This window comes from Lonchura striata, chromosome 16 (genome assembly GCF_046129695.1).
Source record: "Lonchura striata isolate bLonStr1 chromosome 16, bLonStr1.mat, whole genome shotgun sequence".
NCBI lineage: Eukaryota > Metazoa > Chordata > Aves > Passeriformes > Estrildidae > Lonchura > Lonchura striata.
Genome location: NC_134618.1, coordinates 16534526 through 16599625, shown reverse-complemented (window position 1 = coordinate 16599625; position 65100 = coordinate 16534526). Strand labels below are relative to the sequence as shown.

At 51.7% G+C, this 65100-nt stretch overlaps 5 protein-coding genes across 8 annotated transcripts; 3 read left to right on the top strand and 2 right to left on the bottom strand.

Moving 5' to 3' along the window:
- The first annotated feature begins 18883 nt into the window (after positions 1-18883).
- On the top strand, positions 18884-29928 carry MEIOB (meiosis specific with OB-fold). The gene is made up of 13 exons (XM_021547640.3): positions 18884-18952; positions 22181-22238; positions 23437-23568; positions 24112-24184; positions 24554-24749; positions 25206-25306; positions 26791-26843; positions 26928-27023; positions 27427-27528; positions 27796-27949; positions 28751-28934; positions 29364-29450; positions 29728-29928. The coding sequence occupies exons 1-13, from the start codon at positions 18884-18886 to the stop codon at positions 29839-29841; spliced, it is 1419 nt and encodes a 472-aa protein (XP_021403315.1). The 3' UTR covers positions 29842-29928.
- A 1551-nt stretch (positions 29929-31479) lies between these two features.
- FAHD1 (fumarylacetoacetate hydrolase domain containing 1) lies at positions 31480-32801 on the bottom strand. The gene has a single exon (XM_021547648.2). It carries the CDS (start codon positions 32755-32757, stop codon positions 32068-32070), a length of 690 nt encoding a protein of 229 aa, XP_021403323.2. The 5' UTR covers positions 32758-32801; the 3' UTR covers positions 31480-32067.
- Positions 32144-42630, top strand: LOC110479985 (hydroxyacylglutathione hydrolase, mitochondrial). 4 transcript variants are annotated; one of them, XM_021547645.3, is made up of 9 exons: positions 32144-32250; positions 35785-35966; positions 36418-36482; positions 37199-37316; positions 38680-38788; positions 39621-39724; positions 40322-40423; positions 41272-41351; positions 41618-42630. In XM_021547645.3, the coding sequence occupies exons 2-9, from the start codon at positions 35862-35864 to the stop codon at positions 41715-41717; spliced, it is 783 nt and encodes a 260-aa protein (XP_021403320.1). In that variant the 5' UTR covers positions 32144-32250; positions 35785-35861; the 3' UTR covers positions 41718-42630. The 4 variants fall into 4 exon arrangements, with proteins under 4 accessions (XP_021403320.1, XP_021403317.1, XP_021403318.1 ...); XM_021547642.2 differs by lacking the exon at positions 32144-32250 and adding an exon at positions 32827-32905; XM_021547643.2 differs by lacking the exon at positions 32144-32250 and adding an exon at positions 32864-32988.
- Positions 42631-43952: 1322 nt separating this feature from the next.
- LOC144245854 (hydroxyacylglutathione hydrolase-like protein) lies at positions 43953-49759 on the top strand. The gene is made up of 8 exons (XM_077786909.1): positions 43953-44128; positions 45629-45693; positions 45792-45909; positions 46599-46707; positions 46841-46944; positions 47037-47138; positions 47567-47646; positions 47953-49759. The coding sequence occupies exons 1-8, from the start codon at positions 44024-44026 to the stop codon at positions 48116-48118; spliced, it is 849 nt and encodes a 282-aa protein (XP_077643035.1). The 5' UTR covers positions 43953-44023; the 3' UTR covers positions 48119-49759.
- CIAO3 (cytosolic iron-sulfur assembly component 3) lies at positions 49720-60446 on the bottom strand. Its single transcript, XM_021547660.3, has 11 exons — positions 60338-60446; positions 58731-58826; positions 57416-57559; positions 56668-56800; positions 55974-56108; positions 55588-55706; positions 54225-54354; positions 53936-54008; positions 52573-52707; positions 51409-51566; positions 49720-50683 (listed from the first exon to the last, which is right to left on the bottom strand). The coding sequence occupies exons 1-11, from the start codon at positions 60401-60403 to the stop codon at positions 50445-50447; spliced, it is 1428 nt and encodes a 475-aa protein (XP_021403335.1). The 5' UTR covers positions 60404-60446; the 3' UTR covers positions 49720-50444.
- Positions 60447-65100: the final 4654 nt, after the last annotated feature.

Below are 65100 nucleotides of genomic sequence, written 5' to 3'. Positions count from 1 at the left end.
GCCCTTGGTCACATTGTCCAGAGATGGTCATGGTCATCATGGCCCAGGGATGCCCTTGGTCACGTTGTCCAGGGATGCCCATGGCCACCCCACCAGCACCCTCCTCCCTTTGTTCTAATTTATATCGGACCTTTTCTGGCAAGAAACGGACTTTTCTGGAGTAGAGAGAAATATTTAATAATAAAAGCACAGATGAGCCCTCTCCCCTCCCTGAGCAGATTAAATATTCTTCCATATAAACCTCGCTGATCTCCATTAACTGGGAGCGTTTTTGGGGGGAGGGTGGCTTTGTGTGCACGGATCCAGCCCCAGAATGAAACCTTTGGAAACCTCTGGGCCACGCAGCCAGAGGGGTTTTGCTGGACCAGGTTCTGGGGGTGACACAGTCCCTGCTGGGCAGCAAACCCCAGTCCTGGGAGATCTTTTGGAGGTGGAAAAGAGTTTGTAGGAATTTCTCAGCTGAGCAAAACAATGAACAGGAGCAGTTCTGAATAAATGTCTGGTCCTGGTTTAGGGAGAGGGAGCTGTGGGTCACCTTCCCATGTTCCTTGGGTGGCCCATGATAGGGCAGGGCCTTTCTAACCCTTAGCAGGAAAATTCCAGCTTCTCCACAATTTTCCCATCTCTGCCCATTCAGTTCAATAATCTCAATAGTTTTTCAGCCATCAAGGGTCATCACGGGAGGCTGCAGAAATTACTTTAATCTCTACTAACTAGTTTTCCCTTAATTAAAAGATGGGGAAAACATTTAATTAACCTCTAAGATCTTATTAGTGACTTGTATTTGTCTCTTTAATGAGCTAATTATGAGTTTTGGAGGGCCCTCAGGCCCTGCAGTATTTGCAGATCTGCTTTGGCTGTGGTTTCTTCCACCGTGCAGCATCCCAGAGCTGCCCGTGCTGCTCAGGTGACCATGGAGGTGACAGTCCCCAGGGGCTTTGGAGAGCACCATTGGAGGTGACAGTCCCCAGGGCTTTGGAGAGGAACAATGGAGGTGACAGTCCCCAGGGCTTTGGAGAGGGGCCATGGAGGTGACAGTCCCCAGGGCTTTGGAGACGAACAATGGAGGTGACAGTCCCCAGGGGCTTTGGAGAGGAACAATGGAGGTGACAGTCCCCAGGGCTTTGGAGAGGAACCATGGAGGTGACACCTGTCTGCAACCTCCCTTCAGTAGCTGTGGAGAGCAATGAGGGCACCTCTGAACCTTTTCTTCTCCAGGCTGAACAACCCCAGCTCCTTCAAATGCTCCTCACAGAGGTGAACAGGCTGAACAAGCCCAGCTCCTCACAGGGTTTGTGCTCCCAGCCCTTCTCCAACCTCGGTGCCTCCTCAAGCATCTCAAGGTCCTTCCCAAACGGAGGGGCCAGAGCTGGGCACAGCCCTCGAGGTGTGCCCAGGGGCAGAATGAGCTCCCTGCTCCTGCTGGCCACACCATTCCTGAGCCAGGCCAGGGGCCATCGGCCTCTTGGCCACCGAGGCACACTGCTGGCTCGTGTTCAGCCTCCTGTCCAGCACCCCCAGTACGCTGAGTATTTGTGACAGCCACCCCTCTAAACCCCTTTCACCATAACCCAACTACATGCTTAACAACTCTCACCTATGTTATAAATGAGAATTTGGCCAGCCAAATCTAAAATGAAAAAATAAAATATTTCTTTTGCAATCAAATTCTATCTAGCCAGCCACAAGGCAAGAACAGAGCCGAGCCCGGGGTCGGCACCAGAATTCAGCCTCAGCAGAGGTTTCCCTCCATGCCCACACACCTCCAGCCTGGCACGAGTGGTTTTTATAGGGAAAATTCGGTTTTTATAGGGAAAATTCCACCTGAGGCCAAGATTTCAGCAGTCAGTCTTTTCTTCGATTGATAGTCCATTGGTCAATAAGATTTTCTTTTTTGGTGATGAAGAAGAACAATTCAGTGTGTGGAGTTGTTGAATCCCTTGATGAAATTTATGGGAACGCTGCATTCACATGGATCTGCCGAAGGATTTCCATGACATCCATCATCTCAGGCCCATGGTATCCATCTCAGGTCCATGAGAACCATCTCAGGTCCATGACATCCATCTCAGGTCCATGACATCCATCTCAGGTCCATGGTATCCATCATCTCAGGTCCATGGTATCCATCTCAGGTCCATGGTATCCATCCCAGGTCCATGATATCCATCATCTCAGGTCCATGGTATCCATCTCAGGTCCATGATATCCATCTCAGGTCCATGGTATCCATCATCTCAGGCCCATGGTATCCATCTCAGGTCCATGAGATCCATCTGGGGTTGCTCACACCATGATCAGCTCCTGGTGTCCCCGCATCTCTCCAGCCATGGCCCATCCCCATCTCCTGGCCAGCCACATCCTTTCACGTGTCAATCGGGTTCCAACACACACCAGGTTTCCCTGCGAGGGTGGGGGGGAGTCCCAATACCAACGTGTACACTCCAACAAATATTCAATATCACACAAATCACCCTAGAAATGGCGTGAATTATCTCTACTCCACACAACACCCACGTTACAGCACTTCCTAAGCAGTTTTAGCAGTGGGATGCGCTCGGCATCCCCCGGCCCGGCCGTGTCCCCCCAGGCTGTGACCCCCGGCCCCCGCCGGGGCTGGGATGTCGCAGCGGCTGGAGCCCCTTGTCAGCCTGGCCGGCAGCTCCGCATGATGGACTGCGCTCTGCTTGTTGGGGTTTTGTTTCCAGCGACGACATTCGACCGAATTATTCTCCACCGAGGGCTTTAAAGTTTCCCAAGTGCCTGTGAAAGCCTGGAAACGCTGATAGTGATCCTATTTCTCAGCTGAGTGACTGCATTCAGCCCCAGCCGTATTGATATGCAAAACGTTAAGGGTCCCGGCTCTAAAGATGGTTTCTGTCTGCCCTGTGAAAGGGAACCATACTTTTTTAAAGCCCGGCCCTTTCTAAAGCCGCACAATACCATATAGACTATGCCATTTAAAGCATCTGAAGCGACCCAAAATGTATTGAAAACTCGCTTTGCAGACTCATTAAGACTACTCAATGCGCCCTGGCAAATACCGTGCCAGGGCTGACCGCACGGATTAAGACTTTTGAAGTGTTACACAAACCCCCTGCTTAAACTAATTGCTGCCCCGCAGCTCACGAGGTCAAGTATTTGTATTCATTGCCTCCGAGAGGAGCCACTTATGGCTCTGTCCAGGTGAAGTCTGCACTTCATTAGATCAAGACAATAAAAGCAGCTTTGGTAGGAAGGGGATGAAATCTCCCGGCTCCTGCTCTGAGCCGAGCACGGCCTGAAGTCCACCTCGGCAGTGCTTTCAAGGGCTCCAGCGGAGCGATGTGCTTCCCAAAAAAAGTGTTTCACTGCGGCTGGTGACACTTGTGCTGTCGCGGAGGGTTCGGCTTGAGCAGAGATTCCTTGGAATTCCGAGGGCTCGCTGAGCACTTCTCCACTGGGACATTTCATCCTCCACGGTGATGGAATCCTGGGATGGTTTGGGTTGGTGGGAACCTAAAGCCCACCCTGTGGCACCCCTGCCATGGCAGGGACACCTCCCACCGTGCCAGGCTGCTCCCAGCCCTGCCCAGCCTGGCCTGGGACACTGCCAGGGACCAGCCCCAGCTGCTCTGGGAGGAATTGCTCTGGAACTCCCCCGGAGGATCAGGGACAGGTGTCACTGCTGGATCTCCCTGCTCCAAACCTCTGGGAATAAAGTTAGAAGGAGAGGATGCTGAGCTGTGCTGCTGTTTTCTGGGACAGAGGGAGTTGGGGCAGCTGCTTGCTCAGGGGATGATGGCAAAACCCACCCCGTGCTCATGGAGCTGGAAAAATGTCTCTGGAGCACCAGGTTAATTGGGGAATGCCAGAACGAGAGGATGATGAAGATCCAGCTTTGTAGCCAAGTATGAAATAAAGTTTTCATCTCCATCTCAGTTCACCAAAGTTTCCATTTCTAGACCCGATTTTGTTTTGAAAATCCAGCTCGCCAAAGTTTTGTGGTTCCTGTGCTCTGGGCCTCCCTCTCCATTCCACTCCATAAGCCAGGAAGAGCAGGGCTGGAAGAGCTTTCCAAAATGTTTTATTTACTCCTTTTTCTGTTATACCAGATTTAGGAGGACAGAAGGGAAAGTACAAAAATAGGGAAGAAAGAAAGAAAGAAAGAAAAAAAAAAAACCTCAAAAAGCAAGAAGTTTAAACTTCCCTGCTTTGGCATGGATCTGGAGATGAGGAGAGCAGCAGGGCTGCTTTTCAGTGCCACGTTTCATCTTGAATGTTTATAACCTGTAACAGGGAACCTCACGCTTTTCCCTGGAAATGCCCATCGATTCCCACTCCCACACCTGGCCCACACCACGTTGCCCAGGTGAGGCTGTGGGCTGGAAAAGCTGGGAGAGCCTCCCCACAGCATTTCCCCAGGGTGCAGAGGCTGTCCTGGCTCGGGAGCAGGAGCTGGCACGGGCTGGTGAGGGAGGGGTGCTGCCAGGGCATCCCTCCTGCTGCTTTTGGGGGCTGCAGCAGTGTGCTTGTGTGCAGCCATCACGTGCAAATGCCAAATTTAGGCTCTGATTTGGAAGAGTGAGGCATTGCCTCCCTTAATGAATTTATATCACACGAGAGAATAAATTGATGCCTTTGTGGCAGGAGGTGAGCCCCAGGCCCTAACTGAACCCTCGTGGGTATGGGGTGGATGGGGCACTGCCAGCACTGCTCCTCTCCAGGGAGTGGGCAGGACAAGGGGCACGGCTGGAGCCTCTGGGGCTGGCTCCTGGTGATGCCACAGCTGGTGTTGGAGAAGAAAATGGAGCTGAAAGGGCTGATCCAGCCCCAATTTTCCCAGCTGATGTGGCCGGGAGTGCTGGTGCAGATCGCTAAGCCAGTGATGGGAAGGATCAGGCTGGCACTGCCAGCTCTGTGCCAGCACTGCCATCCAGGCTGGCAGCCACGGCTGGGAATCAACACTGAGGGAATTTCTCCCTTTTTTTTCCCCCTTTTGCTCTGAGTTTAAACTTCCATCTGATGGCTGATTGCTGAAGACCCCCCCTGGCAGCTGCAGCACGCTGCTGGCAGATGCCAGAGGGAAGGAAAGTGTGAGGGATGGAGGGCAGCGGGAGAGAGGCCGGGAAACTGGGAAACATTCCTGCCGGGATGGGAGAGGGGGCTGTGCAACAGCCAGCCCTTAATTAAGGGTCTTTAAAGAGCTTTCCCAGCTGGTTAGCATTGCCTTGCCATACTGCAGTGGTTTGGAAGCAATGCTGGGTTCCCTTCCTGGCAGATTTGTGTGTGTGTGATGAGTCCTGGGCCCTCACCCCTTTGGGAAAATGGCACAGGGAAAAATGGGTCTTGCCCGGCTGGAGAGGACGAGGAGAGCCCTGCAACGTCCCGGGGGAGAAGCTCTGGCTGCTCTGCTGGCTGCTACACCCAAAGGTTTTTAAAAGGAGGGGGACAGCGTGTGTCCATGGCACCACCCAGGGCTGGAGGGGACAGCGTGTGCCACCCGGCACAGGGGACAGCGTGTGCCACCCGGGACAGGGGACAGCGTGTGCCACCCAGCACCCAAATGCTGCACTGGGAATGCCTGAGCCAGCCTGGGGTGGACACTGGTGACAGGAGCCAGCCCCGGGTGGTGCCACAGGCACACGCTGTCACCCTCCTTTTAAAAACCTTTGGGTGTAGCAGCCAGCAGAGCAGCCCGAGCTTCTGCCCCGGCACGTTGCAGGGCTCTCCTCGTCCTCTCCAGCTGGGCAGGACCCATTTTTCTCTGTCTTTCCCAAAGGAAAGGCTCAGGGAGGATTGGGATGAGCAGATACAGCCCAGAGAGGTGGGATAAGTCCCCAGGAAGCCCCAGGAAGCAAACCTGGCCCCAGCTGAAGTGCAGGAGCCCTGTGGGGTGCTGGGGGTGCCACGGGGCACCCCGACCCCCCTGGAGCTGCTGCCTCTGCCCTGCTTTGCTGCCGTGAACCTGCAGAAAGGAGCTCTGAGTGGCAGCACTGCTCTCCTCCCAGCTGGGGCCAGGTTTGCTGAGCACTTAAACCTCCTGAGACATCCTGGGGACTTATCCCACCTCTCTGGGCTTTATCTGCTCATCCCGACCCTCCCCGAGCCTTTCCTTCGGAACTGCCCTGTACAAAATCCTCTTGGAGGCAAGGGCAGAGCTGTCCCTGGGCTGGGGGAGTGGGATGGGGACTCTGGGGTCCTGTCCCTGTTTCAGCAGGAGGTTTCTGGGTGCCTGAAACTCCTGCTGAGGTTTCAGCCTCCAGCTGCCTTTGCAGAGGAGGTGGCGATGCCAAGCCAGCTCCAAGCGTGCCGGGAGTTTTTTGCTCCCCCTTTTCCAGAAAAGCATTCCATGAGCACTGGAGCATCCCTGCAGTTTGTTCTCCTGCTCCTTTCATCCAAGCTGGGGCTGAGGGATGCACAGCTGAGCTTCCTCCTCCTCCTCCTCCTCCTCCTCCTCCTCCTCCTCCTCCTCTGTGTCCCAGCCTCACCACAGCATTCCTAGCTTGAGGTTCCCCACTCTGTCAGCTCCAAGGACATGGATATTGCTGGGGCTCCCTCTGCTCCCACAGCCTGCTTTTATCTCTGGGAAAAAAAAAAAATCCTAATAAAAGCCAAAAGGCAACTTTAATAGTGTAATATTAGAGAGGGCTGGGAGGGAAAGGCTCCTGCCTGGGGCCATGGCACAGCTGGGGTCCCAAGCACAATCCACGCTTCCAGTTAGGGATGCATGGTGAAAATAGGGGGAAAACCAAATTAAATCAATGTTTGCTAGGCTTGGCTGTGCTCAGGCAGGGGAGGACAGGGAAGGGGAGCCAAGGCTCAGCTGCTGTTACCTTTAGGACAGGTACTGGGGTTATTCTGTCTGCCCAGCTGTGAACCTGCCTGTGGGAGGTGAGATCCTGGAGCAGCCTGGCCAGGGATGGGCACCCCTCAGCAAGGGGCACGAGCAGGCAGCAAAGGCCAGGCACAGGCTGAAATAACCAGTGGAAAACATTCCAAGTCCAGAGAGGCTTCGCAATAATTTCCACATTCCGTAATTTTTCTCCAGAGGGGAAGAGAGGCAAGCCTGGAATAATTACCCACACAAGCAGCCATTGAAACGCTCTGTGCTGTGAGCACTGATCACTTACTGTACTTAACAAGACAATTTTGGCTCTCGGTGCATAAAAGCAAGCAGTGATTAAAGCTCTTGTTTGCAGGATCCATGAGCCAAAGCACAAAAGTCTGTTCCTAGATCCAAATGTGGACTTGGCAAGCGGCTCCTGCGTGGGGAGAGAGCCAAGGTGGAGGGGCTGTGCTGGATCCGTGGGGCTGGGGAGAGCTGCTCCCCGTCCTGCCAGCTCCAGGGATGTGGGCAGAGCTGCTCCCAGCCCCAGCTGAGCTGGGGTGTGTGCAGGGAGTGGAGCTCCTTGGGGCTGGGTGCTGGGAAGGAGCTGGAAATGGGTCAGTGGGTGTCTGCTGCCGTCTCCCTGTGGAGCAAGAGAAGGTAAGGGGCTTGGCTGGAGGCAAAGCCTCTGGCACCTCATGCTGCCTGAATTTGGGAATCCCAGCTGGGCATTCCGGGTTTCCAGGCTGTCTCAGACTCTCAGCTGCCCAGATTTGGGAATCCTAGCCTGGGGATTCTGGGTTTCCAGGTGTCTCAGACTCTCAGGTGCCCGGATTTGGGAATCCCAGCCTGGGCATTCCAGGTTTCTAAGGTGTCTCAGACTCTCAGGTGCCCGGATTTGGGAATCCCAGCCTGGGCATTCCAGGTTTCCAGGGTGTCTCAGACTCTCAGCTAAACTGAAGGAGCTGTTCCCTGCTGAGAAGCCTTTGGGATATCAGGATTGCCCACGGGTAAAAGTGCTGAAAGTGCCCTTTGTGCTGTGCTGGGCAGCACCCTGCTGGGAAATGCTGCTCTGAGCTGAACTGGGACCAGCAGGGCCAGAGCTCTCACAGCACTGGGGGTGTTACTGCAGCATCTGTCAGGAACCCTGACCAGGAGCCTCCTCCCAGCCTGGCTTTGTGGCTGACACACGACTTTGATGCAAGGTTATCCCCTGTGGGCAGTGATATTTGGGCAGCAAAGCCCAGAGGAGCTGGCTGTGAGTTCCAGTCAGCCCCACAGGTACCCTGTGGTGCTCAGCTCTCCCTGAACCCAGGCACTGGTGCCCTGCAGGGATGGGCAGCCCTGGGACAGCCAGGGCAGGGTTTGCTGCAGCACAGCCCTGTCTGGGGGGCTTTATTTTACCCCGAGGGTCTTCGTGCTGCCCATGTCAGTGGTGCAATGCCTGGTGTGAGTGTCCCAGCATGAAATCTGAGTGTTGATGCACTGGGCTGCTGGGCTGAGCTCTGCCTGGGGGATGCAGCGCTGCTGGGGGCACAGGGAGCTGGGAATGAGCTGGAGCTCACACACAGTGCTCACCCATTGGCATAAATCAGCCCTGTTTGGTTCAGAGCAGCTGCGTGATTGAGATCAGGTCAAGAGCTGGTTCAGATCTTCCTCTCTGCTTGTTAAGCTCCTGTCCTTGAGGACAGTGTGGGTTCACCTCGGAGGGAAGATAAACGAGTCCCAGTGTAGCAGCACTAAATCTGTTTGGCCTTGTGCTGGGTTTTCCAGGACAGGGAAAGCATCCAGGGAAATCCTTGGGACAGCTGAGAGACCCAGCTCTGCATGGAAGCAGAGCTTCCATGGCCTTTCCCCTGGAAAAAAAGCAAGAATTCGGATGCTGAGTAAATTCCACAGACATTACCTATGCTGAATGAGCAAGGGCTCACACAGAGATGTTACTGCTGCCTTCTCCCCACCCATCAACCCAAACCAGGTCCTTGCAGAGAGCTTGGATTTCGAGCAGTGACCTCCTGGCTGTCTTGGAGCACTGAGGGTGCTGTGGAGGGCCAGCTCCTGGTGTGGCTGTGTCCCTTGGGTGCCTCTGCTCCAGCCTGGATGCAGTTGAGCAGTTGCTTTCTGTTAAAGTCCTCCTGGCATGAACTGGGAGTGTGCCGTGGTGGGCAAAGGTGTCCTGAGGGATGTCCCTGCCAGCCCAGGGCACAGCTGCCACCAGGACCCACTTGGGAGCTGCACTTGGCTCTCTTGGCTTCATTTGAGATGGAAAAAGAGCATTTCTGGAGCAGATCTGGCAGCGCTGGAAGGGCCCTGGCAGATGGGCAGCCTTCATCCATGGCCCTGCTCTCTTGGATGAGTTGTGCTCGTTGGAATTATTTACTGCATCGGTCGATAAACACTCTGGGCACTGGGCTGTATTTCATGAACACCACACTCTCCATGTGCCTGCTGTTATATTTTAAGAGCATAAATAACAGCGGGGCAGCAGCAGAAATTAAAACCAAGCACACAGAAGGATTTACACCCAGAATTTTTCAGCACAGAAAGGAAGGGAAAAAAAGCCATCCCTGGGCTGTGCCCCTCACTTAAACCTTGCTCCTGCCTTTCCTGGGATGCCTGTGCCTCTGGCTTTGCTCCTGCCTCCAGCTGAGGGGATTTTGGCTGTTTCTGGGAAGCCACCTGCTTTGCCCACATCCCCTCGTGTGTGGGGGCACGGTCCCAGGCTGGCTGGTGCCACGTGCCATCCGAGAGCCCCCCTGGCACATCCCGGTGCCACCCAGGTGCTTGTTTTCCTAGCCAGGGGGACATCCAGCAGCATGTGCTGCAGTCTCCAGGTTGTTTGTTTTCCTTTAAAATGCAAGAGGGATCTAATTAAAGGCAAGCAAACCCTCCTGACGAGCTGGGGGGGACTCGGAGCAGGCAGCCAGGGCTCCTTGCCTCCCCTCTGGTAGCGTTTAAGCCTTTGCCCCGCGTGGGTGACGCAGCCATTGCTCATAAATCAGCGGAGGTAGGAGCACATTTGCTCCCCTGGCTTTGAAGAGGCGTCAGATCTCCGAACAGAGGCTTCTTGCTGGGTGATCCTCCAGGGCTGGTTCTCATTTCCTTGTAGGAGGTGGGTCTGGAGCCCATTTTGTGCATTTGGGAAGGCTGGCAGTGGGGGAAGGGGGAGGCAAACGAATGACTTTGCTTCATCGACAAAAAAAATTAAATTCAAAAAAGCCTCGACACCACGAGCACTGTGCCCCATTAACGTCCCACTGACACAATTATTCAGCAGGAAAACTCAGATATTGATTTGGCAGGAACTGCACGTGCCGTGGCGGGGCTGAGGCTGAGTGGATCCATGAGCTGAGAGTGGGCTCCCTGCTAACCTTGGGTTGAGTGCGAGCCTGCCTGGGCTCAGGCCACACCATTTGAGGTGGCATTTTGTGGCTTTCACCCCTCTGGTGTCACTGCTGGCTTTGCCGTGTGCCCAGAGCCAGCGGCTGGTGGCACTGAGGGCTGTGCTGCTGCTGCTGCTCTGGCAGTCAGCTTCTGGGGGAGCCACCTCCCAGGGCATGGGGATGGATGGGGGTACTGGGAAGGGCAGCTCCTGTGCCTAGGGAATTGCATCCTTGTGCATTTTAATAGATGAAAAACTGCCAAGGTGAGGCATCGAGTGCCCCAAAAATGGAGGTTTCCTGTTCACTTCTGCCCAGTTTTTATGCCTTGAAGAGAAGGTGTTAACACACACCAGTGGCACAAGGCATCCATTGCTGTCCCAGCCATCCTCATACCCCTCCCAAATCTCTCCTGTGCCTCTGTTATCTGGGAAAGGCTCAGAGAAGTGTCCCTGAAGGAACTTCAGCTCTGTGATAGGCCCACCTTGCTTTAAAATGAGGCATTTCCATCACCTCTGAGGCAGGCTCTGGGTGTGCCTGGGCTCTGAGGAGCTGGGCACTGAGGCTGGACACGCTCTGGACATGGCCTGGGCACTTCCACCTGCGAATGACTCGGCTGCTGCCCCGGGGGAGCGTGGCTGGCAGCAGCCAGAACCGCCGCGCTCATCCCGGCAGCCAGCAACTCCCGGGAAGAATTGTAAGGAATTCATCTGGCAGGTTTGGGAAGGTAATGGCAGCGGGAAGGTGGAGCTGGAAGGTTTCTGCTGCGCTGGGCCGTTCGCAGCGAGAGGAGCTGGCAGCAGGCGAGCTGCTGAGTGAGGAGCCCGCGCTGCCATATGGAACTGCTCGCTCACTGAAAGCTCAGCCGGGGCCAGGGCTTGGCAGCCCCGCTGCACAGAGCCCTGGGTGGGAGTAAATGTTACTCCTCGGTGTTCCTCGGGGTTGTAGGAGCCGGCTGCAGGCGGAAAGAGCCGCGATTTGGCCCCGCTTCAGCAGGGCTGAGCTCGGGGAGCAGCGCTCGGGTGACTCCCCAGCAGAAATCTGCTTAAACTCGCTCTCTGAGCTTTCATCCGGCTTGATTTTGTGTCTTGGATCACCCTTGGTTTTCCCAGTGGAGGCGGCCTCCACTGTGCTCCATCGAGTCTGGCTGTTCGTGGAGGGGATTTGGGATTTGCTGAGGAAGGTGGCAATGGGGAGGCTGGAACAGGCTGGCAGGGCTGTGTCTTATTTCTGGTGATAAAAGCAGGGAAAGGGGAGGAAGAAACTTACTGGAATTGGAATACTGGGCATTTCAGAATGGTGAAGTAAAAAAAGCCCAACCAAAACTGATTTTAAGCAGAAAAAGACTGTGGGAGTTTATAGTCTCAAGGTCCTCCAGAATCTGAGCATGGGAGATGAGAAGAGGAAAGCACGAGGTGCAGGAAGTCGCTCTGCTGCTGTTAGATGGGAGATGCATTGGAAGGCAATCAAACTTGAAGTCTGCAAGTCCCAAACCCACCCCCTGTTCCCTGCTGCCTCTTTCAAACCACGGGTTTGTGGCTGCTCGTCCCTGGAAGTGTCCAAGGCCAGGCTGGACAGGGCTTGGAGCAGCCTGGGCTGGTGGAAGGTGACCCTGCCATGGCAGGAGGGCTGGGATTTTGTGAGCTTTAAGCTCCTTTCCAACCCAGCACATTCCAAGGTTTACCCATGAGATGGGATCCTGACCTGCCTGTTCAGGGCTTCCACCTGCGTGGCACCGGCTGCTCCTCTGCTCCTGCCCGGACCCTTAATCGAGCTCGAGCTGCAGCGGAGCTCATCAGGGACACATTTGGCCCCCAGCCTCCTCCCACAAGGCCAATTGCCCCTTTCCTCCCACAAACGGGGAGTTCAGTGCATCAGGGAGCCCCGTGACTCAGGACAGCGAGCATGCAGGAGAGCTCCAGGAAGGAAACACTAATGGAGAGCGAGACAAGAGCAAATGCAAAAGAACAGAGGAAACCCTTGTTAGATCAGGCCAAGCCAGTGGGTCTGGAGGTAGTTAGAGCTGCACAGAGCACAGCAGTCTGTAATATTTTATTCCAGGGATATATATTTCCGGGACAAGTTGTTAGATTGACCTCTAGTGTTCATTTTCTTAAGGGAGAACTCTGTGATCCAGTCCTGTTTTGATCAAGTCTCCTACCTTTGCACTTTGAACAGGCTTTGAGGGGAGCTTTTGTTTTTCTAATGGATAAACCCTCCAAATGTCAGTGTGGGTCGGCAGGAGTTTTCTAACGAGCTGCCTGACAGGCAGCCAGGAGGGCTGTGGAAATGTTGACACACGAGTCCCTCGGAAGGGCTGGATGCAGTCCTGGCTCTGGCGGGCGCTGGGAGCCCTGCCACCACCAGGCCGGGGCCAAACGCTCAGCCAGGAGATCAAAGGTGGATTTGTGCTGGAAAGTTTAGCTTGGATGGGCCCTTTGGATTTCTCTGGTGCTCCCTTCACTGGATTCCGTGGTGAGGGAAAAATGTGATTTATTCTAAGATCCCAGTTTTCTTTTACAGCCACCCCCATATGTCTTTGGGAATTATATCCTAAGGTTTCCTCCTTGTGAACTGCAGGGATCAAGGTTTAGGCTTGGTTGGAAACTGGGGCAACTGGAGGTTGGAAGGGTTTTTCCCAGTATTGTCACTGGGAGATGCTTATCCCGTGTGTCCTAATTGGTATTGCTCAGTCTGAAATCCAGATATAATTTGGGTTTGATTTCATGGATTTGAACGGCTGGAAGTGTCTGAATAGCGGCCAACAATGCTAAATATCTTCTTTTCTTCCCCCCTCAACGCATTCTTCCTCTGTGTCAGGGAGCTGTCACTAAAACTATTTTTAATTGTTGTGAGTTTTAATTCATGATGTTTTGTTGGAAAATATTCATCACTTGTTTGCTCAGAGAGGGAGGAGGAAATTCTGGTCTTGGGGAAAGTGATGAAAATCCAAGTCATTTCACTGAGCTCACATTATTTTGGAATTATGTGCAGGAAAAGTTATTCTCTAATAGCCTGAAGGTTCTTAAAAGAATTTTGAATTTCTATAGCCTCAGTCAAGTTGAACAGCAGACTGAGGGCTTTCAATCTTGGGCAATTGAAGCCCGAGCTTCAAAAAAAGGAGAAAATTGAAGAAAAAAAGCCTTGTGTCAGTGCTTTCAAGCAGTGAGTTCCTATATGGGCATCCTGTTCTGCCTTTTTGGTAGGAAAACTACACAGGTTAGTTCTGGGATAAGTTTATTTGCTAATTACACACTGAAAATAAGCTGCCTGCTTAGTGATGCTCCAGAAGGTCTCAGATGTCAGCTGTGCTGCTTCTGTCGGGCTGTCACTCTGCCCTGGCACCTGAGGGGAGCTGGTTTTGGTGCAGGGCCTGGTGCTGATGGCTGCTGCTCCTCCCCGGGATGTGCCACATCCTTTCCGTGATATTCCTGCTCCACCACTGCTGCAGAAGGGATTAATTAGTGATGGAATCCTGAGGAGCTGGGCTGGCTGATGAGCAGACAGCATGAGCCTGGGAGGAACAGGAGCAATGCCAGGCTCCAGCCCTGACAATGCCATTCCCTCCCTGCCCATGGGCAGAGCAGCTGTATGGCCCACAGAGATTTACACCTGAGAAAAAAATTTTTTTTTTTTTGGTCTTTGCCAGAAATGGAGCTTTTCTTGTGCAGAGAGAGCTGTTGGCATTCCCAGCAGAGCTCCTGGCACGTGGTTCTGTTTGCTCATGCCCATATTGGGGTCTGAGGTCCCTGCAGGCTCTTCCTGCTGCCACGTGCATGGACCAGCCTCAGGTCTTGGCACCTTCCCTGGCCCCAAGAAGGCAGAATTAGCCCAGGTGAGGTGGGAACCAGCCATGGGTCGTGTGAATTTTACAGCAAGTCTCTGGGTTGTTATATTTGCCCATGCTGCAGGTGGTGGTGCTGCTGCTCCCACTGAAACAGCACTGGGATGGTTCCAGCGCTGGGGACCAGGCTGGAGTGAGAGCTGAACAAAGACTGGGAGAAATTCAGATTAAATATCCCTAAACACACACTGAGCACCTGTTGGCTGCATCAGCACCTGCATTGCTGCTGAAGATGTCCATCATTACTCCATCAGCACTCCCGAGGCTCTGCCAGTTCAGGTATCAGCCAAAACCACTGAACACTGAGCACCTTTAATAGTTTGCTGCTTTTAATGCATTCAGTCAGGCCAATTACATAAAATTACATGTCTGCCCTCTCCATTTTACCAGTTCTTTTGGTCTAAGGATGCATAAATATTCAATGAGCCCTCTCAGTAAACACTGTGGGCAGCAGAAAATGCACAGAGCAAATATTTTTATATTGCTCTGGTTTTGGAAATTATTTCTGAAATGTTCCTGCTAGTGCTGGACTTTCTTCCCCTGAACACAAAGTGTACCGATGGTCACGTAACAGATTGCTAAAGTGAATTATGAAATGGCATTTGCACTCCTTGGCCATGCAAGTGAGTGTAATTTAAATAAATCTATTCATGAAGGCCTAATTAGCAGGGACTGGGCAATTTGCAGCCGGGTAGGGAAGGCTCTGCCAATCACAGGAATCGGCAGAGTGCCGCTGAAGTGCTGGAGAGTTAAAATCACTTGGAGCTTTCAGGGATCAAGCACTAGATCAGAAAAACACTGAATTAACACTGCTGTTCTCCCGCGGGGGCTGGAGAGTGGAGCTGGTTCTGTGTGGCACATAGATTTTAAAAAACCTCTTCTGGCCTTTCTCTCACCTCTGTTTTCCCAGTTGTCAAAGGGAGATAACGATGCTGATTTCTTTTTGAGACCACTTTGAGGTCACCTGAGGAGGAAAGGTTGACTAAAGCGGGATACAAGTTGAATAACATTTGTTTTTGCAGATGCCCTCCAGTGTTTGTGTTGAAAATTCCTGACTGGGAAAATCAGCTGGCTTTGTAAATCAGTGGGATAAAGGCAGGTTAGACATTTGCTGGTTATAAGCACCAAAAAAAGGTGTTATTTGTTTGCAGTAACCACAGAAGTGTCCCAGGCTGTCCCTGAGGTGCCATGTGCTGTGTGAACGGCAGAATTCTCCGTGTCACCTGAGACAGGTACGCCCATCAAACGAGTCCTTGGCTCAGTATCTGCAAGCAGAAACTCAGCATCTAATCAGACATCTCAGAGGGAAAGAACCCGGCCTCACTTTGTCCCCTGTCTTTGTGCATCCTGTCACGATGGCCCTGATAACGTCTTCCCAGCAGCAGCTATCCTGGGAAAGTAAAAAGCAGCTTTTTTTTTTCCTCCCCTAAATGTACATTGAAAATAGGAATGGAAATAGCTCACAAAGCAAAGTCTCCTGGTGATTATGGGGAGCCAGGAGAGGCACAACAGCACCCTTGTTCTGGTGGCTTTGAAACGGAACAAAGGGCTGGAGGGGACATGGCAGGGTCGGGTTTCACCTGCCCTTTATGCAGGTGGGAGAAAAGCAGCTCCACCTGGACAAAACCCGCTGGAAGTGGGGACCTGCCCATGCTCAAGGTGCCAGTGGGTTCTGCAAGGCTCCACTGCAGCAGGTGTCCCACCAAAACCTCGCTGAGATACTGGACCAGCTCAGCTCCTGTGAGCCCCCGGGCTCTGGTGCTGATTTCTCACCTTCTGCACCAGTGGACACCCCCCAGGTCTCATTTCTGGGATTTTTTTCCTGTTTTGCATTGTTGTCATGGCTGTAAGAATGAGGCTTGTACCTTTGCCACTGTCCAGGTTCTTGGTCCCATTAGGATCCCATCACCAGGCTCATTACCTTCTGCTTGTTCATTAGCTTGAGATAATGAAAACAACAGAACCGACATGAAAAAATGCCATGTTCCCTTCGGTGGAGACAGCAAACCTATGAAACAAAATTACATCCATGGATCATACTGTATAAGAGAAAAAAAAGGAAAAAAACCATCCAGCCTGTCAGTTCCCTGGCATCCTGTTTGTCAGCAGCACAGGATAATTATTGTGGATTTTTGTGATACAATAAATATGAGAGCACAGGTGGGATCCATTTTCAGTTGTTTAATTGAAGAAATAAAAGGTCTTGTAATACAGTGTGAACACACAGAATTTGTCTGGCTACGCTGAAAACTTCCAATAGCTGAGACCTTGGGGTCATAAAATTACTCATCGGGAGTAAAGTTTTTTATGATGCAGAAGTGAAGGGTATTGATTTTATAAAATATAATTTTATATTCAATATAAATGGAGAAAATAGCTCAAGCCAGCCTTCTGGAGAGCCTGAAAATATAGGACTATTGGGTGAGAATCAATACAAATACTATCTTTAAACCAGAAATTTTGATTAATTTATAAAATACGGGCTACAACTTTTTTTCCAACATTAAAAAAAAGAAAGGAGGTAGGGAATAAAATATATATAGCCAACGTAAAAAATAAAAAGGAAGTAGGGAATGTAGGGAAGTAGGTTTCTCCAGAGATTTCTGCAACTTGCTTTGTCTTGCTGGTGCGTTGTGTTGTTTATATTTGTAGAATGAACCTGACTTTAAATTGCTGAGCTGGTAAATCAGGATTATTTGGGTTGGGAGGGACCTTAAAACCCATCCGGTACCATGGGCAGGGACCCTTCCATTAGGGCAGGGTGCTCCAGCCTGGCCTTGGGGGCTCTGGGCGCCTGTGCCCTGCCTGCCCGCCCTGCCAGGGAGCAATTCCAGCCCAAATCCCATCTGACCCTGCCGCCATCCCCTCAGAGCCAGGGGCTCCAGGCTGCAGCGATCCCGCTGAAGGAGCTGCCATGGGGAACGTCTCCCCTCAGCCCTGAGGGAGGAGGGGGCACCGAGCCCTTTCCCGCCACTGCGCCGGCGCCATCTTGTCCCCCTCAGGAACTGAGGGACCGGGGCGGCGCCTGAGGGGCTGAAGGGTCCGTGAGGGGCTAAAGAATCCATGAGGGGCTGAAGGGTCCGTGAGGGGCTAAAGAATCCATGAGGGGCACCTGAGGGGCTGAAGGGTCCGTGAGGGGTTAAAGAATCCATGAGGATCTGAAGGGTCCGTGAGGGGCTAAAGAATCCATGAAGGGCACCTGAGGGGCTGAAGGGTCAGTGAGGGGCACCTGAAGAGTCCAGGGAGAGGTTAAAGGGTCAATGAGGGGCTAAAGAGTCCATGAGTGGCACCTGAGGGTTAAAGGGTCAGTGAGGGGCACCTGAGGGGCTGAAGAGTCAAGGGAGAGGTTGAAGAGTCAGTGAGGGGCTAAAGAGTCCATGAGGGGCACCTGAGGGGCTGAAGAGTCCAGGGCGAGGCTGAAGGGTCAATGAGGGGCACCTGAAGAGCTGAAGGGTCTAGGGAGAGGTTAAAGGGTCAGTGAGGGGCTGAAGAGTCCATAAGGGGCACCTGAGGGGAATGGTGGGTGTGTGAGGAGGGCTGAGGGGTCCGTGATGGGTTGAGGGGTCCCTGAGTGGGGCAGCGCTGCTCCAGCTCTCGTAACTCAGAGCATTTAAAATCCTAAATGGCTGTTTTCATCTTCCTCTGATACAGGTGTTCCGGCGCTGGTTCCTTTGGGACAACCCAGCTGGTGTGAGGTACAGCAGGTAACAATATTTAACTTCTTCTGAGGTGAGAACATTACCCTGCCTTGGAGGGATGCTGAGGTAATTTTCCTACAGAAGGAAACATCAATTCTTCCATCTAATGGGATGGAAACAGGTTTGAGGGCCCCATAGTTCAGTGGTTTCTAAGGCAAATTTGGGCTGTCTCTGTGAGAGTGTAGTTTGAAATGCTCTTTGAGAGAAATCATTTGGTTCTCAGATAACTGCTTATTTTTCTTTAAAATGTAGGCTTATTTGTTCTCTAGTTCAACAGATCTTTACCCTCATGCCTGATGAAATGGTTAACAGTACTCACATGAGGTTCCAGGTATAAAGACTGTGAAAGCCATTCAGCATTTTATCCTAAAGATTGAACAGGCATCCTCTGAAAAATGTCTCCCATTAAAGGTTATTAAGATTTGGACAATGCCATGGTTCCTTTTACAACAGAAAATAGAATCTGACAACTATTTGTTAAGTATCTAAATGTCTCTGAGGGACCCATGAGATAATAAAAGGCATTCAGAAGGTTGAGAAAAGCACCCATGGCCCTACTTCATCATCTCTAGAGAGAACCTGGGTGCTCCCAGGGCTGGGCAGTAAATGCCACGTTGGCAGCCTGAAAAGAACTGGTTTTCACAAATTTTATTTTAATAAATTCCCAGCTTTTCTATTTTGAGGAAGGAATAAACTTACATTTTAAAGTAGTTTAATCTTTAGTCCAAAACCTCAATTAAAGGTGCTTTGCAACCCAACACTTCTCTTTCCTCACATATAAATTGCCTTTTAAATATGAGCTGCCTCATTAAATTCAGTTGGCCTTCCCAGAGAGAAGGAGGGTAAATATTTTTCAGAGCCTGGTGCTAATGGAGTCATTTAATGATGAATAATAAATAAAAATTACAGGCCTTTATTTGAGAAGCTTAGGTAGAGCTGTCACAGTAAAATTCATAACTTCCATCGCCAAATACAAACAATAAAGAATTGTCTACTTCAGATGGCTTGAAATGCCTCTTATTGAAAACAGATGCTATTAGGTCAAAACATTTATGTTAAAAAATAACTTGTTATTCTCACTGTGAATGGTCTTAAGTGATTTGTTTGGATTTTTACAAAATCTAAGTCAGTTTCCTCCAGTTTCAGATAAAGAATGGCTCATTCTCGTTCAGCACGGGACTTTGTTGCACTTTCAGATCTGCATCCAAACCTTGCTCGTCCTGTAAGTCTCACAGCCGTGGCCCTTTTGTTGGAAATTGAAATTGTATCTGACTGTCTTATGTTACTGCAAAATTATGTAATTGATGTGTATTTAGGCACTGATAGCATTAGTGCAATTGTTGGGTGGAAAGGGCCTTCCCTTCTTTGTGTGCAAAGCAGCAAAATGAAAATGGATGCTGTTGTTGTCCCCAGCCTGTGGGTACCACAGGCACAGATATTGACTGGACAATTCCGTGTATCAGAGGCCCCTTTGTAGCACTTTAAATGGATGCTGAATTAGTGAAGACATTATTCAAGACATTACAGAGTCAGCATTATGCACCACAATCATCTGTGACCTCAGCAGCCTCCCGTGGCACCCTAGGGAGGCAGGGTGAAAATCTCACAGCTCCACGGCAGGGTTGGTTCTGGGGTTTTTTTGGGATGAAAAATGGGTTTGCATAGGATCACAGATTGCTTTGGGTTGGAAGGGAGCTTAAAGCCCACCCAGTGCCACCCCTGCCATGGGTAGGGACAACTTCCACCATCACAGGGTGCTCCAAGCCCTGTCCAAGCTGGGCCATGGACACTTCCAGGGATCCAGGGGCATCTCTGGGAATCTGTGCCAGGGCCTGCCCACCCTCCCAGGGAAAGATTTCTCGCATTCACTCTCATTGTCCCTTGTCCTGTCACTCCATCCCTTGTAAAAACCTCTCTCCGTGTTCCTTGTCAGCTCCTTCAGCCTCTGGAAGGCCACAATTAGGTGACCCCAAAGCTTCTCTTTTCCAGGATAAGCAATCCCAATCCTTTCAGCCTTTCCAGTCATCCTGGAGCCTCTTCTGCACTCACCCCAACAGCTCCACGTCCTCCCTGTGCTGGGACCCCAGGGCTGGAGGCAGCTCTGCAGGTGGGGGTCTCACCTGAGCAGAGGCAGAATCCCCCCTCCCCTGCCCCAGGGAAGTTCCTGAAAAGAGTGGGAACATGGAGTTTTCCCATTGCTACTGCTTTTTTTTGGGGGATGGCACAACTGATTTTCTCATTTACTTTAAACAAATGAAAGAGGAATCACAGAAAAGAGATGATGTAAGAGAAGTTTTCTATCCCCTTTGAGCCATATTGATCCAAACTGATCTTCAGCAATTGACAGTTCCTCCCAAATAATGATCCACTAACCCAGTTAAAAGCTTTTGTTTTACAAATAAAAGCTTTTATTTTACAAACAAATCTTGAGTACTGCTGTTAGCAACACACGGCAATGAAAGTATTTTTATAAAATAATAATTTATGATGGAATGATCAGTGTGTGTTGTGTTAGGACGTTGAAACAGCTGAACACACAGTTTGAAGTACCAAAATGGCATGGTTTATGAGTTTGCTGTTTATTTTAAAAAGTGAAAGAGATTCAAGTGTAAACACTTGCAGCGTGTTCATGAGTTGGTTGAGCAGCCTCAAGCAGTGCTCGGCCAAAACAGGCGCCATGGGGGGCGTTCCCCTCCTCTTCTGGGGAAATGAGTGCTTGGGCACTCGCACAGTGAGCTGATCGAGGAAATGATCCTGGAAGTTTTTCTCCCTTCCTCAGTCCAAAACAGTTCCCAGCCAGATCAATTCCTTCTGCCAGCTCCCCATGCAAGCTCGGTGTTGGAGACACAGAGGTGAACACATTTACAGCAAGACCAGGGCAGATTTCTTTGTGAAATTGGATGTTTGCACCAGAAATTAGGCACAATCAGCCTAATTTCTGCAGGCACTCATCCTAAATGTCAGTTCTTTTGACATTTGGTGGTGAGATACAAGGAATGTTGTTTCTGATTCAATATATATTTTTTTTAAAATTAAGAAACAATACCCTAAATAGAAAATCAGAATCACTGAATGCAGTGGACATAAAGCATTCAGTCTGGAAGGGGGATATTACAGTGCTGTACACAAGTGGCCTCTTCCCGAGTGTTTCCATCCCTGCAGGATAGGGCAGGTCCTGTGCTCCCTCTAGTGATCCCAAGGAAATCGGAGAGCTGATTTCCGAGTGTCAATGTCGCTGCAGTGAAGTCAGGCAGGTCACTGCTTTGTGGATATGTACAAAACGAATCCTGGCTGGGGTATTGAACTGTAGTGCTGCCCTTCCCAGCTGCCTCTGGAATTCTGCTGGAATGGGACACTCAGGGCTGCCAGAAGGGCTCGTGTGAAGGAGCTGTGGCTGCCACATCCCTGGGAATGTCCCAGGCCAGGCTGGACAGGGCTTGGAGCCCCCTGGGACAGTGGAAGGTGTCCCTGCCATGGCAGGGGTGCCACTGGATGAGCTTTAATTCCTCCAACCCAAACCATGCCAGGATTCTGTGAAGTGGAATTGATGCAGGATGCTTTGTGTTTTGAAGGATCCTGGCAGTATTGCACACTCAGTCTGTTCTTCCAGCCCTTGTCTCACTCTGACTTTCCTTGCTGACCTTTTAAATCCCAAACAAGCACTTCAAAACTCTTCTCTGACACCAAGGACCACCTAAAAACCAAGAACAACTCACCACACAGCTGTTATGTTCTATTATAGATAGACACATTATATATCTATATCTACATGTGTGTGTTTGCTCCCAGTAGTTGTGTTTGACAATTGAGAACAGGATGTTTTTACATAATAGCCACAGGTTTAGCAAAGCAGAATAAAACTGATTTTGGTCTGAATCAACAGAAAAGCTCCTTGCCTCAGCTCCCTTGGAGTCAGTTGAAAGGCAGCAAGAGAGAGGCACCTGTAGAAATTTAGGTTGTTTGGCTGAGGCCAGGACAAGTTCCTGTGGCTGCACACGTGTGACTCGTGGTGCTGACAACCAGGAAAGCCTTGGACACTTCACTGTAAAACAAATCCTGTCCAGAATTTCCATGGAGCCTTTGAGGAGATCTGAGACCTATGCAGAGAGCATGAAACAACAACACTGCTGCCTACCTGAGGAGAGATTGCTGTAGAACAGCCAAAATTGTGAAGGTTTGGGGTGAACTTTTGTCCTCCCATTTTGTTCACGAACAGAAACAGATGGATTTATTTTAATATTTTTATTAATCACAATTTTTTCCCCTAAAGTAAACTTGTGTGTTTATGTTTTACTCTTTAGCTCATACGGTACTGTGGAATAAATAGATTAAAATGATTGCCAGCCAGAAATATGTTTATTATCATCAGCAGAGTATAATTCCATGAAATCTAATTCATCATCTACATCTGGGTTTAATACTTGTACTCTATAATCTTTTTATTTTTCAGAATGTAATCGGGGTGGTTATTGGGAAAACAGATGTCAGAAGCTTTCCAGACCGAAAAAGTACAGTTCCTTTAAACTCTTTTTCTTCATTTTCTTCAACGGTGTAATTTGGCAGAGATGACTGAAATCAAGATTTAAATGATAAACAGATTTCTCAGTGTAAAATGGATAGAATAAAAATGCACCCCTAAAAGTTGTGTCTGAGAACCAAGATGAAAGAGCAGCATTGGTTTGGCTAAGCCATATCAATTAGAAATTGGAAAAACTCTGTCATGGAAGCATTTAATGCTCTGAAGATGGAACCAATATGAACCCACTCTTCCATAAATACTGCTGGAAGGAGCTGGTGCCTTCATATTTGTTCTCTCTTAAAACAGAGCTGTTGAGGACACATCTTGTGGAGTGACACAAGTAATTTCTGGCGTGAGTAGCAACAGCTTCATCTGGGACAAAATGGGGATTGTATGTTGTTAATAATGTTAATTGGAAATTGAAATAGCAAATTTTCAGTCGGGGTTGGTGCAGACACTGTCAGAAGCACCTCCAGCCCTGGAGAGCCACGCCAGCTCCAGGAGAAGGGCTCAGCTGTTCTGCTGCTGCTGGAGGGGTGAGATTTTAGGGGAAAGTCATCATTGTCACCTGAAACTGGTGGCACCCCAGAGCAGAGTCTGCAGACAGAGTGTTTGGTGTGTGTGCTCCATGGACCTGCACTCAGAGGACTCTGGGGGATCACTCGAGTTTTCCTTGCTAATTTATCAACCCGTTGCATCGTGCTGTGATCCCTGGAAAAGCTTTGCCAGTTAGCTGTATGAGACAGGGCAGGGATGCAGACACCAATATCCTGAATTTTCCACAGCCCTGCAAACACTTGGCCTTATTCAATTCAACCCTGCAGCCTGGGCCATCAGTCAGCCCAGCTCCTGACACAACAGGGGCTGTGTGTACAAATGAGCCCCGCTTGTGTGTTTGCCAGCCCTGGCTGTCACCTCCCGCAGCTCCTGTGCCTCTCCCTGCTTCATCTGCAAGTTTACACCTGCAAGGTGCACAGGTACAACTCCAGCAGGAATTGCAGCTCATTCCCAAACACCACCGTGTTCCTGCACCACCTGCTGGCCTCTAGTGGGAGGAAATTCCCGTCAAAATCCAGGAAAACCAAAAACTAGTAAATAGTAAATCCAAAATAGTAGTTTTTATACGCATATTCTAGTAGCAATTAAGTTGTGCTGAGGAATTGCTGCAGGCCTGTTTATTTTTGCAGACATTGGCACTGAGAGATACACCTTCGGTTTTACCATTCGTGACTCCCCAACTTACTTCATTAATGTCCAGTCCTGGGGCAGAGAAGAGTACATCAGATCCCTCTCAGAAAGCTTCAGAGTTGGTGACTGTGGTGAGTTTGTTTATTTTATTTATTCCCACCACGTTTCTGTTTGCATGGAAATCAGGGTTCTGCTGGGGGCTTTGCTGTGTTTTGCTCTGAAGACTCACAAACAGCCTAATTGGAAACAAATTGTTCAGTTCTGTTCAATAGAAAAAGGAAAGGAACAAGATTCCAAGGATTTCAATTCAAGCCCAGTAAATATGTCAACAAAAGAAACCCACTGAGTGCAGCAGCTCAGAGCTGGCCTGCAGTTAATCAATGTCAAATCTCACATTATATTGAGGTCTTAAACATGATGGAAAATAAGCTGTAAAGCAGTTTGCTGTTTGTCTTCCCTCAGTTATAGATATGGCTATGATTGCTGATAAAACCACAGCAAAAATCCTGTATTTATTTACAGGATGTGCTTTTATCTTTTTAAGTTCATAGAAAGCTTTTGCTACCTGTGGTTGTTTGGGTAAAACTTGTGAGCTTACAGAGTGTACACACAAAAATATCTATATTTGTACCTATAATCAATTTCTAACATTACTTATCAATGCTTTATTTTAGTTACAATCGAAAATCCTTTAATTCAGTCAAAGGAAGCAGAAAGAGAAGAAAAATTCAACCCTGTAACTCCTAGGTAAATTTAAAGCATGGAGTGGTAGTTCTTTCTACAAAGATCAAAGTTAAGACTTGCTTCAATTTCCAGCCACATGAAATTGGTAGAAATATTTTGTGTTTTATTCTTGCATAGCTATACCTTCCTCCTGTGCTCAACAATGTCTGGTCAAATCTCAAAGGAGAGTGTATTTAATAAATAGAAAAGTCATAAAACAATAATGCTCTTTGTTACTAAACAGAGTAAATTTCATTCTTTGAGTAAAGAATTTTTTGTACCTTTAGGAAAAACTATAAGGGAATAAAGTTACTTTTTCATATGAATGAACATTTGACACTGTTGATACCTCAGCGAGTGCAGTGCTGATCCATGGGATTTGTTCTGTTCTAGTGCCTACAAATTATTGCTCAGTGAAAATCACTCTGTGGTTAAAACCTCTTCCTGCTACGACACAGACACCAGGCTCCTGGCTCTGCTGCACCTGCCTGTCAAGGACCCTCAGGATTATTATTCCCTGGGGGACATCGTGGCAAATGGACAAAGCCTCCATGGGAGAGTCCTCAATGTGCTGGCAGCTGTGAAGGCAGTGAGTGAGGAGCATTGCTGTTCTCTGCCACGAGTAACTTCATTGGAAATCTGTAAATGTGGATTTTGGGCTGTGATGGCAGTGAGTGAGGAGCATTTCCATGTTCTGCCATGAGTAACTTAATTGGAAATCTGTAAATGTGGAATTTGGGCTGTGATGGCAGTGAGTGAGGAGCATTTCCATGCTCTGTCACGAGTAACTTCATTGGAAATCTGTGTAAATGTGGATTTTGAGCCTCACAGTGGCCAGGACTCCATTTGTTCAGCTTGGCAGCTGAGTGATAATAACCACACACACCCTTTGATGAGATTTTTATCAACAAAATGAAGAGAAAATTAAGTGATCCCATTTTTAGCAGTCTACAGTCTTTCTTCCCTTTTCTAACCTTTTTGTTTTCAATTTATTCTTCTAAACACTGAATAGAGGACAAATTAATTTTTCTTTTCCTTCTTAAAGGTTGGGGAGCCAAAGTATTTTATGACTTCAGACAAAAGGAAAGGCCAGAGGTGTGAAGTAAAGCTGTATGATGAAACAGAGAGGTCTTTCCCAATAGTATGGTAAAATGTTCTTTAATTCACTAAATGTTCTTTAATTCTTAAGAAATAATGCAAACATGGGTAAATAAATTAACACACACTAATTAACCATAAACCCATCTTTTAATTTAAATATATTGTTATTTAGGAGGCAACTGAGATGAGGCAGCAATGTACACTGAAAAGACTAACAAAAGAGATTCATTAGAGTGGCCTTATATATCTTGTATAGTTTTATGGCTTGCTGACAGCCTGCTGGCTCATGGATGGCAAAATGAAGCTCAGTTCCAAATAATTCCTTTTTTTAAATGTGGACATTTGAGCTAATTCAGGAAATGACTTTTAAATCCAGCTGCAAAAGCTGTTGTGTCTCTTTCACAAGCAGGGGGGCAGGAAAATGAAGAGCATCATCCATTTTTAAAGCCAAACAGAACTGCAAGTGGAGTGGAAATAGGTTGAAATAATTTAAAAATATTTAAAATAATGCAGAAACATTTTGATACAACCTTGGCTGTATTTTCAAACTCTGTCCTGTGTACAAACACAACTCCACCCAGCCCATCCCTGCTGTAAGCAGTGCCCTGTTCACAGAGGAACCTTTGCATTTTGCCCAGAGCTTGTTCAATAAACCTGTGGCTTTTCCAGGTGCAGGGGCATGTGGGGGTGTGGGTATTCCCTTGCCCTGGGGGTTAAAAAGTGACTTCAGTGCCCTTTGTTCCCTCGGGGGAAGCAGCCAGCCAGCCCTGCACTGTGGGCTGGCAGCTGTGTTAGCACCAGGGATGTTTATCATGGGATGTTTGACACAATTCATCCCCACAAAGCCAAAAGAAGCATCTTTGTGCCCAATCCTTCCAGGCCAGGGTTGATTTGGAGCAGCTCCTCCATCAGCTCTCTCAGTGCTGGGACTTGGGCACTGTCAGGGGATTTCAGAGCCCAGCAGTGAAGAGGTGGCTGGGCAATATCAGATGAAAAGGAAATCTCTTAAATCTTTTTCCAAGGATTAAGGAGGAAACCCACCAGAACAAATCTGTGCTTTGGCTGTGCTCTTGCCGGCCAAATTTAGGAGGAGCTGAATGAGATTTTATCAAGAGACCATGAAATTACCATTTTTGAGGGATGTTTCTGACCTCACTCCAGTCTCATCATCCCCAGCCACAAAGCTCCCAGTGTTGGAAGTGGCTGAACATCTGGCCTGGGGATCTGAGCAATCAGCCTGGCCCAGCACAAACAGCTGCTTCAACTGGGCTTTGCTGCAGCTAGAAATGACTTGGGTAAAAGCTGAAATACAGCATTTCCCCAGGTATATTCTGCATTTAAACCCAGCTTCATTTTATCCTGTTTGGAATAAAGCAGGCACATGGAATTTCAGTGCCACATGTGTCGCAAAGGAGTCGTGTCCCCTTTGGCCAATTTTATTACAACTACATTATTTAGTACTTTAGTACTAAACACTTTGAGTGCTGCTTCAGAAATGTTTTGATACATCCACTTTTTTTTTTATTTAGCTGGGATAATGAATCCATCCAGCTGGCACAGAGTTGGATTCCCCAAGAAACAGGTAAAACAGTCTGGTTCATAGTTTTATGGAAGTTCTTCATGTGGCATTTACTCTCCAGTAACATGGGGGTGTTTTTCTGCACAGTTATATTTGCATCAGATGTGAGAATCAATTTTGACAAATTTAGGAACTGCATGACTGCAACTGTGATATCCAAAACCATCATTACAACTAACCCAGGTAAGAGCTGCTCAAGTATTTATTTTCTTTTAGTAATTATTGTAGGCTAGAATGCATTAATTAATCTATTGGAACTGTGATTTCTTCTGCCCGCTTCTCACAAAGCTCCCTGCTTTTTGTCTGCTATGTGATGACCAGTGCCTTTGGCCAGTGGCTTATTTTATATTTTATATTATATATTTATTATTTTATTTTTTTTTATTTTTTAATATTTAATTTTCTTTTTAGCAGCTTTCATATGTTCACTCCATGCAGGACTAAAAGTTAAAATAAAAAATAGAGAAGCAAATCATGACTAATTCCAACGCGCTTGTGCTACCAGAATAAAAACTTCTGAAATATAAAAAATGCTGTGAATTTTACGTGCAATATATACTGATAACTTTTAAAAATGCACCTTCAGAAACAGCAGAAGCAAATGTTCTGTTCAGTTTCATCAAAGAGAGTGCCCAGGCAGGAGCTCTGCCCAGCCCGGTGAAGGAGCTGCCAAATGAAACCATTAACTGTAAGCAATGGATTTTATTTACCTGTTAAATACCTTTATTATTTTATAAATATTTTATTTATTTTAAATACCTTTATTACTTTATTTACCTATTAAATATTAGATATATTCCTGATCTGAGTCCCCCATTGTTTTACCTTTTGTTTTTGTAGGTGGGCTTTGCTGCTGCTTTAAATCTCCTTTTTATTGCTTTAAGATCCACTTTTACCGTGGCTCTTTGAATAATTTCTGGCTCAGACACACTTAACTTATCTTTTAAACTTCTAGTGGAGGCTGTAGTGGATGTCTACACAGTGGAACAGCTGAAAGAAAAAGCTCTCCAGAGTGATGGGAAGCTGCAGCCTCTCCATGGAATTATTTATGGCTACATTTCCACCCTGGACATCGACGAGAACGTGTCCAGAGTCCTGCGCAACAGATGGTGAGCAACTCCCAGCTCAGAATGTGTGCCCAAAACTGCTTGTCCCTCTTCCCCCGGCCCAAATTGAGAGCAAAAGGGTTTTAAAATCATGGGCATTTAGGGTTAGAAGGAAAATTAAGCTTAGTAGGCCCTGAAAAAATACCCTGGGTACATGTAGGCCTTGTACCTTGCTAGAACTGCACCTGTGTAGGTAGTACATGATAAATTATATAATTGTTAGATGTGATGATTGTTTAGTAATTAAATATAATTACTGTTTAATCATAAGAATAATCATGAGAAACTGTGGTCAGGGGCCTAGGAAAGATCACAAGAAACTCATGCTTGAATAAAGTCAATGTATACAATAGAACAATATAAGTTTAATAATGAATATGTAAGTTATATAACGATAGAATATAAAATAAGTTCAGCTCGAAAGTTGTGTCGGAGTCAGATTTGGGTCTGTACCCGATTCTCAGAGCTCTCAATAAAAGCACCTGCAGATCATCATATCCCATGATTATGTGTGTTCCTGAATGCTAACAAAATGAGATGGAGCAATATTTTAGTCCTGTCCCAGAGAAGAAAATAAAACTCCTCTGGAGGATGCCATGTGGGTTTCTGGTGTGGGGTTTTGTTGTGGGCTCTTTGTGGTCCTAGAGTGAAAAAGAAAAAGGTTCCTTTGTCTCAGACAGACTCAAGAGTTTAGGAGATTAACATTTTTTTTAAAGATGAAGTCTCCTGGGACAGCTCAGTCTAGAAAAAAGTTTCAGAAAGAATAAATTGCATATCTGCATGAATTCTCTCCTTGTGTTGTAGCTCAGTCTGCAAGTTCATTGTGAATGAAGCGTCCAACACCTGCACCTTCTGCAGTGACATCTCTCCAGAGGCCAAGTCCACCTTTTCCAGCTTTGACATCCTGGTGGATGTGACAGACCACACAGGCACCCTGCACTCCTGCTACCTGTCTGACACTGTCGCTGAGGAAACCCTGGGCTGCACAGTAAGGGGGGCTTGGGCTGCTCCTGCTGAGCTCAGCTCTGGAGCCTGGTGGGAATTACAAACATCTGTAATGCTCCCTGTGTGTGAGAGTTACAAAAATGGCATGGAGGGATGCACACACAGAGCTGTTTGACAAGGAAGTCAGCAGATGCCAACAGGAATTGTGTTCAGGGGGAGAGTTAACCAAGTTCAGAACACTGCTTTTCTGAGAACGTGGCTGGAGATCCCTAACTCTGATTTTCAAACACCCTGCAGTTTATCTGGTTAATGGGACTGCCTTGGCACACATCTCATACCAAGCACAACGTTAAAATAGAAAAATACAGCTTAGAAATGTATAAAAAATATCTAAGATATTCTTTTCATCATCATTCTCTTGTGGAGATGTTTTAACTACCTGCTGAAGTGTTCTGTGGTGTCCTGTTAACAGGTCCATGAATTCCTCATGCTGGAAGAAAACCAGAAGACTGCACTGAAATGGCAACTCCTCTTGGAACGAAGCAAGATTTACTTCAAAGTTAGTATTTAATGTTTTGAATTAAACAGCAGCTACTTTTTACTTTTAAACTTGTCAGTTTGGGCAAAACTCTTCTTACTCTCCCATCTCCCCTTTCTCTGTCCTTATTTCCAGGACAAAATGAAAGTATTTGGCTTCAGCAGTAACAGGCATATGGCAAAAATGTGTACTCACACAGGAAATAATGCAAATAAATCTGTCAAACATGCAGTGTAACAGCTGAAAATAATCTCTGTCAAGGTGCTGTGATAACAAAGATCCTTAATTATTTTTCCAGGTTACTTCATCACCCAATTGGAGAACTGGATTAAAAGTGAATCTTCTTTCCTGCAAACTGGCAGATCCCATAGAGGCGAGTCAGAGCTTGTTGGGAAGAGACTGGAATTATTAATACATGCTAGGAAAGGCTTCCTTCACTCTGTTGTTAGAGATGCAATTCTGCTGCTGTTGGGTTTTGACAAGTCTGTTCTGATGGTAAAGGAGGAGTGCATGTTGCAATACCTCTAAGTGGGCTTCTGAGTTCATATTTTTGGGTGATTGTACTTTAAAAAGTGTACTTGGGCCTCAGCTTAAATGTTAATTCTACCAAATTCAACCCCTTTCAAGATTTCCTCACTCAGCTGAGATATTTGGAAAAATCAGAAATAACAAATAGGTTAAAAGAGATCTGTTGAACTACTGTGGTTTTTACTGCTTTGCTGCTTTTGTGTTAAAGAATAAAGACCCCCCCTTGAAACACTGCCTGGGTTTGTGGTGCACCTTGCTGAGGCCAAACGTGGAGCTGTGGCTGATTTTTTTGGGCAGACTAAATCTAATTAGAGTAGAGTAATCAATTAGCAGTGACCTCTGACAAGCAAAAATCAAGCTGAGGCTGTAAGCAGGACTCTGTTCACCAAAGCTGGATTTAAAGGTACGTATATTGTGGCTTCCTCCACGTATTTTTTCCCCTATTTTTAATATATTCCTGTCCACAGCTTCCCCTCCTGCTGGTGTATTTGTCACATCCTCACCTCCTGAGCACGTTTCCAACAGAGGGAGATGCCCCAGCCCTGCTCTGGCAAAGGGTTTTAGGCCAGGACACCCCAGGGAACTCTGATCCCCCTGGTGCCCTCCCTACCCCTTAAAGTTCCACCGTGGGCACAGAGAAAACCCCCACAGAAAGAGGAAATCCTGACAAGCAATCCCAGATTGCATCCCTGACTCGTGGGTGGCAATAAAGACCCCAAAAACGCAGCCAGCGTTGGGTCACAGCATCCCTCCCGTAGCAATAAATGATTCAACATTTCCCAGCCACAACAATTCCCATTCTGCAGGGAATATTTCCAATAATTTCATCCCAACTCTGGCAATACCCAGGGCTGGAGACCAAACTGCAAATGATGCCCTGCTGCTGTTGCCAGAGATGGGAATGTTTGACAGGCAGGAGGAAATGCAAACAGTACAGACAATTCCATCCTTCCCCTTCCAGAACTGCTCACCCTAAAGTCTACTTTAATTCTGAAGAAATCCTAAAGAAATTCTTCAATTTCTTCTCCCAGTGTGGTGTGCAGCACCCTGGACTGTGCTGCTCTCACAGAGCTGCTTCTCTTCGTGAAACAGGAATTTTCTCTGTAAAACTTTTAAAAACAAAGCTTTTCCTAGCAGTTATGAAGATCTGGCTCTGATAAATGGAAATGTTTAGCTTTGGTGCTTTGCATTTATGTTAAAAAAAAAAAAAATCCATCTGCTTTTGTTAGAAATGAGCCAGTTCTGTGCAAGCTTTGAAAAACCAAGTTCTGATGTTTGCATGGGGAGGATTTTTTAAATTCTATTTTACAACTTGCTCTGCTGAATTGGAAGAGAACTCGCTGTCATGCAAACTGGAGGGGAGTGCTGCATCAGCTGCAGCTGGGAACTGGGGAAAGTTACCCAGTGTGGCTTTCAGCAGCTGGAAATACTTAAACCTCCAACTGCTGCACTGCACTGGGTAACAGCAACTGCTGCAGTTACAGTTTTACTGAAAATACATTGAAATCAGTCAAAAGGAAAGTTTGGTGGCGATCTTTATCCATATGGTTCTTTATTCTTGATATTTCTGCATTATTTTACTTTTAGAACATATTGAAATCTCAGTTTAGGAAAAAACAATCTGCCAAACATCTGGCACACTTCCTGCTGCCTTCGCCCCCTGGAGTGGGAGGAAAAGACATCCTCCTTTAATTTGTATGTTTGAAAACAGCAGGGAGAAATCACAAAACTAATCCAAAAAATCAAACTTCTTTCTCTTGTAGAGAAAAATCTTTGTGATGTGCAACTCTTGATTTAGGGTTGCACATCTACACATAAACCTTTGTTTTTCCACAGCATGGCTGAGCCCTAGCTCCTACATCATCATTTGAATCGTTTTGATCAGTAATTTTTATTTTAAGGCAATACATTGGCAAAACCCACAGCATCAGCAGAAGACAAGCACACAGAGAAGGACAGCCAGGCCCATTCCCCTCTCCGATGTCTCCGTTGCCAGTTCCCAGGTATGGTTTTGGAATTACATTTTCGATTTAGACTGGAGAAGCTCCAACCTGCTGCAGGCTGCGCTGCGCTCCTGGTGTGCCGGAGCCTGGAAACGCGGTCGTGGCAGTCAAACGCCCTTTGGGCTCCCGGGTTCCGTGCCCTGTGCCACCTTGAACCTGACGGACACCACGTCCCCGATCCCCGCCTCGATCTCATCGCCGGCCTCCACGGCCCCGACTCCTTTGGGAGAGCCCGTGAGAATCAAGTCCCCTTCTTCCAAGGGGAATATGTGGCTGATGTAGCTGATCAGGTAAGGGATGGAGAAGATCATGGCCGAGGTATCCCCCTCCTGCCTCAGCTTCCCGTTCACCTTCAGCCAAATCCGCAGCTTGTGCGGGTCCGGGATCCTCTCCTTGGGCACGAAGTCGCTGACGGGGCAGGACGTTGCGAACCCTTTGGCCAGGGTCCAGGGCAGCCCTCTCCTCTTGCACTCGTCCTGCGTGTCGCGGGCCGTCATGTCCAGGCACAGCGCGTAGCCCGCCACCAGCCGCATGGCCGCGTCCCGCGGCACGGCCCGCGCCCCGCGCCCCAGCACCACGCCCAGCTCCACCTCGTGCTGCAGCGCCCGGCAGTAGCGGGGCCGCACGATCGGCGAGCCCTGCCGCACGTAGGCCGAGGAAGGCTTGAGGAACAGGAGCGGCTCGGCGGGCGGCGCGCTGCCCATCTCCGCGGCGTGCTCCGCGTAGTTGCGCCCCACGCACACGATGTTCCTGCCCCACTCCCAGAAGCGGGACAGCGGCTTGGAGCCGCCGGCCATCGCCGCCCTTGCTGCGTCCTTGCCGCGCCGCCGCCGCTCCTCCTCCGCGGGCGGAGCGGGCGGGCGCGGCGCCGCCCCCGCGCACGCCGGGCCGGGCCGGGCCGGGCCGTGCCGGCGCCGCCGCCGCCTCCCGGGGCGGACAGCCAAGGTAACCGGGCCGGGCGGGCCGCGCGATGCTCCGCGGGGGCTGCCGAGGGCTCGGCGCCGCCCTGGCGGCCGTTCTCCGAGCCGGTACGTGCGGGGCCGTGCGGGGCTCTGCGGCCGGGCCCGGCCCGCGGTGCCTCGCGGCCCGGGCCGGGGCCGAGCCCGGCGCGGAGCCCCGGCAGCGCTCGGGGAGGAGGAGGGGGCCGGGCTGCGCTCGGCGGGTGACAGCTGGTACGGGTGATGGAGCCAACCCGAACTGCCCGACACCGGCGCTGGCATGCCGGGCCTAAAGCCTGGCAGCCGCGCTGGGCTCTGCGGGAAGGCTCCCCAGGTGGTTTGGCATCGCTGCGGTTCCGATGGGGGACAGTGGCCGCGGTTCTGTGCCGCAGCGGCAGTGCCGGCCGCGCCGGTGGCCGCTGCCCCTTCCACGCTGCCCTGGCCTCCGACCCCTTTCCTGCAGCCACGAACTCGCTGGGCGTCCAAAAACCCTGCAGAGTGTGAAGGGTGAACGTGGCTCCTGTGCGGCGTGCAGTCATTCCTGAGCGACTGCCCTGCTTGAAGCAGGAATTTTCCACTCTTTTATGTAATAAAGTGACTAACCCCAAACGCTCTGGAGGAAGTGCACCGAGCAGCCGGGTTCCCAGGGAGCCTGCCTGCTGTCAGTGCCCCGCTGACATTAACACTTCCAGCTGCAGAGCCTCTCCCCTCGGCCGTTCCAGCTGTGCCCATGAACCATTCCACAAGCCCGGGTGGAATTAAATTTTAGCCTTTCCAGCTGTGCCCATGAACCATTCCACCAAGCCCGGGTGGAATTAAATTTTAGCCTTTCCAGCTGTGCCCATGAACCATTCCACCAAGCCCGGGTGGAATTAAATTTTAGCCTTTCCAGCTGTGCCCATGAACCATTCCACCAAGCCCGGCTGGAATTAAATTTTAGCCTTTCCAGCTGTGCCCATGAACCATCCCACAAGCCTGGGTGGAATTAAATTTTAGCTTTTAGCCTTTCCAGCTGTGCCCATGAACCATCCCACAAGCCCGGGTGGGTGATTCGGATCCTGCTGGTGGCTGCTCTCCAGGCGTGCAGTCAGGAGGGACGTGGGACAAAGCTGAGCAAGAAGTCACTAATGAATTCTGAGAATTAATGAATTAATGAATGTGGGTGACACGATCTGAGCATGGCCAGGGAGCTCCTCTGGGCTGGACAGGTCCGAGCAGTGCGTGAGGAGCTCCCGGCTCCGCTCCTGAGCTGCAGCTGAGCTGCAGATGGCAGCTCACGATAGTTCAGTTTCGTTTTTGGTGGGTGTTTTCTCATTCCTTTGTTGAAATTACATGTTTGGGAACATTTCCTTATGTGGTGCAGCTTGTTTGTTTGTTTGGTAAGAATTGTAAATTGCACACGCAGAGAGACTGTGGGATCCGGGCCAAGGTTAGAGACGGTTCATAGGAAAGAAGCGTCTGAAGTATGTGAATATTTCCTTTGAATTGAAGTTAAGGTTGGGTTGTTTCCTTTCGTTTGGTTGTATTTTTTTCCTGGCTGGTGTCTGGCCTGCAAACAAACCCGCAGTATAGATAACTCTTGTAAGTGACAGCATCCAAAAGTTCTCCCTGTTGGTGAGCAGTTGTTTTTTGGGCATTTTTTTTTCCCATCAAAGGATAGTGAGGGCTTTTTTTGCGTTTTTTGAAAGGAGTCTTCTCCAGTGAACCACTGCAGGTAGGGATACTTCTCCTAATACTGAAAATACCTAGTGCATGCCTGTTGCATTGTGATTTGGGTTGTTTTCTTTTTTTTTTTTTTTTGAGCACTGTGTTTAATTTCACTTCCCTCATGAGTGGGGATGGTGGAAGAGGAAGAAGCTCTGGGCAGGGTGGTTGTGCCAGAGGGCCCTGACAGCTCCCTGTGCCCAGGCTGGGCTGGGCTGGCAGCAGATCTGCAGGAATTTGGGGCTCCTGCAGAGCTGCTCTTATCAGGGGTGGGCAGGCTGGGGACAGTGGGACAGGTGAGCACCAGCACCCTGTGGCATGGAGGGGGAGGTGGCCAAGCAGGAAAGTCAGGAGCCTTTGGGAGAGTCAGTGGTGCAGAATAGAATGGGTCTGAGCCAGCACAGGCACCTCTGGGTTGTGCAAACACCTCGTGGGTGCTCAGGGACCTGCAGGGACTGGCACCTCTTTCCCTGAGCTCAGCAATGCCAGACCTCGTTGTCTTTGCTTCCCTGCCTTCAGTTTGTGTGGTAGCACCTCTTGGGGTTGGTTATTTCTTTAAGAGCCTGTGCACCGGGTTATTTGCATCTGGAATTTGCTGCTTGGATCTGATTAAACATTGAACCCAAAGCAAACATGGAAGCTCTGGTGTTGCATCAGGGCAGGCATGAGCCATGAGCACGAGCCCTGTGTTACCTGGCCAGGTAGGGAGCCTTCCTCCCTTGGAGAGCTTGTTTTCTCTCCACATGCAATGCAGGATGATGACATTTCCCCCAGAAATACAAACCAGGTATTTCTGTTGGAGCAGTCTGTATTTCTCTTTTTTTTTTTTTTTTTGGCCCTTCTTCCTTTTTTGGCTCTGACTTGCCTTTTGTGCCGTTTTTGCAAAGTCACTGTCCCGGGCTGATCTTTGGCCAGCTTCATTCTGTTCTCCTGCCCCTTGAAATCTCCTCTCTGATCCGAGTACAGACTTGTCCCTGCATGGAAAGCAAAGTGTCCTGTCCTTCCTAGGGCAGCTGTGGAGCCCCCAGAGCCTTGAGGGACACCAGGTTTTGTCCCGTGGTGGCTTTGCCCCTCGTGTCTGAAGGACACAGGTCGGGCTGTGCCCTGAGCTGGGCGTCTGCCATGCTCTGTCCCACCTGTCCCCCTGCCAGCGCTGAGCTTTGGCTGTTTTTGGGTGCCCAGGTCCAGCACAGCTGCGAGCTAAATTCCTGCACACCGAGCACGAGCTGAGGGAGCCCAAGACAGTGAGCTAGGCCGACATGAAGGTGGAAATCCTGCCAGCCCTCACTGACAACTACATGTACCTCCTCATCGACCAGGACACCAGGGAGGCTGCCATCGTTGACCCCGTGCAGCCCCAGAAGGTAACGCTGCCCTGGCTCTGGGATAGCTTCCAGGATGTCCCTTCCAGGAGGGAACGAGCCCCACGCTGCCTCAGGTGTGGGGGAAAGGCTGCAAGGGCTGGCTGTGCACAGGGACAGCCAGGGGACACCCCAGGGATGGCTGTGTCCTGAATTCCCCCCAGGGATGGCTGTGTCCCTCACCCCAGGGATGTCTGTGTCCCTCACCCAGGCATGTCTGTGTCCCTCATCCCTCCAGGAATCACTGACCTGATTTGGGATTTTGACCTTAATTTGATGTAGGGCAGAAAAGGAAAATGGCAACACATTTTGTGTTGCCCTCTGCCTCCAGCCTGGGTGGGCTGAGCTCCCTGCAGAGCTGCTGTGCCTCTCACTCCTGCATCCAGGTGCCTCCAGGGGTGCTGCCAGCTCGTTCCATCCAGGGTGTCACTCTCCTCCCGTGTCCCTCCTGCAGGTTTTGGATGCAGTCAAAAAGCACGGCGTGAAGCTGACCACTGTCCTGACCACCCACCACCACTGGTAACTTCCCTCTCCTGGTCCCTCCCTGCTCTCCTGCACCCTCCAGGTGATCCCTGAGCAGCAGGATCAGAGCTCTGAGCTGTGTGTCAGTGCCTTTCACCTTTAAAATCCAGATTTTTCCAGGGAGCCAGTGCAGTGACCGGGTGTGCAGGCAGCTGTGGGGTGTGGAAGGGAGCACACTGGTGCTGAGGTGCCAGGACAGGCCCCTGTCACCCTGCTCAGCATGGTGGGAGGATCACAGAGGTGCAGATCAGCTCTGCCAGGGCTGTAAAATGAAGGTTTTGCTGCAGTAAGCTGTCTGTGGGTCAGAGTGGAGCCACATCTGTGGCTGGAGAGTGAAACAAGCAGCCCTGAGCTGGGCAGCAGCAGGGCAGAGCTGGGCTCTGGGCTGTGTGTGTGCCTGCTCCCTGGTGCTCTGTGGGATGCTGGATTGCACATTTTCCACTCACCCCCTTCCCTCCCTGCCCCAAATCCTGGAGAGGTGACTGGGAGCCCCTAAGGCTGCAGTTTCCCAGCTGGGGATGGATTTGTCAGGGATTGAGTCAGGGATTGATCCCCCCTCGTTGCTGGAGAAACCATCTCCACTCCCGCTGTCGTGGCCTGTGAGGAGCGAGAGATCCTGGGAGAGGGCTGGATCAGGAACGAGCACCTGGAGAGCTGAGCACTGAGCCACAGACCTGTGCTCATCCCTCCCCAAATGCCTTCTTCCCCTGCAGGGACCACGCTGGAGGCAACGAGAAGCTGGTGAAGCTGGAGCCGGGGCTGCGCGTGTGCGGGGGGGACAGCAGGGTGGGGGCCCTGACGCAGAGAGTGTCCCACCTGACAGCTCTGCAGGTAAAGGGCCCGCGGGGCCTGGGCACCCCTCCCCTGGCACAGCTGGGTTCCCAGCCCGGCTGGGCAGCTCGGGTGTTGAAATGCAGCTTTGCCCTTTTCCTGGTGACTGCCACCCCTCTGCCACGGGTGAGGATGGCACCGAGGGACCTGGGACATGCTGCGTGTCCCTGGGCAGGTGTGGGGCAGGGCAGGGGACAAAATAGGGGCTGTGTGACAGGACAGGGGCTGTGACAGAGCAGGGACTGTGTGACAGGGCAGGGATTGTGTGACAGGGCAGGGATTGTGTGACAGGACAGGGGCTGTGTGACAGGGGCTGTGTGACAGGACAGGGATGGTGTGACAGGGCAAGGACGGTGTGACAGGGCAAGGACAGTGTGACAGGGGCTGTGACAGAGCAGGGATGGTGCGACAGGAAAGGTGTGACAGGACAGGGATGGTGTGACAGGAACAGTGTGTCAGGGGCTGTGACAGGGCAAGGATGGTGTGACCGGGGCTGTGTGACAGGGACAGTGTGACAGAGCAGGGACAGTGTGACAGGACGGGCTGTGTGACGTGACGGGGACAGTGTGACAGGGCAGGGATGGCATTACAGGGACAATGTGACAGGACAGGGACAGTGTGACATGAACAGTGTGACAGGGTAGGGGCAGTGTGACAAGGACAGTGTGGCAAGGCAGGGACTGTGTGACAGGGCAGGGATGGTGTTACAGGGCAGGAACAATGTGACAGGACAGGGGCAGTGTGGCAGGGACAGTGTGACAGGGACTGTGCCCTGCCAGGAGCACGGCGAGCACTGAGCAGATGCAGGTGTTCTGTGGGATGGCAGCTGGGACGTGGGGGCAGGAAGGCAGTGCCAGCCTGTGGGGCTGTCCCCTGGCTGTCCCCCGCCTGTCCCCTGGCTGTCCCCTGGCAGGAGAGCTGCAGGCGGGCATGGAGGGCACTGCTGCCCTGGCTGCACCCCGGGAGGGGCAGCAGCACAGCAGGGTGGGCAGATGAGGCTGGGGTTCGTGCTTGCCTCTTCCTCAGTGCCATCCACTTCTCCCTTCAGCTCCATCTCTGTTTGGAGCTTTCCTCCCACTCGAGCAGCTTCGTTTGGGACTCTCTGTTGGCTCTTGCTGCCAGCCAGGCTCTGAGTGCATGGAAGTGAGAGGGTCTGGCAGTTCCCTTGGCCAGGACACCCGCTTGGAGGAAGCAGCTCCCAGCACAGCCCTGCCTGCCTGGGCTCTCCCAGGGGCAGAGCTGTTCCTGGCCAGACTTAGGAGATTTAGGAGGCAGATTTAGGACCATTAGAGCACTAAGAGTAGCAGTTCTTTCCTAACGGTGCAATTGCAGCTTCAGCTTTAGTGTTCTGCCTTCTTCCCAGGTGGGATCTCTGAGTGTGAAATGCCTCAGTACGCCGTGTCACACCTCGGGACACATCTGTTATTATGTGACTAAGCCAAATAGCTCCGAGCCACCTGCAGTTTTTACAGGTGAGGACTTGGGAGATCCCCTGGCCAAAACAGAAGCTGCCCCTCTGCCTGGGTGCCTCTGGCTCTGGATGTGCTTCCCTCCCTTCCTGCGGCTGCTGAACAGCCACGTCTTGCTCCCCTTTCCCAGCAGGAGCTGTAGGTGGGGCTGGGGGAGCCCCTCTGGGTTTGTAAGCCAGGGCTGCACTCAGGCAACACCGAGCCCTGCAGTCCTACATCCAGCATTTTTTTTCCTGGATAAAAGAGCTGTTGCTTTCCTGTCTCAGGCCAAAGTGGCTGATCCCAAACCCTGTTGCTTTTCCATGTATCTGCCAGCAGAGAGAGGAGAGAGCAGGGAGTCAGAGAGGGCTGGTGCTCCACTGCTGGTGGCCAGGGCCTGGATCCTGGTGTGGGGAGAAGGATTCCCCTTCCCTGGGGCTGTGCTTCATCCCAGAGCTCACAGAAGCTCCTGCATGGAAGAGAAAGAGGCTTCAACAAGGTTTTAGGGAGAAAATAGAGGCGACTCACCTTTGTTCAGTTCCACAGCAAAGCACAAGTGTTCCTTGTCCCCTGTAGGAGGGACAGCAGGGGACAGGGGCTGCCCTCAGGCAGGAGGTGCCTCAGCAGCCACGTTTGCCACAGCCTGGATGTCCCCGTGCTCCTGCTGCTGTGCTGGGGCAGCAGTGGCAGGGCTGAGCCCCCAGGCTGGCTGTGGGCAGCCTGCTGTGGGGCTGAATGCATGTCACCCCTGCGGGTGACACTGTGGGCAGCCTGCTGTGGGGCTGATGGCGTGTCACCCCTGGGGGTGACACTGTGGGCAGCCTGCTGTGGGGCTGATGGCGTGTCACCCCTGCAGGTGACACCCTGTTCGTGGCTGGCTGCGGGAAGTTCTTCGAGGGCACCCCGGAGGAGATGTACAAGGCACTGATTGAGATTTTGGGCAGCCTGGACCCCAAAACGGTACAAAGCTCTCCTTTTGTTATTCTGAAAGAATAATAAAGTACTGGAATTGTCTTCCTAGGGGGTGGTGGGATCACCATCTCTGGATGTGTTTAAAACAAGACTGGACTTGGCACTCGGTGCTCTGGTCTGGTTGTGGTGTTAGGGCATGGGTTGGACTTGGTGATCTCAGAGGTCTCTTCCAACCTCATGATTCTGGGATTCTGTGATTCTGTTTTGTGTGAGTGAGCCAGCCCAAACCAGCACACAGTGCAGAGAAACACCCTGAGAGTGCTGCTGTTCAGAGAGGCTCTGGGTGTGCAAGGAATGAATGCTCACAAATTCTGCATAGCTGCAGTGCTCTGGGAAGGATTTGCCTGCCCCAAATGTGTTTGTGCTTTGTGGGGAAGGAGCAGGGGCTGGTTATTAAAGGCTGCTGAGCTGGGACATGGGGCTCTCTCACTTCTTCAGCTGGCAGCTTGTCCTGCCTGCTTGCCCCGCCTGTCTCCAGCGAGGGCTGTTGGGTTGAGTGTGTTGTTCCTGCTGTGCTGGTGGCACCTGGCTGTCCCCCTCGGTACCTTTGGTGTCCCCAGTGTCACTGTCCCTTCCTCTTCACAGAGGGTTTACTGTGGCCACGAGTACACCATCAACAACCTCAAGTTTGCTCGGCACGTGGAGCCCGGCAACCCCAGCATCCAGGAGAAGCTGGCCTGGGCCAAGGTGAGCTGCTCCTGCTCTCCCTGCACACAGAGCCCTGCTGAGGAGCTGGAGGAGACGGGACCACGCTGGGGAGAAGCAGAGGGAGGAGCAGGGTTTGGCTGTGCCCAGGGTTTGCTGGCTGGGGGAGGAGGAGGAGGAGGAGTTCCCTGCTGTGCTCTGTGCAGGACACTCCTGGTGCCCAGGATTGCTGCTGGAGCTGTGTCAGAGTCTGTGGTGTTGATGATCCCAAAGTTGTAGAAAGTCTCTGTCTTTCTGCCTCACTACCAAAGAAGCCATAATTTATCTGTGCTGGTTTCCAGGTTGTTTATTCTGTTGATCTCTCACATGTTCTGCTGCCCTGCCCAGCTCTGTCCTGCAGGACAGCGTGTGGGGCTCTGCCCTCAGTGGGATGTTACAAACATTCAATACCAGAAACTCCCTGGGCTGGATTTACAATAACGTGCCAATATCTGTCACCTACGTTGGACAGTGTGTCCCCAGCCTGAACCAACAGAAAAATGCCAACACCACAGTGAGACATGGAGGGCATGAAGAAGGAGAAAAAGGACAAGGCACACCCAATTTCCTCCAGCTTGTCCCCTTGGGACCCCTCATCTAGAAACCTAACATTTTACTTTTGCACCCGTGCCACACTTAATTATTACTCATATCAAACACTCAGAGGTGGTAATTGATCCTGTAAGATTGAAAACTCTTTTCCATGGGCAGAGATCACAGCCAGTGTCTCTGGGGGCTCTGTAGAGCCTGTCTGTGATCTCTGTCCATGGGTTCCTGACCCCTGCAGGGTCCCAGGGCAGCCAGGGGGGTGTATGGATCCCCACAGAGCTGCAGCGTGTCCCTCCCTGCAGGCCCGCTACGACAGTGGGGAGCCCACCATCCCCTCCACCCTCGCCGAGGAGTTCACCTACAACCCCTTCATGCGAGTGAGGTAGGGAGCTCCTGCTGCTGGGGGGCTCTGGGGATGGGGGGCTGGCCCAGGGTCTCCCACATTCCCATCTGGATGCCTCTGAGGCTCTCCCTGCTGTCCTGGCAGAAGGGATTTGGGGTTGTGCTGAGCATCCTGACTCAGGACACGGAGCAGGCTTTGTTGTGTCCTGTTCTTCATCTTCACCTGCTGGGGCACTAAAATGCCATTTCCTCCTGGTGCCTCCAGAGCTGGGGCTCCATCCTCACCCTGCTCTTCCCTCCTGGCAGGGAGAAGTCAGTCCAGGACCACGCTGGGGAGAGCGACCCTGTGCGGGCCATGGGGGCCATCAGGAGGGAGAAGGACAACTTCAGGGTGCCCAGGGACTGAGCCCTGCCTGCATCGCTTCAGTCTTCACTTTAATGTCACTTCAAGTGTCACTTAGACCATTCAGATGTTCTAGCAGTCAAATCTGTTGTGGTTGAGACAAGTTTTATTTAGTTTTTTTTTGTTTTAATTAATGAAAAAACAAAGCACTTTGCCCTTGTTGAGATGTTCTACAGCATATTTATATTATGATGAAGAATATTTATCCTCCTCTTGCTGTCAAGCTGTTGTGTCACCTGCAGATTGTTGTGTGAGTGTTGGGCAGGATCACACCTGGAGGTTTAGGAAGGAGCTCCTGTCATTTCTCTGGGAGCCTGCTGTGCTTGCAGAAGGTGGGGCTGAGGTGCCTTTGGGTGAAGGTGGGGCTGAGGTGCCTTTGGGTGAAGGGTGGGACTGAGATCTTTGTGTGAAGCAGAGACCAAACACAGGAGCTGGAATGTTAAAGTTTCCTCCATGCTGCTCCTTCAGCATTCTGGGTGTCCTCCTGGCTCCTCTAAAACCAGTTCCAGGGACAGAGCTGCTGTGGCAGTGCTGTCCCAGGGTGTCACCTGGGAGCTCCAGGGGCTGGCCTGGCTCTGGGGGTGGCTCTGGGGCTGTCCAGCTGCTCCCTTGTCCCTGGCATTGCTGTGTTTGCACCCTTTGAGTGTTGCATGGACCTGCTCCCCGCTGTGCCCTGTGCCAGCCCCCAGACCAGCCTGGCTCCGTGTGCAGGACCAGCCACTCTGCTGAGTGATGTCCCCCGAGTGTGGTGACACAACGGAGCGCTTGTGACCTGTCCCCAGGTGAGCAGGGATGTGGGGTGGCACCAGGTCTCCATTTGCTTTAAAATGCTGAATTTGGTGTGGCTGTCCTGGTGGGGGTGACTGCCCTGAGGGCTGCGCAGAGGGGAAATAAAGAAGCAGAGCTCCTTAACTCACAGGTTTCTTCATTTCTTGGCTTTGGGCTAAAGATTGAGGGCAACGAACTCGGGGAGTGTCGTTCTACCTAATCCTGGGCTGGGAGGGTGGCATTGTGGGGACCCCAGGGTATTTCTGTATTTTTGTGAAAGGGGAGCAGAGAAGGTTCAGCCCTGGTTTTGCTGCCTGTGAGTGCCAGTCCCTCCTCACAGGTGGCATTTGGGTCCCTCAGGACAAGAGGGACATGGAGGGGCTGGAGCGTGTCCAGGGAAGGGATCAGAGCAGGGGAGGGCCCAGAGAATCCCTGAGGGAGCTGGGAAGGGAATGGAGAGTTCCTGAGGGGGCTCAGCCTGGAGCAAAGGAGGCTCAGGGGGACCTTGTGGCTCTGCACAGCTCCTCCCAGGAGGGGACAGCCGGGGGGGATTTGGGATCTGTTCCCAGGGAACAGGGACAGGAGGAGAGGGAACGGCCTCAGGCTGGGCCAGGGGAGCTCAGGGTGAATTTATATTTGATATTTGATTTGAATTTCTATTTTAATATTTGGGAGAATTTCCTCCTGGAGGGGCTGTCCAGCCCTGGCACAGCTGCCCAGGGCAGGGGTGGAGTTCCCATCCCCGAGGGGATTTAGCAGCCCTGGGGATGTGGCACTTGGGGACATGGGACAGCGCTGGCTTTGGCTTTTTGGGGGCAGGGCTGGGGGGCTTCCCCTGATTCTGGGGGCAGGGCTGGGGGCTCTCTGATTTTGGGGGTTCTTCTGATTTTGGGGGCTGGTGGGAGGTTCCCCTGATTTTGGGAACAGGGTTGGGGGGCTCCCCTGATTTTGGGGGCAGGGCTGGGGGATTCTTCTGATTTTGGGGGCAGGGCTGGGGGGGTTCCCCTGATTTTTGGGGGGCAGGGCTGGGGGGTTCTGATTTTGGGAACAGGGTTGGGGGGTTCCCCTGATTTTTGGGGCAGGGCTGGGGGGTTCCCCTGATTTTTGGGGGCAGGGCTGGGAGGGTTCCCTTGATTTTTGGGAACAGGGCTGGGGGGTTACCCTGATTTTGGGAGCACGGCTTGGGGGGGGGTTCCCCTGATTTTGGGAACAGGGCTGGGGGGTTCCCCTGATTTTGGGAGCACGGCTGGGGGGTTCTGATTTTGGGAACAGGGTTGGGGGGCTCCCCTGATTTTGGGAACAGGGTTGGGGGGCTCCCCTGATTTGGGGGGCAGGGCTGGGGGGTTCCCCTCCTTCCTCCATCCCGGGGGGCTCAGGCTGCGCTGCGGGGCCCCAGGCTGGCACAGGGGCTGTCCCTGCGGCCGTGCCGTGCCGTGCCCGCCCCACGCTGCGTGACCCGCCCCGCGCGCGGCGGGGACCGCCCCGGGGGTGGCGCCGGGGACGCGCCGGGGTCCCGCAGCCCCTCCGCGGTCCCCGGGGCCATGAAGGTGAAGGTGATCTCCGTGCTGGAGGACAACTACATGTACCTGGTGATCGAGGAGAGCAGCCGGCGCGCCGTGGCCGTGGACGCCGCGGTGCCCAAGAGGGTGAGCGGCTCCGCGCGTGGCTGCGGGGGTGGCGGTGGCAGCGCGGCGCTCGTGGGGCATCCCCCGGGCAGGACCGAGCCCCAGCGCCGCGGGTGGGCCGTGGGACCCCCTGCCCGCTGTCCCCGGTGTACCCGGTGTACCCGGTGCCAGCCCTGAGCTGTGCCCGGTGTCCTCGGTGCCACCCCCAAGCTGTCCCCGGTGTCCCTGGTGTCCCCAGTGCCACCCCCCAGCTGTCCCCGGTGTCCCTAGTGCCACCCCTGAGTGCTGTCCCCGGTGTCCCCAGTGGCACCCCTCAGCTGTGCTCTGTGTCCCCAGTGGCACTCCGAGCTATGCCCGGTGTCCCCAGTGTCCCCAGTGCCACCCCCCAGCTGTTCCCAGTGTCCCTGTTGCCACCCCTAAGCTGTGCTCTGTGTCCCTGTTGCCACCCCTGAGCTGTGCCCGGTGTCCCCTATGCCACCCCTGAGCTGTGCCTGTTGTCCCCAATGCCACCCCTGAGCTGTGCCCGGTATCCCTGGTGCCACCCCTGAGCTGTGCCCGGTGTCCCCAATGCCACCCCTGAGCTGTGCCCGGTGTCCCCAATGCCACCCCTGAGCTGTGCCCGGTGTCCCTGGTGCCACCTCTGAGCTGTGCCCGGTGTCCCCAATGCCACCCCTGAGCTGTGCCTGTTGTCCCCAATGCCACCCCTGAGCTGTGCCCGGTGTCCCTGGTGCCACCCCTGAGCTGTGCCCGGTGTCCTCGGTGCCACCCCTGAGCTGTGCCTGTTGTCCCCAGTGCCACCCCTGAGCTGTTCCTGGTGTCCCAGTGCCACCCCCCAGCTGTGCCCGGTGTCCCCAGTGCCACCCCCAAGCTGTCCCCGGTGTCCCTGGTGTCCCCAATGCCACCCCTCAGCTGTGCCTGGTGTCTCCAATGCCACCCCTGAGCTGTGCCCGGTGTCCCCGGTGCCACCCCTGAGCTGTGCCCGGTGTCCCTGGTGCCACCCCTGAGCTGTGCCCGGTGTCCCCAATGCCACCCCTGAGCTGTGCCCGGTGTCCCTGGTGCCACCCCTGAGCTGTGCCCGGTGTCCCCGGTGCCACCCCTGAGCTGTGCCCGGTGTCCCTGGTGCCACCCCTGAGCACTTTCGTGGCTTTTCAGCCTTTGCTGCTGCCTCGGGCATTTCCTTCCTCTTGAGCCGGGCTTCACTCCTGGCCCTGGGTGCTCCACTGGCATCCGGAGCCTCCTGGCAGCCGTGCCGGGGCTGGCAGTGCCCTGTGGCGCTGCAGTGGCTGGCAGTGTGGGTGGCACCGTGCCCTCCTCTGTGCCTTCCCTGGGAAAGCCAAAAACGCCCCCGTGGCCACGGAGCCAGCGCGGTCCCGTCCCCCTGCCCGGGGTGTCCCCTGAGTGCCACCCTCAGCCTGTGGCCCCTCAGGGGGTGCTCTGGGGGGCCGCCCTGCCCGGTGGCAGTGGGGACAGGGCACGGGGTGGCTGTGTGCCACCTCCCAGTGCCACTCTGGTCCCTTTCAGCTGCTGGAGATCGTCAGGAAGGAGGACGTGGTGCTCAAGGCCATCCTCACCACCCACCACCACTGGTAGGAGAGGCTGGCTGGGGGTGGCCGCGTCCCCTTGGGGACAGTGCCAGCTCCCAATGCCAATCCCAGTGCCAATGCCAGTCCTGCTCTGCCCGCAGGGACCACGCCAGGGGCAATGAGGAGCTGGCCCGGCTCCTGCCAGGCCTGCAGGTGTTCGGGGCTGACGAGCGCGTCGGGGCCCTCACACACAGGGTCAGCCACGGCCAGGAGCTGGCGGTGCGTGCCCGGGGACAGAGGGGGACAAAAGGGGACAGCGAGGAACAGAGGGGGCCCAGAGCTCACACATGGCTCCTCCTGATGGCTGCAGTGGGACTGGGGTCCCCAGTGGGGTGGCCAGTGGGGGGTGAAGTGGGGTGGTCACACTGTCCCCAATGGGTGGTCACACTGTGCCCAGAGAAGTGTCCAGTGGGGTGGTCACACTGTTCTCAGTGGGGTGATCACACTGTGCTCAGTGGGGTGGTCACACTGTCCCCAGTGGGGTGATCACACTGTCCCCACAGGGCTGGTCACACTGTGCTCAGTGGGGTGGTCACACTGTCCCCAGTGGGGTGATCACACTGTCCCCAGTGGGGTGATCACGCTGTCCCCAGTGGGGTGGTCACACTGGGTGATGCTGTCCCCAGTGGTGCCGGTGCTGCTGGGCCGTGCTCAGCTCTTGCTGTCCTGGGCTGGGGGCAGACGTGGCCCCGTGGATTCAAGGCTGGGATGGAGCAGGAGCCTCATCCCAATCCCACGGGGCCTGTTCGGGGTTCTGCTGGAGGCTCCCACCCCCTCCCGGTGCCCCAAACGCCACCGGGGCAGTCACAGCTGCACCCAGCCCGAGCCCCCTCAGCTCTGGAGGCAGGGGGAGGTCTGGGGGGTGCATCTGTCCCCCGCAGTGGAACCCTGACCCTGTGTCCCCCCAGTTTGGGTCCATCAGGGTGAGGTGTCTCTTCACCCCGTGCCACACCTCGGGCCACATGTGCTACTTCATGTGGGAGGACGATTCCCCGGATGCTCCAGCCCTTTTCTCAGGTACGTGGCCCCGCTTGTTTTTGGGGACACGCTGCCTGTGTGCTGCCTGTCCCCCCTCCCAGCGCTGCTGGGGTGACCCCGGCACCGCCGTGCCCGGCCCTGGGGTCCCCCGGTGCCCACCCCTGTCCCACAGGTGACACGCTGTTCGTGGGGGGCTGCGGGCAGTTCTTCGAGGGCACGGCGGAGCAGATGCTCACCAACCTCACCCAGATCCTGGGGGCTCTGCCCAGGGACACGGTGAGGGTCCTGCCCCAGCCGGGGGGCTCGGGCCAGGGGTCCCGGGCTGGGCTCGGCCCCGGGAGCGCCTCTGACGCCGCTGCCTCCTGCAGAAGGTTTTCTGTGGCCACGAATGCACCGTCAGAAACCTGAAATTCGCCTTGAAGGTGGAGCCAGAGAATGAAAAGGTGAAGGAGAAGCTAGCGTGGGCCAAAGTAAGTGGCGGTGCCCCCTGTGCCAGGGTGGGGCTGGGCTGTGGGGTGGCAGCAGGATTTGGAGGACGCTGTCGAGGCAGGGATGGGCGAAATGACTCCCATGATTTCAGAAGGCAAAATGAGCATTTATCCAAAAGCACTTTTGTCTTTTAAAGAGAACATCGTGAGCGTTAATTCCATTGGTCTTAAAGTAAAAACATTTCACCTGATTGGTGCACTGGACTTAGGGCAGTGTGGTAGAACATACCTGGTAAAACGTGGTAAATCTCACATATGTGGTAAAACATATCACAAACAATATGAATGGAAAGATAATAATTGTTTACATTCCTCTGGGACTTTTTCCCAGCCTTAGCCTGGCAGAAATCTTTCTCCTTTCTCTCTGAGCTGAGCATACCCACATTTGGACACCTCTGTTCCCCTGGCAGCAGCGGGATGACGAGGACCTGCCCACGGTGCCCTCCACGCTGGAGGAGGAGTTCCTCTACAACCCCTTCCTGCGGCTCACGTAAGCACTGCTGCCCTCCTGCCCCAAACCTGCTCCTCTTCTCCTCCTGCATCTCCCCCCGTTCCCAAAAACCTGCTGGGACACCCCAGGGAGGCTGCCCGGGCACGGGGTCAGCCCAGAGGTGCCGTGATGGTGTGGGACCAGCACGGTGATGGTGTGGGACCAGCCCAGTGATGGTGTGGGACCAGCCCAGGTGGGACCAGCCCGGTGGTGGTGTGGGACCAGCCCAGGTGGGAGCCCGTGCTGTCCATGCCAGCGGGCCGGGGTCCCTCCTGCCCGGGGCTCAGCAGCTCTGTCCCCCTGCAGGGAGGAGGCCGTGCAGAGGTTCACGGGCAGGACGGAGCCCGTGGAGGTGCTGCGGGCGCTGCGCTCCCAGAGGGACAACTTCAAGAAGCCCAAGGAGAGGCCCAACCCGCAGGCCATGCTGGCCTTCGACTGGGGGCTCTTCGAGCCCTTCCTGGAGAAGAAGTGACACCCCCGTGGTGCCAGGGCTCCCTCCTGGCTGTGCCCAGCTGGGTTTTGTCTTTAAGGCTGCTCTGCTCTGCTCCCCTCTGGCTCCTGGGGCTCCCCGTGGAGCTCCTGGATCCCTTTGGCTGTGGGACCCCCCCTTGGGATGCTGGCAGAGGTCAGGACGTGGCTGGGGGCAGTCCCAGGTTGGGGCTCAGTGCCAGGGAAGGGCAGGAAGGCTCAGGGATTGTGGTGCTGTGCCCCAGGGGGTGCCAGCCTGCCCTGCCAGGCCCCTATCCCAGTCCCAGGGCTGTGCTGGTGCCTTTGGCACTGCTGGGAGCCCTCCTGGCCCTGCTCCAGCCCCCTCGGCCCCTCTGGCCCCGTGTCCTGGTGACGGACACTTGGACCCCCCCACGGGAAACTGGGGAGTGGCTGGTGGCACTGGTGGCACCAGTACCCAGCTGACTCCAGCTCTGTGCTGCCAAATCCCTCATCACAGCAGGGCTTGGCTGGGTTCCCCCCTCGTTTTTCCCTCTTTTCCAGTAGGTCCCACAGGGATTTCTGTAGGGATTTGTGGCCCAGGCGCTGCCTTGGGGAGCCCTTGGCCCCTGTGGGGTGCCCAGGTGGGGTCAGGGTTTGCCCCAGAGGGATTTCCCAGGGTGGGACAGAGTTTGGGCAGCCAAGAACAAAGTGCTGCCAGGCATCCCTTTTTGCTTTTTGCTTTTTCCAAGGTAAAACACTCAGTGCCAACTCCGTGCACATTCCCTTGACCACAGCCAGGGAGCAGCTGGGGCTCCCAGGCCTCCCCAGCCTTCACTTTGTGCAAAATCAGGGCTGTGCTTTCTTATTTTTTCTTTTGAGTCTGAGAAAGGAGCAGAGTTTTGTTTGCAGCTGTGGGGAGGCACTTCACACCAGTGAAGTCACTCCCTGGTTGTTTTGTTTTTTTTGTAGACAAAACGAGGGTTTGATCACTGGGACAGAGTTGATTTCAGGGATTTTCATGTGTGAACTGTGAATTTCTTTGTTGCCACTGGAGTCTGGTTTGGGGCTTTTTGCTGTGCTACAAACCAAGGTTTTCTTTTTTTTTTTTTCTTTTATTAAGTTATAGTTTGGATTTACTTTGCATGGTAGGGGAAGGATTTTATCCACAGCCTGAATTCCCCAGTTTCCATGAAATGCTGGAGTTGTGGGTGTCCCCTTTGGAATTTTATTTATCCTGGGAGCAGGGATGCCCCTGTGTGCCTGAACCAGCCCCGAGCCTGCCCCACGCCTCAAAGCTGGGACAAATTCCAGCTCTTCTGGTGGCAGCCAGGGACCCCAGGGTGGCTGCAGGGACCTCTGTGTGCGTTGGTGGCCTGGGAACTGGGGAATTCAGGCTGTGGATAAAGCCCTGATTATTTCATTTCCAGCCAATTCAGCTTCACTGATTTGTGCATTTCTGGGCTGACTCTGCACTGAGTCCAGCCTGGAGCCTCTCCCTGGCCCTTTCCTGGTTTAATCCAATCCCTGCATGGAAAAGAGAATTCACTGGAAGCACCAAATTGCTCCTCAGGAAGGAGGGGAAGGGGCAGCAGGGGGAGGTTGATGCCTTAGAACACTGTGAGGTCATTAATGGTCAGCAACAGCTGAAAAATGGAAAGCTTTTAATTAAAAAGCATGAGAATCATCATTTGCTCTGTGGATTCATTGGAACAAAGTGCAGAGGAGGCTTTGGCTGCTGCCAGCCCCAAGGCCAGGAATTATTTGGTGGCAATTTTGGGGTGTTATCCAGCAGTAAGTGCCCGTTTTGTCTGGATTTAGGGATTTTATCTCAGTAAGTGGCTGTAGGTGTGACAATTCTGTGACTCCCTGCTGAGGGTTTATGAAGAAAACAGAGAAGTAATTGCCCTTGGTATAAATTATGATAATTTAAGGAAAAGGAATCACAGGGGTTTTTCCAGCATTCTCTCCAGTCCCTCTGCAGCCCCAGGGATGATGCCAGGATTTGGATCCCCCCTCTGAGGGCACAGACCCTGCAGGGCAGCGAGAGGGGAGAACTCCAGGCCTCGTGAGACCACTTCTGACAAAATGAGGCTGTTCCAGGCACAGAACTGAGTGCTGTGACGATCCAGCAAGGCCTGGGGGAGGCACATCGAGCTCTGAACCCCCCAGCCCCTCAGCTGTGGCAGGGATGGGGCTGCTGGAGCAGTGCAGGGCTGCCCCATCAGCCTGGGACGTGTCCCTGCCCGACTTTGGGTTTACTCCCATCACCTCATCCTGCAGCTGGAGGAGTGAGCGGTGCCAGGCACATTCCCAGAGGCAGGAATTGCAGGGAATCCTTGCAGGATGTGAGTTCAGAAGGCACTGAGGTCTCACCACTTGATGCTGAGGGCAGAGCTGGCTCTCTCCACGGCGTGGTACTGTGTGTGCAGCACCTGCAGAGCCCTGTCCGAGCCCCAGCCCCCCAGCCAGTGCTCGTAGAGCTCCCTCACAGCCTGGTTTTCCTCTGGAATCTCAGCCCTCAGGGATTCATACAACCTCTCCACCTGCTGCAGCTCCTCCTTGCTGGATTCCCCCTCCAGTTTGATCTGCCCTCCTCCATTCAGACAGCCTGAGAGGAAAAACAAAATAAAGGACGAAGCAGTTCAGCTGGGAAAACATCCTCAGAACTTCCAGCCCATTGATCCTGCTCCTGCAAAGAGCTGCAGGAATGAAAACACCTCAGGGATGGAGGCTCAGTCCCAGTTATCTGCCAGCAGCAGGGCACAGGGCAGGGAGATGCTGGGCTGGCTCCAGCTCTTATCTCCTGCCCCCAGAACAGAACCAGAGCCCAGCCCAGCCCAGATCAGCCCAGCCTTGCAGGCCCAGCTGGAGGAAAGGGAAAAGTGCCTGGGACGTGCTCTGGGAGCTGCCAGAGCTCTGTAGATCCTTGGGAAGGAGCAGCTCCCTCAGGGGGCTCAGGCTGCCCCTGCTCCCCTGCTCTCTGCCTCCTCTTCTGTTCCAGGAAGAGGAAAATGGAACCAGGTTTTAAGGAAGTGACTTTCTCCAGGCACAGCAGCATTTTCTCTAAGTGTGATAGTCAGGTTTGGGCAATTTCAGGGGGAAAATCCCCTCAGCTACCAGAGCTCAGGAAATCCTCCTTAAAAACAATTAATTAATTAATGAATTAATGATGCAAGTGTTCTATGATGGAATTCAGCTGCAATTCTTTAAATCCTGAGGAATTCCTGGCTCAGAGGTAGGAAAATCCCCACACAGCTGTGATGGTGTGCTGCCACAGCCCAAGTTGGGGAGAAATCTCCCGTTTCTCCTGTGTGGGTTGGAGAGCAGCCTCACCTGAGGGACAGGCCATCACCTCCACGTAGTGATAGGGGCACTTCCCTCGCTTCAGCTTCTGCACCAGGTTCTGGATGTTCCTGAATCCATAGGCCAGGGCAAACTGGAGCAGGACCTCTCCATCCCTCTCCAGGGTCACCTCCTGGAAGTCCTTGTTCCTGAGGGAGCAGAGCACAGCAAGTGGCTTCTCCAAATGAGTTTCTGTTTTCAACTTCAAAACCCAAACGCTCTGTGAGTCTCACTGAAGATGTCCCAGTTCTGTGCCTTCCAAGGAAAACAGGAAGGAATTCCTTCCAGAACCTTCCAGGATTGCTGGAGCCACCTGAGCAGAGTTTGCTGAAGGACATCAGTGCTGGATAAAGCCTGAAAAGCTCAGCACAGGGAGCTTTCCCTCACTGACCTGACTTCCTTCAGCCCCTGAGGGGATTTTTTGACTTCTGCTGGGTCATCAAACATGGGAACAAACCCTGATTGAGGATTCCAGATTTCTAAGGTTACTTGGAATACCTGGTCCTGATAAAAAAAAGTAAGTAATTTGATTTTTATCAAGATTTTGAGACAGCTTTTTCTGCTTCTTAAACCAGAGAATCCTAAACATAAAAACTGCTCATCGGGGATATAAATAATTCCAAAGGATTTATTAAATTAGAATTGGGAAGCCAGAAGGAATCTCAGGTGGATGAGCCTCAATGCCCAAACTCAGGTGATTTATTTTCTGTTTCACTCCAGTTAAACAGAGCCCCAAAGCCTTCCCACAAGTTTTTTTGGGGTCAGTAACCAGTGACAAATCTCCCTGAGGTGAGGAATCCCAGCTCCACGAGAGCTCTGCCTTCTCAATTACCCTAAAGTTGTATAATTATTCTAAAAGTTATCAGTGGGAGAATCCACCAGGCCAAACTCCAGGGTGTGGCGGGAGAAGGGGCTGGAATTTTCCCCTGAACTGTCCTTGGAATTCTCCCTGGAATTCTTCCTGCCTGCATGGAATTGGCTGATTTATTGCTGAGCAGCTGGGGAGAGAGCAGCCGATTCTCAGATTGGAGTGAAGTTTAACATTGCAAAAAACCCCCAAAAAAACCTCAAAAACCCTCAAAAAAACCCCAATAATTTCAACCCCTGAACAAGGAGAAGAATTCCTGGGAATAGCCTGAGCTTGCAGCTCCTTACCTGAGAGGTCTGTAGTGGATGGAGGCCACGTGGACGCCGAAGAGCTCGCGGGCCGCGTGTCTGAAGATGTGCTCCAGGTACCCCCCCGAGCCCCCTCCTCGGTGACAGCTCAGCTCCTCTGCAGCCCTGCCCAGCCTGGGGGGCACAGCAGCAGCAGCTTCAGGTTTGGGGGGTCACACAAAGCTCCAGGGGTGCCCCAAACTAACTGCAGCTTTCCCTGAGCTCCGGCTTTGCCCACTGATGGCTCCAGGGGATGGGGGTGGAGCCCTGGAAGTGGCCCAGGTCAGGCTGGATGGGGCTCGGAGCAGCCTGGGACGCTGCAAGGCGTTGGGGTTGGATGATTTTTAAGTCCTTCCCACCCAAAGCATTCCATGGTTGTCTAATTAATCCTCATGAATTGATGAATAGTTCAGGGAGGTGCTGCTGAGCCTCTCTGCAGCTCTGGGTGCTCAGTGCAGAGCCAGCCCTGCTCTCACCTCAGAGCCCAGAATGTGCTCCCACCCCGCCCCTGGCACCCCCTCAATTTTTCATTTTTCACCAAGATTAACTGGGTGACCGAAATATTTGTCACTTCTGCTTTAATTCTGGGGTCTCTGCAGTGGTTCTGGTAGGAGGAGCAGCAGCTTCTGCTTCAGGGGTTTTTTAGCACAGATTTTAGGAATTTTAGGAGAGATTCTTGTCCTTCCCAAAGCCTGCAGCAGCTTTTTGTGGGATGAAAGGAGCTGGAGTGATTGTCCAATGGAAATGTACACATTCTGTACATTAAATGTTTGTTTTAACTCCCAGTTGTTCTGGTTCAAGTGACACAAGAAACCAAACCAAGGGTAAACACCCTTGTGTAAAACAGCAGGAAAAGGGGAATTCTGAACTCCCTAAATCCTGGAAGAAAAGGAACAGGGAAAATGGAATTCTGAATTTCCTAAATCCTGGAGTAAAGAGAATTCTAAACACCCTAAATCCTGGAGGAAAAGGAACAGGGAAAAGGGAATTCTGAATTCCCTAAATCCTGGAGGAAAGAGAATTCTGAACTCCCTAAATCCTGGAGGAAAGAGAACAAGGAAAGGGGAATTCTGAACTCCCTAAATCCTGGAGGAAAGAAAATTATGAACTCTCTAAATCCTAGAGGAAAAGGAACAGGGAAATTCTGAACTTCCTAATTATTGGAGGAAAGAGAACAGGGAGAAGGGAATTCTGAGCTCCTTAAATCCTGGAATAAACAGAATTCTGAACTCCCTAAATCCTGGAGTAAAGAGAACAAGGAAAGGGGAATTCTGAGCTCCTTAAATCCTGGAGTAAAGAGAATTCTGAACTCCCTAAATCCTGGAGGAAAGGGAAGATAACTGAAATGGGATTTTACTCTTACATGGTGTCCAGAGGAGCAGGATCTAAATCAGACAGGGACACTCCTTCTTCCTCCAGCAGCTTCAGCACTTCTCCTAGGGCAGAACAAGGCACAAAGAGTTCTTAAGTTTTGGGAAAAAGGGAAACAAACCCGACAGAGCAGTCCCAAAACTGCACCAGCATTTCACCAGGGCATGATTTGCACGATTAAATGTAAATGTAGATCAATATCCAACCTCTGTCAGAGACAAAGGGTTATTAAAGCCAGGCAGAATTTGCTGGAATTGGGAGTCTCCTGTGGCTCTGCTTACCTGTGGTGATGACACAATCCACATCCCTGGTCTGGTATTCCTGGTTGAAAAAGTCTGGCCTGGAGGCCTCCAGCTTTTTGTCATAACAGGGCATGACAGTGACGTGGTAGATCCTGTCAGGGGGCAGGTGCTGCAAGGGAGACAAGGCTGGGGCAGCCAAAATCCCCCTGATTTTGGGAGGAGTGCATTCCAGGGACAAAGGGGAGTGGGGGAAATAATGCCACTGTGCCCCACTACGGCTGAGTATTTGTGCATTTAAATATTTCTGAGGGAATGAAATGATTTCTGTCCTAGAAGCCAATTTCAGCTCAGTCAGTGTCAGCAGACATGGAAACCTTCACAGGTTTTGTGGAATCCTGGAATGGTTTGGGTTGGGAGGGACCTTAAAGCCCATCCAGCCCAACCCAAACACCTCCCACTGTCCCAGGCTGCTCCAGGCTGGCCTTGGGCACTGCCAGGGCTCTAGGGGCATGGAGCTGCTCTGGGAATTCCATCCCAGCCAGGAATTCCTTCCCAACACCCATCCAACCCTGCCCTCTGGCAGTGGGCAGCCATCCCTTGTGTCCTGGCACTCCAGGCCTTTGGGAATAACATCTTTCCATCTTTCCTCAGGCTCCCTTCAGCTCCTGGAAGTTTCCCTCACTCTGGTGCAATGATCCAAGGTCAGCAGAGAAGCCAATCCCTAATTAAAGCATTAGGGAATAAAATTCCTCCCTGCTCCCAAAGCTCAGCCCCTCAGGACATGATCTGGAGTCCCACAAAAACCTCAGGATCATCCAAGCAACAAACACAGGCTGAGCCAACAGCTCACTGACCCTGGGCCCCATATTCCAGTGCCAAATATCCCCAGAAATTTGCCAAATTTTGTCCCAAATCTGCAGCTGCCTCATGCAAGTGTCACAGCCAGAAATGCCAGTGGGTGCTGCAGCCCCTTCCTGGCCCAGTCCAGGCTCTGTGGGGATTTCCAGCTCCCACCTGGAACCTTCCCAGAGGTCACAGAAGCAAGCTGGGAATGAGGGATCATTTTTGGAGAATCCATGATCTCCGTACCCACTGCAAACTCAGCTTGGGTCACTTATTTGAAATTATTCACCAATTGAAACAACAGGAGCACAAAGACAATGAAAATAAGGTTCCTCAGCTTTCCCAAATAATTCAGAGGGTTTAATTTATTTAGCCCATGCTCAGTGCTCTTCCCTAATTACTATTCATTAGCTAAGACAGAAGTGAGGAAGATTTCTGCTTTCTCCAAGGAAATATTGACCCTTAAATGTGTGTTACACATGGCAAACTGATAAAAAATCAGCCTGAAGTGTTGAATTGGAGGAGTTTTGCAGCAAGAAGAGCATTTTTAGAGCTTTACCTGCTGCTCTGCAAAGTAGCCCTTGACCAGGGAGCCCATGACCTGCTGGGGGGATTTGGTGGTGCTGATGTGGGGGATGATGAAGCTGCCGTGGGTTTTCTCTGCGTAGCAGATCCAACCTGGAAGGAACATCACCCACAAATTCAATTAAAAAATAAGCAGCAGACATTCACTCTGCCCATTCTCCCCAAACCCCAGGTTTAATAACCATGTTCAGCCTAAAAAGGAAACAAGTGCAAGTCCAGAGTGATTTTTAAGGTGTCTCACCACTGCTTTAGCATGAAAATCTGTGCTGTGAGGAGAACAATCCTGCAGGTAGGAACAAACATTTGCAGCTTTCTGAGCAGCTGCTGGATTTGGGATTGCAGCTGGAACTGAAGCCATACCTGGGCAGGCAGAGGCCAGCATGGGCAGGGCTGTTTTGTCCTCTGCTTGTCTGTGGAAGCGTCTGACAAACTCCTGCTGGCTCTCCAGGAGGCTGAAGTTCCTGGAGAAGGTCGTGTCAAACACGTGGTGCACACCTGGGCAGGGCAGCAGCTGGGTGAGAACCCTCAGGATGCAGCAAAACACAGCAAAAATCCTCCCACTTCCACCACAGGCAAACCCAGGCACGGGTGCTGAGCCCACTGAGACATTTTTCAAGATGGGAAGAGGAGGAAAATTCACAGGAGAGGTGGAAATGTAAAATGTACAAGTTCTTTTCAGTGGTTCTTTAGAGGTTTTATAGAGGGATGGAATGGTTTGGGTTGGAAAGGACCTCAAAACTCAGCCAGTTTTGGTATTTCCCACTATCCCAGGGTGAGCCAGCCTGGTCCTGGGCACTTCCAGGGATCCAGGGGCAGCCAGAGGTTCTCTGGGAATCTGTGCCAGGGCTGCCCACCCTGCCAGGCAGGAATTGCTGCCCAGCATCTGACCCTGCCCTCTGGCACCTTTCCCTTGTCCTGTCACCATCTGCCCTTATAAAAAAACCCTCACCCTCCTTTCTCCAAGCTCATTGTGGGACTGCATTTTTGGACAGTCTGGAATTCCCCCGGGGGTTAAATAAATCCCTTTAATTTGAGCAGAAAGCCCCAAACTTGCCCAAACCCTTGAGGAAGGTGGTCAGCTTCTGGGCTGTCTCCAGCAGCCCCAGTTTGCACCTTGCAGCCAGGGAGGCTCTGGATTGAGGGGAGACAGAAACCACCACCAGCTTCTGCTCGTGGGCAGCAGCAGCCTGGAAAAAAAAAACAATTCCAAAATGTGGCACAGGCAGCCTGGGAAAAAAACTAAACAATCCAAAAATGTGGTACAGGCAGCCTGGGAAAAAAACCCAAAAAAATCCCAAAATGTGGCACAGGCAGCTTGGGAAAATAACCAAACAATCCCAACCTGGAAAAAAACCCAAACAATCCCAAAATGTGGTACAGGCAGCTTGGAAAAAAAAACAAAACCAAAAAATCCCAAAGGAAGCCTGGGAAAAAAACCAAACAATCCCAACCTGGAAAAAAACCCAAAATATCCCAAAATGTGGCACAGGCAGCCTGGGAAAAAAAACCCCAAAAAATCCCAAAATGTGGCACAGGCAGAGCTGGCAGCAGCACAGAGCTCCTCACCTTCATCCCCCAAGGAAGAATTCACACCAAAGCTTTTAAAAATGAGAATAAAGCTTTTAAAAATGTGAATAAAGCCCTTAAAAATGAGAATAAACCCCTTAAAAATGAGAATAAAGCCCTTCAAAATGAGAATAAAGGCCAGGGGTGAAGCAGGAAGAGCCCAGGGCTCAGGAATTCCGATTTTCCCTGATTTTCCCAGATTTTCCCAGATTTCCTGCAGGGATTCAGGCTCCCACCTTGTTGAGGGCTAGCACCTTGCAGAGCTCCCCGTGGCTCTGCTGCCTGACCAGGACAGTCTCAGCCGAGGTGATGCAGCCACTGCAGGCCAGGCAATCGTTCAGGGTGATTTTGGCTTTCTCCAGCTTTTCTGCTTCCCCATCCTACAAAAAAAAAACCACAAAAAAAAACAAACAAAACCCACAAAACCCCAAAAAAACAACCAAACAAAAAACAAACCCAAAGAACCCCAAAACAATACCAAAAAAAAAACCACCAAAAAAAACCCCCAAAAAAGCCCAGAGCAGGCTCAGTTCTGAGCCCAGAATTTAAGGAGCAATTTCCCCACTTCGTTACAATAGTAGTGATTATTGCTCTTTTGATGCTGTTGGTTTATAATTTTAAAAAATCTCTTTATTTTTAAGGAGATGAGGACAAAAGCACCTGGAGCTGCTGCTTTTAATGGGATTATTTGGCACAGCAAAGGCGATTTGCTGAGGGATTTCATCCCAGACACTGGAAGGGAATTTTTTCCCTTCTATCTGCCCTGAATAATTTTATTTTTCCAAGAGATTCTCCTCTAAAAAAAGCCAGGAATAGACCAGGAAATGAGGCACTATTAACATTTTAAAATAAAGAACCAGCCTCCTTTATGTCCTCCTTTTTTAAAATCAAAATCAGCCTAAAATTTAAATTTCCATTCCTAAAGGAATTCCCAGCCTGGCGAACTGAACAATGCCAACTTTTTTTGGTGAAAACAGAAAAAAATTAACGTGCATTTTGGAAGCTTCTGAATTCTTCAAGCTTTTAAAGAAATAATTTAAAATATTATTTTTTAAAAATCCAGCACAATTTATTAAAAATATATTGGTTAAATCTCTGGGTGAGCACCAGGACGTTGTCACAACCAACCTGGAATTGCCAATCTTTAAATGTTGATAAAATAAATAAAATAAATAAACTTTTCACCTTATCTGCTCTCTTATGAAAACCATCACCAATTAATAGCAGGGTTTCAGAGCATAAAAAACTGGAATAAGTTAGAATTACTAATTATAAAATGATTGCTTAAAAATAGTATTTATAAATTAAAATGCTGATTAATTCAAGTTTTATACAATCTCATCTTATCTGCTCTTATTGTAATAATCAGTAATTAACGCCATGCTTCAGAGAATAAAAGTGGCACAAAATTGGAATTATTGATTATAAATTAAAACCAAAAAAAAAACCCCAAGGCAGACAGCATCTCTTTGAGGTAATGCCTCAAAGTGGATGTAGATAATGAAAATAATTAAAATACACTCATTTTTCTGTTTCTTTTCCACTGGGTACCTGGTTAACCTGGAAGTAGCTTCCATCAGGCTCGATCCTGATCCTGGCTGCTGCTTTTGCTGGGTTTTTCTGCACTTTCACAGGTTTGATGCACTCCTGAAAGAGCAGCAGAGCTGGACTCAGGAGCTGAGCAAGGAAGAGGGGACTGAATAAAAAATAAATATTGGGTGTAGAATAAAAAATAAATATAGGAGAGTAAATAAAAAATAAATATTGGGGATTGAATTAAAACAATATTGGGGATTCAATAAAAAATAAAGATAGGGGGTTGAATAAAAAATAAATATTGGGGTTGAATAAAAATAAAGATGGGGTTTTGAATAAAAAACAAATATTGGGGTTGAATAAAAAATAAATATGAGGATTGAATAAAAATAAATATTGGGGATTGAATAAAAATAAATATTGGGGATTAAATAAAAATAAATATAGGGGATTAACTAGAAAATAAATATTGGCAGTTGAGTAAAAAATAAATATAGGGGGTTGAATAAAAAGTAAATATTGGGGATTGAATAAAAAATAAATAATGATAGGGAATTGAATAAAAAATAAATAATGATAGGGGATTGAATAAACAATAATGATGGGGACTGAATAAAAAAAGAAATATTGGGGATTTAATAAAAAAGAAATTTTGGGGATTGAATAAAAATAAATATAGGGGGTTGAATAAAGAATAAATAAATCAGGGACTCGACCAGCAGCTCTGGATGCTGAGCACTGGGAACAGCAGGAAAAATAAAAAATACTCCAGTGTCATCACCAAGTGCCAAGTCCAGTCTTTTTTTAAACACATCCAGAGACGGTGATTCCACCACCTCCCTGGGAAGACAATTCCAGTATTTTATTATTCTTTCAGTGAAACATTTTTTCCTGATATCCGACCTAAACCTTCCCTGCCGTAGCTGAGGCTGTGTCCTCCTGTTCTGTCAGTGCTGCAGGTGGAAGAGACCGACCCCACCTGTCTGCACCTCCCTTCAGGAGCTGTGGAGAGCAACGACGGCACCTCTGAACCTTTTCTTCTCCAGAATGAACAAGCCCAGCTCCTTCAAATGCTCCTCACAGAGCTGAACAGGCTGAACTAGCCCAGCTCCTCACAGGGTTTGTGCTCCCAGCCCTTCTCCAGCCTCGGTGCCTCCTCAAGCATCTCCATGTCCTTCCCAAACGGAGGGGCCAGAGCTGGGCACAGCCCTCGAGGTGTGCCCAGGGGCAGAATGAGCTCCCTGCTCCTGCTGGCCACACCATTCCTGAGCCAGGCCAGGGGCCATCGGCCTCTTGGCCACCGAGGCACACTGCTGCCTCGTGTTCAGCCTCCTGTCCAGCACCCCCAGGTCCCTTTCTGCCTGAACCTCCCCTCAGAGCCGGGAACATCCCCTCAGGGACGGGAATATCCCCTCAGAGCCGGGAACATCCCCTCAAGCCGGGAACTCCCCTCAGGGACGGGAACATCCCCTCAAGGACGGAAACATCTCCCCGGGGAGGGAACATCCCCTCAAGCCGGGAACTCCTCTCGGGGACAGGAACATCCCCTCAGGGACGGGAACATCCTCTCAGGGACAGGAACATCCCCTCAGGGCCGCTCCGGAGGGTCCCGGCGCCGTCACCTGCGCGGGGGCGATGAAATCGTCCAGCTCCGTCAGCTGCAGCGCCGTGCTGAACTGCGCCGCCATGGCTGCCGCAAAGCGCGCGGGACCGCGGCACTGCCGCCAAGCGAGCGTCGCACAGCGGACTACAGACAGCCGCAAAGCGCACGGGACTACAGACAGCCGCAAAGCGAATGTCGCACAGCGGGACTACAGCACCGCCGCAAAGCGAGGCGCCGCGCTGTCGTACAACCGGATTGAAGCGCCCGCCTCACCGCCGCAGTTGCAATAAATATTTTTTATTTTTGCTCAGTAAATATCGCCTTTTTGGGATAAACAATGCTGTGTGAGGGCTTTTGGCGTGCTGAGCGAATAGCAGTGTGTCAGCTGCCGGGAAGTTGGGTGTGAGGGCTGTTCTTGCAGGCGCCGCGGCTGCTGCGAATTGATTTAATCCCGGGTTTGATTTAATCCCGAATTAACTCACTGCAAACGCCCCGGGCTGTGAGAAAACAAAAGCAAAGCAAACGGGGGCAGCTGGCCGGGCTTAGGGCGGGGTTTAAGGGTCGGTGAGAGTGGGGCTGACCTGAGCCGGCACCGCTGCAGGTCACTCTATTCCTATTTTATATTTATAGCTTATATTTATGATGTCTATGATTATATTTTTGTCATTATAATTTTATGTTTATGATTCTCAGGTGCCAGCCTGGCTCCTCCTGGGGCTCCTTTTCCCGGATTTTTTGGTGCTTTTCCCGGATTTTTTTGTGCTGGGAGCAGGGAACGAGGCAATCCCAGCAATCCCAGAAATTCCGGGGTGGGATCCATGAGATGGGATCCATGGGGATCCATGGGGTGGGGTGGGATCCATGGGATGGGATGGGATCTCTAGTGTGGGGTGGGATCCATGGGATGGGATCCATGGGTGAAAAGGAATGGGGTGGGATCCATGGGATGGAACGGGATAGGATGGGATCCATGAAATGGGATGGGATCCATAGGATGGGATCCATAGGATGGGATGGGATCCATGGGATGGAATGGGATCCATGGGATGGGATCCATAGTGTGGGGTGGGATCCATGGGAAGGGATGAGATGGGGTGAGATGGGATCCATGGGGTGGGAGCCATGGAGATCCATGGGGTGGGGTGGGATCCATGGGAAGGGATGGAATAGGATGGGATGGGATCCGTGGGGTGGGATCCATGGGCTGGGATGGGATCCATGGGGTGGGGTGGGCAGGTTTCTGGGGCACATTTCTGGGCACGTTTCTGGGCACAATTCCTGGCACATTTCTGGGGCACTGCTGTGCACATTTCTGGTCACATTTCTGGGGCACTGCTGGGCATCTGGGGCACTTTTTGGGCACATTTCTGGGGCACATTTCTGGGCACATTTCTGGGCACTGCTGGCTCCCCGCTCCGGGCACAAGGGGACAGCTCCTGTCCCAGCCATCCCTTTGCCCTCTCTCCCTCCTTGGGCAGTGTTTGCACTGCAGGGCTCGGAGCGTTCCCGGGCCAGCTCCGTGCCCTGGGCAATGCAAACAGAGCGAGGGAGGGGCCCCAAAATCCCTTCTGCAAACCTGCGGGGAGGAACACAGGGGCGGCCGGGGCTGGGTTCCAGCTCCCAGCGGGTGCTGGATGCTGCCCTGGCACGGGAGGGGCTCTGGGAGGAATCCCAGAGCAGGGGAGAAATCAGGATTGGGGTTTTGGGGTGTTTGTGGGGTTGCTCTGCAGCTCCCAGAGCAGGGGATAAGTCAGGATTGAGTTTAGAGGGGTTTTGGGGTGTTTGGTGGTAGAAGATCCCTGACCCCCCTGGCTTTCCTCTCTCTTTGCTTTCTTTGCTGCTGAAAGTCCCCCTCAGAGGCAGCTGAGGGTGGGATCACAGAATCACCGAGGTTTAAAAAGACTTAAAAACCCAACTGTGCCCCCAGCACTGCCAGGGCCACCCCTAAAACCTGTCTGTTCCCAGGGCCACCCCTAAAACCTGTCTTAAAACCCGTCTGTCCCTAATGCCACCCCTAAAACCTGTCCTAAAACCTGTCTGTCCATAATGCCACCCCCAAAACCTCTCTGTCCCCAGGGCCACCCCTAAAACCTGTCCTAAAACCCATCCCCAGGGCCACCCCCAAAATCTGTCCTAAACCCCTGCAGGTGTGCCAGGGCTGCTCCCCGCTCTGGCTGAGGAAATTGTTCATTAATCCCCAAATGAAACTTGCCCTGGAGCAGCTGGGGCCGTTTCCTGCTGCCTGTCCCTCCCGGGCCCTGCAAACCCAAGGGCTCGTCCCTGACCCCGCTGGCATTCCTGGCCGTGGGCCGGGCACCGCCCGGGAGCCAAAATTCATTTCTGTTCCTGAGCAAACAGAGTGACACCAACTCCTCGGTGAAGCAAATCAAATATTGTTCTTTTTGCAGGAATCTCCCTGCCGTGACATTTAACCGGGCCGGGCTGTGTGGGAACCCAGGGCATTATGTATTATATATTTATATAGTATTATAATAGATTTAATATGAATTTTATATAAGATCGAGTCTATATTTATAAATAATATATTGATATTATCTATAATATAAATAATATATAAATATAAATAGTCTATAAATAATATATATTTGTATATTATAATAGCATATATTAATAGACAATACATATATTATAAATATAAGTATAAATATAAATATAAATATAAATATAAATATAAATATAAATATAAATATATTTTAAACATATATACACATATATAATGTCTATGAATATGCATTTAACCAGTGCAACGAAAAAGTACATAAGGAAATTTGTTACAGCCATTGCTGCGCTTTTGGCAATTCACTGGATTTTATCCCTTTTATCCTTTATTCTACTTTTTAAAAATGAACAGCCCGAGCTGTTTGGCAGCCTGGGCCTGGCCGGGGCCAGCACAAAGCCCCTTTGTGCCGCTGCGGGCGTGCCCGGTGCCACCGCGGGGACCGATTGTCCCTGTCACACCCGGCTGGGCGGGCACCGGTGCCAGCCGGGGCACCCCGGGAGAGCTGGGCTGGGTTTGGGGTGTCCCACCCGCTTTGGGGTGTCCTGCCCGCTTTGGGGTGTCCCGCTCAGTTTGGGGTGTCCCACCCGCTTTGGGGTTTCCTACCCACTTTGGGGTGTCCCACTCAGTTTGGGGTGTCCCACTCAGTTTGGGGTGTCCTACCCGCTTTGGGGTGTCCTACCCGCTTTGGGGTGTCCCGTTCAGTTTGGGGTGTCCCGTTCAGTTTGGGGTGTCCCGCCCGGTTCGGGGTGTCCCAGCCAGTTTGGGGTGTCCCACCCAATTTGGGGTGTCCCGCTCAGTTTGGGGTGTCCCGCTCAGTTTGGGCTGTCCCACCCAATTTGGGGTGTCCCGCTCAGTTTGGGGTGTCCCGCTCAGTTTGGGCTGTCCCACCCAATTTGGGGTGTCCCGCTCAGTTTGGGCTGTCCCAGCCAATTTGGGGCTGTCCCAGCCAATTTGGGGTGTCCCAGCCACTTTGGGGTGTCCCACCTTTATCCTCCCAGCCAGGGGGGCCCTGGTGCAGGACCGGGTGCAGGATTTTGGAAAAAAGCATCTGGGAGGCAGGGCTGGTGTGTCATGCGGTGAGCAAAAAAAGGGATTTTTATTCCAGATGAGCCCCAAAATCCTCCTCCCAGAGCCCTGCAGGGCTGTGTGTAACAGTGGAGCTAAAAGGGATTTTTTATTCCAGGTGAGCCCTAAAATCCTCTTTACAGAGCCCTGCAGGGCTGTGTGACAGTGGTGATAAAGGGGATTTTTATTCCAGGTGAGATCCCAAAATCCTCCTCACAGAGCCCTGCAGGGCTGGTGTGTTGTGAGTTGACCTAAAGGGGATTTTTTAATCCAGGTGAGATCCAAATCCCCCTCGCAGAGCCCTGCGGGGCTGTGTGTGACAGTGGAGCTAAAAGGGGATTTTTTATTCCAGGTGAGCCCCAAAATCATGCTCACAGAGCCCTGCAGGGCTGTGTGTGTTGTGGGATGAGTTAAAAAGGGATTTTTATTGCAGCTGAGATCCCAAATCCCCTCGCAGAGCCCTGCGGGGCTGTGTGTGACAGGGTGAGCTAATAAAAAGGATTTTTATCCCGGGTGACCCCAGACCCCTCCCGAGCCCGGCATCCGCGGGGCCGGACTCGCAGCTCGCCCGGTGCCCGTTCCGTGCCAGGGAGGCGGGAGGGGACGGACCCGGCTGGCCCCGTGCCGGGCATTGCCCAAGAGCCCCGGGCTCGTCCCGCAGCCCCGCGGAGCCCCGGGCGGGGAGTGCCCGGGGAGTGCCCGGGGAGTGCCCGGGGAGTGCCCGGGGAGTGCCCCGGACCTGCCCCGGAGCCGCCCCGGCAAAAGGAGCCCGCGGTGCCCAGCCTGGCACAGGGACCCGCTGGGCACAGGTGAGTGGCACAGGGTCCCCTCCGGCCGGCCAGGGCCACCTCCTGTCCTTCTGCCACCTCCTGTCCTCTGCCACCCACCTGGGTCACCTCCTGTCCTCTGCCACCCACCTGGGTCACCTCTGCCACCTCCTGTCCCTGGGTCACCTCCTGTCCCTCTGCCACCTCCTGTCCTCTGCCATCCACCTGGGTCACCTCTGCCACCTCCTGTCCCTGGGTCACCTTCTGTCCCTCTGCCACCCACCTGGGTCATCTCCTGTCCCTCTGCCACCCACCTGGGTCACCTCTGCCACCTCCTGTCCCTCTGCCACCCACCTGGGTCACCTCCTGTCCCTCTGCCACCTTCCTGTCCCTGGGTCACCTCCTGTCCTCTGCCACCTGCCCAGGTCA

What these genes read in the sequence shown, in the direction of transcription:
- MEIOB (XM_021547640.3), top strand. Translation starts at nt 18,884, where the DNA reads ATGGCTCATTCTCGTTCAGCACGGGACTTTGTTGCACTTTCAGATCTG. An exon ending in CTTCAGAGTTGGTGACTGTG is followed by an intron (nt 23,569 to 24,111) that starts GTGAGTTTGTTT and finishes GCTTTATTTTAG; the next exon opens with TTACAATCGAAAATCCTTTA. An exon ending in AGAGTCCTGCGCAACAGATG is followed by an intron (nt 27,950 to 28,750) that starts GTGAGCAACTCC and finishes CTTGTGTTGTAG; the next exon opens with CTCAGTCTGCAAGTTCATTG.
- FAHD1 (XM_021547648.2), bottom strand. Translation starts at nt 32,757, where the DNA reads ATGGCCGGCGGCTCCAAGCCGCTGTCCCGCTTCTGGGAGTGGGGCAGG.
- LOC110479985 (XM_021547645.3), top strand. Translation starts at nt 35,862, where the DNA reads ATGAAGGTGGAAATCCTGCCAGCCCTCACTGACAACTACATGTACCTC. An exon ending in CCCACCTGACAGCTCTGCAG is followed by an intron (nt 37,317 to 38,679) that starts GTAAAGGGCCCG and finishes CCTTCTTCCCAG; the next exon opens with GTGGGATCTCTGAGTGTGAA. An exon ending in GCAGCCTGGACCCCAAAACG is followed by an intron (nt 39,725 to 40,321) that starts GTACAAAGCTCT and finishes TCCTCTTCACAG; the next exon opens with AGGGTTTACTGTGGCCACGA.
- LOC144245854 (XM_077786909.1), top strand. Translation starts at nt 44,024, where the DNA reads ATGAAGGTGAAGGTGATCTCCGTGCTGGAGGACAACTACATGTACCTG. An exon ending in AGAAGCTAGCGTGGGCCAAA is followed by an intron (nt 47,139 to 47,566) that starts GTAAGTGGCGGT and finishes TTCCCCTGGCAG; the next exon opens with CAGCGGGATGACGAGGACCT. An exon ending in AACCCCTTCCTGCGGCTCAC is followed by an intron (nt 47,647 to 47,952) that starts GTAAGCACTGCT and finishes GTCCCCCTGCAG; the next exon opens with GGAGGAGGCCGTGCAGAGGT.
- CIAO3 (XM_021547660.3), bottom strand. Translation starts at nt 60,403, where the DNA reads ATGGCGGCGCAGTTCAGCACGGCGCTGCAGCTGACGGAGCTGGACGAT. An exon ending in ATTTCATCGCCCCCGCGCAG is followed by an intron (nt 58,827 to 60,337) that starts GTGACGGCGCCG and finishes CTGCTCTTTCAG; the next exon opens with GAGTGCATCAAACCTGTGAA. An exon ending in ATCCACTACAGACCTCTCAG is followed by an intron (nt 51,567 to 52,572) that starts GTAAGGAGCTGC and finishes CTGCTCCCTCAG; the next exon opens with GAACAAGGACTTCCAGGAGG.